The sequence below is a fragment of the Embiotoca jacksoni genome, unplaced genomic scaffold (genome assembly GCF_022577435.1).
Source record: "Embiotoca jacksoni isolate LCO1_2020_lvr unplaced genomic scaffold, fEmbJac1.0.p SCAF_36, whole genome shotgun sequence".
NCBI lineage: Eukaryota > Metazoa > Chordata > Actinopteri > Embiotocidae > Embiotoca > Embiotoca jacksoni.
This window is the reverse complement of record NW_027185388.1, coordinates 2382012-2452011: the sequence shown is the minus strand read 5'-3', so window position 1 is coordinate 2452011 and position 70000 is coordinate 2382012. Positions and strand designations below refer to the sequence as shown.

The window sequence follows — 70000 nt, the reverse complement described above, 5'->3', positions numbered from 1 at the left end:
CGCCTTTGTGTAGCGGTCAGCACCTTCCCCCCGACCTGCTCCTCACAACAACAGGTCCCCGCCTGCAGCGTCGTCTTCAGTACCGGACAACATTACCACCCGGTGAGGAGAACATAGGACTTCTGTAGGAGTTGGTAAAAAAATAAAATAAATAATTTTTAAAAAAAGTACATTTTGTGCTGTACAGTTTCAATCAAAAGGAAAAAAAAAAAAAAAAAAAAGTGCACATGAGGAAATTGGGTGAAAGGCATGGCAGAACACTTTCCTGTTTGAAGTTCGTTTTCTCAGTCATTGGCGCCACCTTGTGGCAAGACGGCGCATTACAGTCACCACCGATGAGAAAACAGATCTAAATATAACTTCTCTTCTCTTCCACTCTTCTCCAGATGCTACAGGCGTGTTCAATGCAACATTTGCCGGTGCCCTACGCCTTTCCCTCTCTGCTCTCCAGTGACACTCAGTTCCTGCTCCCCCCCCCCACCTCACCTCTCTCACCACCCGCCGCACCTCCCCACGCCCGGACAGTTCCTGCCTTTCCAGACGCAACAGCCGCGATCGGTATGTGAACAATTTTTTTTTTTTTTTTGGTGGTTTATCTACTATTTATTCATAATAATTTGCGTCGTTCTTCGCTTATATTAAATGCAATAAAAATAAAGCCGCTAAATATAGAAATCCAGATGTTGCTTAAATGGGCATTTCATTTAATCTCAGCCGTTACAGAGGATCGAAAATGAGGTGGAGCTTCTTGGGGACCAGCTTTCGTTGGGCGGCGGCTTCAGCTACGCCCACCATCACCACCACCACCACCACCACCAGCCTCCCTCCACCCTGCCGCCCTCCACACCGCTCCAGTTCCTCTCGCACCACGACCCTCTGTCGCAGGAGCTTTTTACCGTGGTGAGCGCATCGATTTAAAAGATCACCTCTCGTTTTGGGTTTCTAACACAAGAGCGTCGTCACGTGATGATTTTATTCTCTTCTTCACAGCCCTATCCCCACTTTATGCCTCGCCGGTTCACGAGCCGGCGGTACCCGCTCCCAGCAGGCCGTGCCCCCGTCTCCCTACCACCCCAGCTTCCTGCCTTACTTCTTGTAAGTGCTATTTCACCTCCTCGCAGGTTCACGTTGGAACAACTCGTGTGGAGAGATTATGATAAATGTAGAGTCCTGAACGTTTGTGTTTCTCGTCTCCGACCGCCCCTGCAGATCCATGCTTCCCATGCCCCCGAACGTAGCCCCCGCTATCAGTCTGGAGCTGGACGTGGATGACGGAGAGGTGGAGAACTACGAGGTAATGTTCGTCCTAATCATTTTGAAAAGGGAGACCGCCTCCTCGTGCTGCATCGTAGGTTATGTTCAGACTGCAGGCAAATCCGATTTTTTTGGGGGGGTTATTTGAAAGCGAATTAAACCAATTTAGCGCATTTCAAAAATTAATCTGGATGAACGAAGCCGTAGAATCTGTTTTCAAACTTCTCTTGTCACTAAGACTGTTTTTTGTTTTTTTAATGTTACACCTTCAGGCCCTGCTGAACCTCGCGGAGCGTCTCGGAGAGGCCAAGCCCCGAGGTCTCACCAAGGCCGATATAGAGCAGCTTCCTTCATACAGGTTCAACCCCAACAACCATCAGTCTGAGCAAACACTGTGAGTACCTTTTTTTGTCTGCGATGTGTCTTGCGGGTTCATTTTGAAATGTTATGAAAAAAAAAAAAAAAAAAAAAAATTTTGAAGAAAAGACCAAATGTGGAAACATGCTTCCAACCTTTGTCCTCCAGGTGTGTGGTGTGTATGTGTGACTTCGAGTCTCGCCAGCTCCTCCGGGTTTTACCCTGTAACCACGAGTTCCACGCCAAATGTGTGGACAAGTGGCTCAAAGTGAGTGAAGTTGCTGTAAATCTTCTTTTTTTTTTTTTTTCTCTTGAGAGCTACAAAATGAAACATATTCACATAGCTGAGCTCCACCCAAACATATGCATGCTTTTTTTTTTTTTTTCTCTTCTCTGTATGCATATAACAACTTTCAAAGTAATCTGTCAACTTACAAATAACTTCAGTAACTCCAAAAGTTTGAAGGCTTTCTTTTATTTGTATATAGAACTTTTTTGGTGTTATTGTAATAGTTGTAACTCTCGGTGTCTCCCAGGCCAACCGGACCTGTCCTATCTGTCGAGCCGACGCCTCCGAGGTGCAGCGGGACTCTGAGTGACCTCAAACACCCACAATCCCTGTGACTCCACCCCTTTTTTTTTTTTTTTTTTTTTTTTTTTTTTTGGATGCACCAACCAATCAGTGAACTTCTTCATTCCCAGTATGCCTCCACTTCCACATTCTGCCACATAACTGGGACCAGTGCTCCTCACTCCTTCACACCGAACCGCTAACTCACTGGGATCAGCATGTTAGCGGTGTGGCAGACTTTCTGCTGACGTATCACTGGACTTTCTCGGCCTTCTTTTTTCTTTTTGGACTATTACGTTCCTAATCTGCCTTCTGCTGATGGGTTCTGCTCACTTTGAATGGCCTTTTGAAACACACATTGTCATGTGCATATTATTATTATTATTATTATTATTATTATTATTATTATTATTATTATTTTTAAATGTCATTACGAGCCCTTCAGTGACCCATCCAGATTTTCTAGGTGATGGACAAAAGAAAAAAAACCTCATTTAAAAACCTTATGTATGATTATATTTACAAACATTGAGGGGAAAATTGGCAGTCCAAAGATTCTGATAATTTCATTGTTATTATTCTGGGTTTAATTAATCCTTTTACATATCGGTGTGCAGAGACTGTCCTCTTCAGTAGACTCATTATAGTTGCAGTTGAACGGCACGAGTCGGTTTAATTTCTCCGTTTGTTCTCGTACGAGGCGAAAAAGAAAGATGCTGTACGCCGCGTCGAAGAGCGAGCGTCTTTCGGACAGCGACAAAATATACTTTAGTCTCTCTGTACGAGTGTGTGTGTGTGTGTGTGTGTGTGTGTGTGTGTGTGTGTGTGTGTGTGTGTGTGGTATTTATGCGGTTCATGTGGTACAGTGCACTTACTTCCTAATTTAGCCCCCCCCCTCCTCCCACAATCCCGATTTATTCAGACTCACTGGAGGTCCCGAGTAACTTCAGAGCTTTTGCGGCAAAGTTTAAAATCAAAGTTAAGGAACAGGAACATTTAACAAAACCTTCACTTCCTTCTTCCCTACATTTACACTGTTTTTGGTCCGAAACGAGGCTGCAGCATTTTGAAAGATGTGTTTTGTGAAACAGTATTTCCACAAGTAAATAAAACAAAAACAAATCAGGGCTATTTATGACTTGTTTTCACTCGGCTCTCCCATCATTGCTTATTATTTGAATGCTGTTGGACTTTACAGAACTTTTGTGGCGTTCATTAAAAAAAATCCTCAAAACGTTCATCTGTGCTCAGTTCACTAGATTTCTTTTAGGCATTTAAAAAAGAAAAAAACAAAACAAAGCGACCGTGTCGCCGTGCTTCTTCTGTAAGTGTTGGCAGGCAGCGATCCGACGTCTTCTCCATCACACGTTTTGAAGAGACTCAGTAGGTCCCAAATAAATCTACGTTTCACTGGTGGATTTGACACTTCTGCACTTTATCACGTAGATTTTAAGATCCTACACGCTCTCTTCACTTCCAACAAACCACTGATTTGTGTGCGCGAGATAACAAAACGTGAACGCGACAACACTTTTTCTATTCTCGTCACACATCTGTTTATTTTCTCCATCTTACTTTCACTCTCGTGAGGCTTTTGTCAGCAACGTCATGATGTAGCTTCTTGGCGTGCTCAACTCCGGCACAGAATCTGACTTTCAGACGTAATTTATCACTATTTATCACGGCTGGTATTTTATGTCAACGTGACGAGAGGCCCATTCACAGTAGAGACTGTACAATAAACGGAGGAGTGTCGTGGGAAGTTCAGCCGGGCACCTGCAGTGTCTTACATCTGAGATGCCTTTCAGATAAAACTTCATTTTCTCCCGGTGTAACGCCACGTCAGACCAAGACATTTGTTGAAACCAGATTTTTGTTTCCCAGAAAAAGCATCAACGTCTGGGAAGAATTTTTTTGAATAAAACTCTCCTTCAGTGTTGTCGGTGTATAAAATCATGTATTAGCCATCGGAATCAATGGAAATGGTGTTTTCCTGTCAGCTTTTTTTTTTTTTTTCCTCCCCTAGGGGTCATATTTGTGACTGTATGCATCCATTTTGTGTCTTAGATTTGTTTTGTGTTGGACAGTTGTTGTTGTTTTTTCTTGCTTGGTACACTAGCAATTACCTCAGTCTCACTATTTATGTCTTTTACAGAAAAATGGTGCAACCAGTGCTTCATTTTTTTGTTCATCTTTTCCAGGCGAGTTGCTGGGTCGTTTGAATAATGTTTATTGTTTAGGTTTTTTTTTTTCTCCTTCAAACTCTATGAAACTCTGTCATTAAAATGGTGTCATAGTAGTTTCATTTTGTATTATATCTGTAACCAAAATCATTTGAAGGCCTGTTATGATGATAATGAAATTTTTAACAAACATTTGTACATTTTGTATGAGAGTTATTACCAGTAATACTTTATCAAGTAGTGCAATGATTTTTTTAATCCCTTACACCGTCTTTTGGATTTCAAAAGCTGGTTCAATAATAAATGTATAATATCCTCTTCTAAGACATTGTTCTTTCCAGTTATTATAATCGTTATTTCATGTCTTTATTTTAAAATCCTGTTTTCTTGGAAATCTTTTTTTCTCCGATTCAGTAACCTGACACAGAACTGAGGTGTTTTTCAGGAAATCCTCTTGGTGGCAGTGTCGTCCTGTCACTCAGCAGGTTCACGCCGAGTTTCACCCGTTTCACCCGTTTCACCTCAGGTACCTCACACTGTGCTGGAATCCTTTGGTTGTTACTTTTCTGCTCAGTCAGCTCACGATATGTGCTGACTAGATGTTCCTCAAGTAGACTTTTTTGTGCTTTAAATGTCTGGGGGCCCCGCTGCCGGATCATCACTGCTGGATGCCGGACTTTTCAAACTATGAAAGGGAATGAATTTATTGAAAGGAATCGTACCGAGCTCCACATCAGTCGGCATATTATAGATCAAGGTGCGTCGATGGTTGTGAACTTTTTGGACAAAAATATATTTCTCTCCAAACTGTTAATTTCAAAAGTAAAGTTTCATTCATAAATCAAATATTTCTCTGTTACCCAGACACAGACACTGGACTTTAAGAGACTCACTGAGGCAACATCATTTTAGCAGATGGTATTTTTTTTTTTTTTTTAAATTTACCTGCATTAATCTCTCTGGTTGATCTTTTTATACATAAAATCCTTTGTTCAGAGTCCCACCTGAAACTCCCCAACATTTCGCCATCATTTTCTGCAGTGGTTTAGTGTTTCTTCCACAGCGGCGGTGCCGCGTCACACCCGGTTAAACACCGCCATCTAGCGGACAGTTCCAATCATTGCATTTACTCTTTTTACAGGGAGCACCGGAAACAGACCCGCATTTTGATTTCCAGCCATAACCCGGGTAATTAAGTGATCGATGACTCTTTGTACTCAGCAGACCCGAAACTTTGCACGTTATATGTAAAATTCAGTTTGTTTCTCTTTACCAGATGGCAAGCTGAATAAATCCGATTGCAATATCAACATATAAAGTTATATTATCAGGGTTTTATCGGGGTTTGCTGATCATTATTTTTTTATAGCAGAATAAATACTGTAACCTTATTGTAGTGTCCAAAATGACATTGTCTGCTGCAACCACAGCACCGAATCCTTCCAGAAAAACAAGGGGAAATCCTTTTCAATATGAAATGTACCTGCACTCATGTCCAACATTGACTAAATGATGAATAATGTCCTATCTATATGTTTTCTGTTGTATTTAGTTTGACATTTTTATCTAAGGATCCTAGTTATGCCTTATTTCTGCTATGTTACATTCATACTGTCAGCTATTTTAAGCTTTGTCTATGTTGATGTTCTATAATTTTTAAGTTGCTATCTCAAAGGTGTTGCTCTGGGAAAGAGTTTGAACCGCCACCTCCTGCTGTCACCTGTCCAGAAAGCCATCAAATACTGATGCAGCTGCTTCAGGCGCTCACCGTTTCTCTCCTCGTGTCAAATGTGGTGTTTGGTGATCAGGTCACGATCGCCATCTCGTGGTGATACAGGATAGAGCGGCTCCATTAAGGCCTCAGCCGCACTTTGAATGCACACATTTCATCGCATTAGATAACAAAATGTCAGAAAGTGAAACTCCGTCGTAATCTGACGTTTGACTGAAATGATATGAATTTATCTGTAACATGGTAGGTGTTGTTTACAGTCAGATAATCCATATAAACTGGATTTAAAACTTGGAAACGTAATCAGATAAATAAATTCATGTCTGAGTTCTGTTCTTTATCTACAGGTGTTTATTTGTTTGTGTTTTTTTAGACGTTCATGTGTTTTAGCTGCTCTGCCTTTTTCTGGTGAAGCAGCCTTTTGGTGAGTAAAATCTCTTCTTTCTTTAATGTTCTGCCTGAACGTGGGTCTTCCAGAAAGCGTTTGGGGTCCTTCTAGGAGAATAACATACAAAGGTTATCTGTAGCATATATTATGAATAAAATAATTGTACCTTCATGAACATTCAAAATGCACAAGTCCCTTTGAGGTAAATACAAGATCAAGCCAATCACAACTTTTAAGATGATACACAAATGCATTAATTCTTGTTGAGTTTTGAAAAATCCAATAAAAGGTGAATTAGGGTTCAGATTTTTTACATTTTTAAATTGACCATTAATTATGAAAAAAAACCCTGAATAGTTTTTGCGATTGTCCCGTATTTCCCATGTTTTTACCTGTGCCTGGTAGTAATACGTTACTACCGCCAGAAGGTGGCGATAATTCACCTAAAAACTGTTTGCCAACTGACATTAAACAACAAAATGAGAAGAACACTTTACCACCAGGTTCCACTACAACGTGTTATTGTGTTATTAAATGCTACGACTACAACCTTAAAAAAAAAGAAGAAGAAGAAAGATCTTTCACAAAATCAACAACAATGGAAACGTTTGTGTTGACAAATAAAAAAATGCTGAATCGACTGAATTGACAACCTCAACTTTGATGTTCTCTACGACTGCAATAGTCCCCCCCCCCCCCCCCCCCCTCCTGCCCCCGCCCCCGGCCCCGGCCTCCAGCTCTCAGGCTGAATTGCAGCTACATATCTTGTTGGATGTCAGCCAGCAACGTCCAGATTCACTCTCAGGACGATGATTCGAGCGGTCTGCCCTGCACACAACCTTTGAATCACGTGATGTCCCGGACGTGAGCTGATTCTAGAAACTATCAATCAGTGCTCAGCTGATGCAGTTTACTGCACTCAAAACAAAGTGTCACTGATTCAGATGAATGCCCGCTCTGGCCTTTCTTCTTGCCCACTGTTGCGTGGTATCAGATGGCCCTTCTGGTGGTACACAGCCTCCCTTATATTTGCTTTCTTGCCATCGCAACCATATAATCAGACTCCTGCTCTAAAAGAACATCCTGTTCACCCGCTGTTCTGCAACCCAATCCATGCCCGCCACATTTCACAGGAAGCTCAACCTCTCTGCGAGACGTTAGCTCTGTTGTTTGTGTAAAGTGGGACTCCACAGTCACACAGGTGTTGTATTTATGAATGGGAAGCAAAGCTCTATTCCAGCAGGCGCGGCAACGTGCACACTCAGCAGAACTGATCTGGATAAATAAAGATGAAAAACCACCGAGCACAGAACTCCCAACAACGTAGCTCCTCCCCCCGAGTAATATGTTGATTTATCGATCCCACCGTACACATCGTGTCCCCACTATAAATACATAAATAGGGCAGGTATGATCTTGGGACCTTTAATTTATCGGCCTGTACGAGACGGAAGTGGTGATGGAGCAGTGGAGTGTGTGTGTGTGTGTGTGTGTGTGTGTGTGTGTGCGTGTGTGTGTGTGTGTGTGTGCGTGTGTGTGTGTGTGTGTTGAATTGCTGTAAAATGTGGCACCCTTGCGCCAGTTAACTTGACTGAAGCAGACAGTCGCTTGCATTAAAGCAGATTGAAATGTCCAGTGGGCCGTGCAGAGGAGGAGTGCGTTAGTTATATGGTCTGGATCGTGATGGATTTAAACACATTAAAGCTAAATCTCTCGTCACTTTTTCTGTCTCGAGATAGAAGCATTTCTGTTCCAAGAGATTATTTCACGGAGGGAAGATTTTTTTTTGTGTCCACGAATTCAAATGCTGTTCCATCAAAAATAAGTGAAAGTATATGAACAATTATGAAAAAAACAATACAAAAAAACGAATAAAACAATAGCAACAACAAAATCCCTCTCCAGCCCGCCGAGACAAATCCATTCGTAGATTCTCAGCCACCGAATCTGCGATGCTTTATTCATGAGCGGAGATGTCTGAAAGAGGTGCAGCATGTTCATGTCTTCTCCGCGTTATTGCTTTCACACCCGAGGATGTCTCTCCTTTCACCGGGACCTCTGCAGCAGGGTGGCCCGCGACATGACTCTCCTCTTACTGTAGCCGCCACACGCACTCAGTCCGCCTGGTAAAAATACTCCTGTGACCTCAACTCATGCACACAAATACAAGAGCAGGTGGACATACACTATACAGGACATACACTATACAGGACATACACTATACAGGACATATACTATACAGGACATACACTATACAGGACATACACTATACAGGACATATACTATACAGGACATATAGTATATAGTATACAGTACATATACTATACAGGACATACACTATACAGGACATACACTATACAGGACATACACTATACAGGACATACACTATACAGGACATATACTATACAGGACATACACTATACAGGACATACACTATACAGGACATATACTATACAGGACATATAGTATATAGTATACAGTACATATACTATACAGGACATATACTATACAGGACATATAGTATATAGTATACAGTACATACACTATACAGGACATACACTATACAGGACATATACTATACAGGACATACACTATACAGGACATACACTATACAGGACATATACTATACAGGACATATAGTATATAGTATACAGTACATATACTATACAGGACATACACTATAGAGGACATACACTATACAGGACATATACTATACAGGACATATACTATACAGGACATACACTATACAGGACATACACTATACAGGACATATACTATACAGGACATATACTATACAGGACATACACTATACAGGACATATACTATACAGGACATACACTATACAGGACATACACTATACAGGACATATACTATACAGGACATACACTATACAGGACATATACTATACAGGACATACACTATACAGGACATATACTATACAGGACATATACTATACAGGACATACACTATACAGGACATACACTATACAGGACATATACTATACAGGACATACACTATACAGGACATATACTATACAGGACATATAGTATATAGTATACAGTACATATACTATACAGGACATACACTATACAGGACATACACTATACAGGACATATACTATACAGGACATATACTATACAGGACATACACTATACAGGACATACACTATACAGGACATATACTATACAGGACATATACTATACAGGACATACACTATACAGGACATATACTATACAGGACATACACTATACAGGACATACACTATACAGGACATATACTATACAGGACATACACTATACAGGACATATACTATACAGGACATACACTATACAGGACATATACTATACAGGACATATACTATACAGGACATACACTATACAGGACATACACTATACAGGACATATACTATACAGGACATACACTATACAGGACATATACTATACAGGACATATAGTATATAGTATACAGTACATATAGTATATAGTATACAGGACATATACTATACAGGACATATACTATACAGGACATATAGTATGTAGTATACAGTACATATAGTATACAGGACATATAGTATACAGGACATATAGTATATAGTATACAGGACATATAGTATACAGGACATATAGTATGCAGGAGATATAGTATACAGTACATATAGTATACAGGACATATAGTATATAGTACATATAGTATATAGTACATATAGGAGTTTCTAGCCTTCACATTTTGGGGGATTTTGGAAGATACAACTTTTTTTGTAGATGTAGTTCGGTGCAAACTGCTAGATTTCATTACAATGGCTCAGTGACAGTTTGGCAGGACTTATATCCCATGTCTTGTTTTTCTGACAGCAGAGCTGAATAATAAGTCAAATGATAAAATCTGTGAATAGTTTTCCTTTTAAAGGAGCAGTGTGCGCCTTCACCAACTCACTCTCCCCTTTCAGTTGTGTAGGAGACTCTTCAGAGGCCATGAAACTCTCGAAAAATGCAAAAGGCCCTACAGAGAGGATTTGGTTTGTCCCGTCTGGGCTCCTGTAGAAGGTGGCGCTGCAATACTGCTCTCTGTGGAAGAGGGCCACCTCTTCATTGTTGTTATACAATCAGTGTTGGCTTGTTGTTAAGGTTTGCTTGGTTTAGGTTGTTTTGCTTTTTATGGCGTGTTTCATGTGAAGCTCTTTGTGCTATGTAGGTGAACATCATCGTTATTGTTCCTTTTGAAGTATTTTGTTTTTTCTTCTAACCCTAAAAGAGAAAAGTTATGAGGTACCTTCCCTTTGCCACAAACTTGGCTTCAACATATAAATGTGACAAGATGGGAATGAACACAAACTATAGTTAATACCCAAAATATGTACGAGGGGCGTTGGAGTACGGGGCCCCCGAGGGGTCGCGGCAAGAACGTTTTTTTGAGGACTACTTTCGTGTTCCCTCGCCATATGTTCTGCGTTACCTCGCCATACGTTGTGTTCCCTCACAAAACTTTCCTTTCCTTTCCTTTCCTTTCCTTTCCTTTCCTTTCCTTTCCTTTCCTTTCCTGTCCTGTCCTGTCCTGTCCTGTCCTGTCCTGTCCTGTCCTGTCCTGTCCTGTCCTGTCCTGTCCTGTCCTGTCCTGTCCTTTCCTTTCCTTTCCTGTCTGTTTGCACTCAGCTCCTGGAGAGCAGTACTGCGTTGGTTCGGTTCAACAATAATCCACTTCGAGCTAAAGGAAACACTCTGCGGATGCTCCGGGGAAGGAGCCGTGATGTGACACATTTAGAGCTCATCCATTGTACGAAGGCTGATCTCAGACTGAATTCAATTTTAGTTCCAACCATTCAAAACTAATGTGTCCCAGCCGTAACCGTGACAACCAAAGGTATAAAGTTGGCTTCGAATTTGGTACTTAAGGGGAAATAATGGTACATGAATAATTATAAACAAATATTTACATTTTCATTAGATTCCATGAGCTTAATTAGGTGTACAAATCCCCAGTTGATGGTCATTGTCATATGGCTGTAGAGCTCCACTATTTATTTTTTTTACGTTTGAGGCCATATTGTGTCACAAAATGTGGACTCAAAGACCCCCTGACAGGTAAAGACCCCCTGACAGGTAAAGACCCCCTGACAGGTAAAGACCCCCTGGCAGGTAAAGACCCCCTGGCTGGTAAAGACCCCCTGGCAGGTAAAGACCCCCTGACAGGTAAAGACCCCCTGGCAGGTAAAGACCCCCTGGCAGGTAAAGACCCCCTGACAGGTAAAGACCCCCTGGCAGGTAAAGACCCCCTGACAGGTAAAGACCCCCTGGCAGGTAAAGACCCCCTGGCAGGTAAAGACCCCCTGGCTGGTAGAGACACACACGTGCATCAGTCCGAGCCGTGGCGGGAATCTTTCCCACTGCGGTCCAAAAGCTGAAGGGACACACACACACACACACACAGCCGCGGTCCTCGAGTCCCCTCCTCCGGGCTTCTCCTCCGGGCAACACGGGCTTTCATGGACCCCCTTCCTGGGCTTCTGTGGACTTTGAACCGCAGGAAGCTCGAGGAGCCAACGCACAACAAACGTGCTGGCTGCGCGCGCGCCACAGCTTCAGCAGCTGCGCCAATTTCGTAACGCACGAAGTTGTTGGCGCTTCGTCAGAAGAGAGCAAACTTAATGCAGGTGGAGCTTCCGTTCGCAGAGGAAGAACTTTAACGAGGATTTCTTCTGGGACTCTACGACAGTAAAAAGCTGGCGCTCACCTGGACTCCTGGAATTAAATCGCGAGCGGTTGAAATGTCCGCGCGCTCAGCAGCTGCTTTATTGCTGAGGCGGCAGCGCGCAGCGGGAAGCCCAACAACTCCTGTCCGACAACACCGACCATCATGTTGGCTTTAGCAAATAAACATTTTCTACAGATAGACTATTTTTATTCACCAAAGTCTCTTTTTTGAGCTGCGGGAATTTCAGACGACCAATAGTTTGGCAACAGTAAGAAAGAAAGCTCACTCACTCACGACGGAATTATATATTTCCAATATTCACGGTCAAGGCATTTCTTTTTTCCTTTTTTTTGGAGGACTGTACCGAATAAGAAAGAAGCAAGTTTGTGGGGGGAAGCAGAAAGGAGATGACTACCAACACTGCTCTCCTGTTCTTCGCTCTCTCGCTTACAAGTGAGTTATTTTATATTCTTTAAATTGACCAAAATAAGAATGTTTGTTTACCGATGATTTATTTATTTATTTATTTGAGATGAAATGTTGTTCTGGCCGCTCAGCCTGTGATAACAGTATTTTCTAGGCACTGATCCAATCTGGCTGCTTTGAAGAAAAAGACAGAAGACAACCACGGTGGTGATATTTTACCATCGTGCAAAAATCTTTTGGAAATTAGGTTACAAACGAAAACTTGCTCACACGCGCGCGCGCGCGCACACACACACACACACACACACACACACACACACACACACACACACACACACACACACACCAGTAGTTAGCAGTGGCCTGTCAAAGTCAGCACAAAATGCAAATAAGGAATTGCTTTTCTTCCCGCGATACTCCCCCGTACAATAGTCCTTTATTTTCTAAAACCCCACTATAGCTTACTTAAAATTGAGTAATATTTTTCATGACTTTTAATCGGTAATTTCTCAGTTATTTTCTGTTCAGAATACATAAAATAATATTGGACCCAGCCATCCACAATCCTCAAGACCTGAACCATTATAACGTCTCATCTTGAGAATTAAGCTCTATAAAATACTGTAGACATATTGTCATTTTTCTAACATCATAATCGGAGCTTTTGTGTGGATTTTCATATTAAGTGATGAGTTGAAGCTTTCACAGAAAAAAAAGAAACAGATTGGTCAGGTATTTCTGTATCTTTTTTTTTTTTTTCCATTTTAATTATTTATTTTTCCATTTATAATACCATGTGATGGTTAGAAGAAAAAAAAAAACTTTTCCCCATCCCAGAAAACTTCAAAATACCTTTTTTTCTCTCCATTTTACTCATAATTTTCTGACAAAGTTTGAAATAAAAAAGAATGATGTCCAAAAAAGAAATCCAAATCAGCCTAAAACCACCTTTATTTGTGTCATTTGCAGAAGTTAAACTCTTCCTTGAGCTACTAAAACAACCAAAACTCAGTGAAGGAATATCAATGATATCCCTGTGTGTTTAGATTATGTTTAATAGGAAGGAATTAGTGGGAATTATCTTGCATAATTTGCCTTACCTGTCCTTGTATTCTGCAAAATGTGATCCACACTGTTCAGAGGACGCCACTGTACCACAAGTACGAGGGGAGATGTGTATTTCTGAGTTTTAGGAATCAAAAGCAACCACAACCACACTCTTGACAACATTGTTGAGTGTACGTGGTGCTCATACTCTTAAAATACTGCGAAGCAAAAGCAGATGGACCCCTTGAATAATTTACAGAGGGCTATTTTATATCCACCACCCAGAAAGCACCATCTCCCGTCTTTTAGGCAAAACACTTGGTTTGGATGTCTCACTGCCCTAAAAGAAGCGACCTTGATTCCAGTTTTGTTTAATGGAGTGTTGTGTTTTACTTCTTCCACTCATAAAACTGGTTTAACTTATAGGCTATAGGGTTTCTAACTTTAACTCCTTCCAAGACTTTTATTCTTTGAAAACATTAACAACACACACACAAACCAAATTTAAACAGCAATGTTTGCGTTGTGTCTACAAAAGTCAACAGGACTCGGATATGAAGATCAGGTACGACAGGCAAACAAAGCCGAACATTATTCTGCAGCGTCCATCAAGGCCAAGATATTCTGAAATTGAGGTTTAAATGATTTAAAGGGTATAATACATCTAGAAGGAGAGCAGCACTTCTCCGTGTCTTCTATCATGTTGTTATGCGTGTTTGCATTTCCCTCAAGGACGGGAGCTTTGACCGGCCCTGGCACTACGCAACCATGTTTGGCACCGGTCCTCGGTGTTGTTAACTGATGCTGAAACTAATGGAAAAATTAGGAAACAAAGCAGTGCCTGCAAAATAAACAATATTCTTAAAGCAGTCAAATCCTTCCATGTGGTATTCAGGAAGTACAAATTATATCTGCATACTCCTGGAGGCTACCCAGCTCCTATTACATAAAAGGGGGCGGACATTGGGGCCGCTTTATTTTACAGTTCACATACGCTGGACTTAAAATAAGAAGATTTTCTGTGCCCCGACTCTTAAAAAGGAACACCACCAGTTTTAAAGCTGAACTAAAGTTGTTTAAAGCCACACTAGACTCTAACCTGCTGTGATTGGGTGGTTTGTTTTGTAAAAGTTTGGCTGTCAGGACTTTAGTATGGTAATTACCATTAGAGGACTTTTGTTGTGATTTGGCGCTATATTGATAAAATGAAATGGAATTGAATTCGGCTGGTGGCTCAAGATACAAAGCTACCGTAAAGATGAGTGTGCGGTAAATCTTAATAATAAGTTGACAGATGATACCACAACATTTTTCTCTTCTCTGCCTTTGTAGCAAGTAGCAAAATTAGTGCTCTATAACAAATTAAACATTTTCAAATGGAGACCTACTTGTCTCCTGTTTGGTGATATTTACATAAAGTATTCTTAAGCTGCAATACCACCGAGTGCCACTAGAGGTCGGATCCAAAAAGCCTCCGGCTCCATAGACTCCCATTCAACTTCTCTCATAAAATTCTCAGTCAATAAAATGTGTCCATCAGTTATCTCGGTGTTGTTAGCTGAAGTTGCTCCTTCTTCTTAGTTTTCTGGAGGTCCATCTGAAAATAATCCCTCATTCATTAGAAAAGAAGATTCAAAGAGATCTGTTTTGGGGAGCGTGTCTGTTTGATTGACAGGTATGTGGTGCAGTCAGGTTACGGCTAGCAGCGGGCGGGACGTAGTATCGCTGGGTTTCCAATCAGATCAGTCAGATCCCACCCATTTCCCCCCCAGTTCGTCCAAATATGGTCACTTCCTGCTCCAAACTAGCAAGATGGCGCTGGTCGAAATCCAAACTCGAAGCTTCACGACAGCCGTTCCCAAACCAACGGGTGACGTCACTGTTAGTTGCTGCTCGGTTCATACAGAGCTGTCCTGAGGCCCCTGAACGTGATGAAATAGGTTAAACCTTCAGTTAATCAAACACTTCGCTCTCCAGCAGGGATTCTTCACGACGGCAAACCGCTCGTTCTCCATTTCTCACCGAGTCGTAACAGATCCGGTTTCCTCCCTGCTGCCGAAACCACTCCTGTTCACCCTGACGTGACGACTTCAAACAGCGGGGTGCCGTTAAAAAAAGCAACATCCGTGTTCACGCAGCCTTTGCTGCGTGTAATCTTACAAAAACAGACAATTCACGTGGCACAGAGCGGGAAGCCGTCCAGATATTAACTGCTCGCTGCTCTGTTGTCAGTTTGTCTGACGATGTAGACATAATGGAAGCGGAAGCAAAGACAATGGTCCAAAAGCATGTTTCGGTTCTGACTTATTCATACGATCACTTTTACATAAGCAATAATTCAGGGCTGAGGAAACACAAAGCTTCAGGGATCATTTCACAAGGATGGATGCATGACTGGACTTCTGTTTGTTCTCTTTTGCTTTGCAACCCTGCAGTGAAACGCCAGACTTCAAAAACACACACACACACACCCCAACACACAATCACGCACTTCTACATGATGCAGCCTTAACGCCCTGTGGTAAATAGACTTCAACTCTTACTCACACACACACAGACGATGCAGTGACATTTTTTTTTTCAGTTTTAAATGAAACACACACTGCCACCAGAGTTTGTGCTTTGCTACAGGACAAACACATGGCATTTATTTCTGACATTAATTAATGGCTGACCAACAAACAGAGCAGTCAAAGTTTCGTGTCTGTGATTTCAAGATTTAAAATGTATTTGAAAGTTTCCAGCACTTTAAAATTGTGCGTCATCAAAATGTCTTTCCTGTCTAGGCAGCGGGGCCGAGAATGCAGAGGAGCGGCTGGTGAACTACCTGTTGGGTCCGGAGCGCTACAACAAACTGATCCGACCTGCCGTCAATAAGAGCCAACAGGTCACCATCTCCATCCAGGTGTCTCTGTCTCAGCTCATCAGCGTCGTGAGTATACACACACATACGTCAATTCATCTGTCCGTTATTTTATTCATACTCAATTAGCTTTTTAATAGTTCATAAAATTGTTGAAAAATGTTTCCCAAAAGTCGAAAATGTCTCGTTTTGTCTTTTGCTTTGTCAACTTAAGAAGATGGATTCAGAGAATTTTAGTGGTCAAACTGATAAATTGGCAATCAAAAATAGCTGGTGAATCATTTTCTGTCATCCAATCAATCGATTAATCGACTAATTCTTTCAGATTTATGCTATATACAAATGATTATGTCTCCGAAACCTCCTGGCTTAAACTCTGTATTGTCATATATGAGATACCCACTTTAACAGCCGCTGTATTTGATGTAACCAAAATCCATTACAGACAGGTGTGATTATTTGGTTTGTTAAGCAGATGTACAGTCAGATATTATGTGAACCCAGTTTTATTATCTCTGCAGCAGGAATGTGCAGGTTTAATGACACATGGGATGAGTCGTAGAGATGATGCGTTCAAATGGGCTCGTATTTATCGTGTACAGAAGAAGAGTCCGTGTGAACGGCCTCCTCTTGTTGATATTCACGACATCGGAACTCAAAATCTTTCTATAAGCCTCGAGTTCACCAGTTCTGACGTGTTTGCTGACGTTTACAGAAATATCAGAGGCCATGAAAATCTATTTTTTGTCGGATGTTAAGCATGTAGAGTCATAACTTAGAGGAAAATGTTGATCTTTCCCCTCTGTGCCTTTACATTTTTACATTATGTTAACCCCCCGCTGTTAGCTTGCTAAATTGTTAGCCTCTGTGGCTTCTAGACGCAGTCCGTGTTGCCGTTGCCTAGCAACGGCGTTTTTTTTTTAACGATTTAACCACTTGAACGCCGAGCATACGGTGCACTGCGACTACCCGCGTTGTAACCACGGTTTTCCTTTTAAACGCAGCAAGATTCATCTTGCGACATCTCGCCAATACAAATATAACACAATATTTATTATTTACCAAACACTTTCGCTGACATGAGACGTCCATGTTCGGGCATTTTTCTGTTTTATTATGGAGAACCAGAGATGTTGAACATTAATGAAAACTCAGTTATGACAGCTCTTGATGTGACGTGGATTACAAGGCAGACGCAACCAGAAAACTGTTTTATTTTATGTTTTCTGAATGAACCTTTAACTCAAAACCGACTGCTTGACTGACATTTCAGTATCTCTCGTTTTGTTGCACCGGTTCAAGAAGGACAATTCACATTTCAGTGGAGGTTACTGACATCCTTTTATCTCAGGCGTTGCTCCTCTCGACGGGCCTTTTCCACGGCATTAATTTGATCTTGTCAAACAGGGGGGAAACAAAACGCAGCCGTTCCTAATGATATAAATGATGGTTCTGCTCTATTTATGTGTCCAAATAAGGAAACGACCATGTGACAGTGAGTCAACATGCACAACACCAGGACTCTGAAACAGAGGCAGCTGAGTGGAACCGAGGCATCGTTCATTTTATTATTTAGCCTCCACCTGTGCTTTTCCAGCTATGACATGTCAAAACATCTTCCATGAAAAAAAGGATTATTTCAAGCTTGTTTGCATGTTTTATTCAACCAGAATAATTTAAGAACACCTGTGTGGGTGTGCAGAGCCTTTAAACTGGTGCAGTACTTCTTCCAGCTCCCTGCTCTCAGGAAAATAACAATCTGGCAGTGCAAAGGGTGTAATTGATTTACTTAAGCTTTTATAATCATCATGTGATAACTTTGTGACCGTTAAACAGTATTAACTTCTTTACAACAGTTGTGTCACTTAAAAAAGAAAATATCTACATCAGTATTATAATAGCATCACACGATAATGTGAAGGTAAAACTCGATGATAATGCATCACGGTCCAGAGACTTGCAGGTTAGTTGAACTGGCAACTTTAAATTGCTTGCAGGTGTGAATCTTTTTATGCCTCTTCGAGTTAGCGCTGAGACGGACAGGTGCCTTGTCCAGAGCGTCACCACATCGTGCCCCAGTGCATGCTCGGACAGGCCGGAGTCGGAACAGGACAAGCAATTCGGAAAAGAAATGGATGAATGTGTCTTGGATATTTGGTTCCTGGAAAATGTATTTCGATCTGTGGATTTTTTTACGTGCTTTTTGAAATGTTGAATAAAGTCTGTTATTCATTATTTGCCACGAACACTCAGAACAGACTTGAAATCACTTCAGCTGGTTTAGTTCAGGTTTTCACCTCATAACAATGGCTTCTAAATATGATTTGATAGTTAAGTTTTATATATATTTCGTCACATCACTTATTACATTACTCTGTTACCAAGCCGTAGGAATAGGAGGAACTACGGTTTTAGTCTGATATCGTTGTACCACACCGTTGTTGTTGTTGTTGTTGTACGTTAAGAGGCATTACTGAGTCACTGTGGCATCCCGGCACGCCGCCCTCAGTCCGACCCCCTGGGTGTCAGTAGTTTGGTTCTTGTCCTGCCATTATTGGGCAGCATTTGTTTTTTATAACTGATGATTGTGAAGTTGGATTGTACGGACCCGGTACTGGACAGACTGGATCGGTTCAGCCTGTAGTTTATGTTGTAGCTTGCCTCGATCCGGTTTTGCAAGACAGCAGAAAGAAAACAGTCCTAAAAAATATATATATATATATATATATATATATATATATATATTGTTCCCATTCGGAATATTTTTCAGTCCGGTTTTGTGTTGCCATTAGCGCATCAGTACGCCTGGTTTGTTTGCTACATACAATTGCTTCAGTTTGGTAAATAGCTTGATGTGAACTATTTGATCTAGTCTCATATTGCTATTTAAACTATTTAAACAAACACAACACAATATATTAACACTGTCAGTAACATTATACAATAAGTTACCTTCATAAGCAATAGCTAGCCATTGTTGGCATTAACAGCTGTTTACTGACCAGCGTAGCAGAAAAATTGCAAGTTTAGCATCAAACTTTACACCTTTACTCGCCAAGAAGCTGTAGTGGAAAGATAACGCCGAGCTGAACTCCTCACTGGTCCTTCTTTCTGATCAGGTGAAGGTGAGAAGACGTTACTTCTTCTTCCACTCGTGTTGGACTGAAGGCAGACTGGAGACAACAGTGACTCAGTCACCTGCCGAGGCGATCGTAAACGCTTTAAACTATGAATCTTACTCGATGCACCCTGAACAGCCTTCATTTCCAAGATTTTTTTGTAACATTTGTTAGGTGTGAGGTGTTTGCTATTTTGCCCAAAATTTTTTCTGTTATCGCGTCCCATTCCTGAAGGTGTGCTTAGACAAATTTGTGCTATAAGTGAGTCTTGCTAAAAATCAATACAAACACCCAAAATAAAATGTAATATTATGGAAAATGATTACCGACGCATAATATCTGAATGGTGTTTTCTTGCAGAATGAGAGAGAACAGATAATGACGACTAACCTGTGGTTGTTCCAGGTAAACAGTATGATCTTTTTCCAACATTCATGTGATACTCTGTGTGTTCAGTATGTTGGTCAGTAGTGGAGTTTGTGACTCTCTTTGTCTCTGCAGGAGTGGAATGACTACAGGCTGAGATGGGACCCCGACAAATATGAGGGCATCAAGAAGCTGCGAATACCATCCAAACATATCTGGCTCCCTGATATTGTGCTCTACAACAAGTGAGCGTGTGCATGTCTTCCCACAAAAATGGAAGATAAGTTTGTTTGTCAGTGTTATATTTAGGGAATATGGATCCTTTTAAATTCAGTCAGTGTGAAACACCCTTTACAATTTGTATGCATGTGTTTTTACTGGCCTCATATTATTGGATTACTATTCTAATATTAAGAGGCTTTTGAATATTACCACCCAAGTTTTACAAGCGGAAAATCTGCTGCTAAAATAAGAGTCCCTTTCTATGGGGATTTTGAAATTAACAATTTCCGCTTTCTGTCTTTTAATTTTTCCCAAACCTGTTTCTGCTGAGCTGAAGGGCTCTGGTGAATAATCTGGCTTCATTCTCATGTCAGCCAACCACAAGTTTGTCTAATTATTATGACTACGATAAAGAGGGGAGGGATGCTCGTGCAGTGCTGTGATTATAATCACAGGAAGCAAGGGTGGAGGAATTTAATACGAGTGTCGTATAGATCGTTTGAATAGAGTTGAGGTTTTTCCTGTGCTTTCCACTACCTTACTCTTGCAGTGCCGACGGTGTCTACGAAGTTTCCTTTTATTGCAACGCCGTGGTCTCCAACACGGGGGACATTTTCTGGCTCCCCCCGGCGATCTACAAATCGGCGTGCGCCATCGAAGTGCAGAACTTCCCCTTCGACCGGCAGAACTGCACCCTCAAGTTCCGCTCGTGGACCTATGACCACACGGAGGTGGACCTCATCCTCACCAGCGATTTTGCCAGCCGAGACGACTTCACGCCGAGCGGCGAGTGGGACATCGTCTCGCTCCCGGCGCGCAAAAACGAAGACCCCAACGACATCACGTACCTGGACATCACCTACGATTTTGTCATCCAGAGGAAGCCCCTGTTTTACACCATCAACCTGATCATCCCTTGCGTGCTGATCACGTCGCTGGCCATCCTGGTGTTCTACCTGCCGTCGGACTGCGGGGAGAAGATGACGCTGTGTATCTCCGTGCTGCTGGCGCTCACCGTGTTCCTGCTGCTAATATCCAAGATCGTGCCACCCACCTCTCTCGCTGTGCCACTCATAGGTTAGTCATGTTTATTTTTGTCTGTGTCACACTTGTGTGTAGACATAAGAAAATTAGGGATATGAGCACAACGGATTTACCGTATCTACAGGTCAACTTTGATAAAACTCAAAGTCCTGATAGAATACACAAGATTAACACATCTGACAGAGACATTTTTACTGAATCCACTGTTAAATCTTTTTTAAGCAGAACCAAACTAAATAAAAATCCCATTTAGCTTGTATACATTTTAATTTTTCACATTTACTACTGTGATTTTTAAACTGTTTTTGTCTTTAACGAAGTTTAACGAAACAGAAAAATTACAATCTGTATAGTATAAAACATAATAAATAGTTTGAGCCTCGACCTTTATTTGAAGAACAAATGACAGAAAATTGCGTAAAGAAAAACAGCAGTAATGTTTGCACTCCTCTTTTCTTTCCGCCTCCCTCCCTGTAAGGTAAATACTTGATGTTCACCATGGTGCTGGTCACATTCTCCACCGTGTGCACCGTCTGCGTCCTCAACGTGCACCACCGCTCCCCGTCTACTCACCACATGCCCGACTGGGTCAAAGGCCTCTTCTTGGTCCGCCTGCCCACCTTCCTCTTCATGAGGCGCCCGGGCCCTTCCAACGTCCGCGACAAACTCCGCCGAAAGTACGCCAGCAGGAACGCCCTGTGTAAAAACAATTCCCAGGGCGCGACGGACAAGAGGCAGTACTCCAACATCCGCCTCGGCGGGATCCAAACAGACCCCGACTCTTTCTACGTTAACGAGGACTTGGCGCAAAAGTTCTGCTGGAGGTTGGGCAACGTCTCGGACGGGAGCGGCGGCTTTTCGGACTTCCGGAGGCCTTTGGCCGATCAGTGGGACGCAGATGTGGAGGAGGCCGTGGACGGAGTGAGATACATCGCTGAGCACATGAAGACTGAAGATGACGACGAAAGGGTAAAGACACAAAGCTGCGGCTGGAATAATAGATAAGCGATGATGAGTGGGAAGAGATAGGATCAACGAAAATGAAAGGAATAGAAGACAGAATTAATATTGGAGCGATAAAATGAGCAAAGAAAACACCTGTGACGGCAGATTATGAAGATGGCTGATGTCAGAGATGCGACGAGGAGATTATTAGGTCATGATGAGATAAGGAACAAGCCATGTCTTAAACCGTTTAGGATGAGTTTTTTTCTTTTGTGTAACACTATTACAATCTGTTAGTCATCTATTTTACTCTGAGAAATATCAGATATCTCCAGAAAACCCTGCAAACTGTCCTATATAGACATAAACCCCAACCCCAGATTTGAGGCTTCGGGGCTTCCAAACTTTCACAAAACCGTCGCACTTAATAAATATTACAAACATGTTTTGCTGTTGTAATTGCTCATGGCTGATCTTTTATGAAGTTGCCTCTCTTGTGCTCGGTATCATCCATCTACAGCGCAGTTAAAAATACAACCTGATCCGCCCTGGGTTGCCTAAAAGCCTTTCCAGACGCAGGAGCAGTTATAAAACACTGCTTCTGATTGCACTCGAAGGTTCCCTGAGGCCGACGCCGTTTAGTTGAGGTCCCACCAAAATCCTTCTTTAGGGGCACGAGCCCAGAAAAAAACATCGAGTGCAAAAACTTGTGAGCACAAAAATTAACAAGTTTATGTTCCTCTGGACCCACTGAGGAAAAAACATGTAACCCTGAAGGTTTACTCAGCCACTTTCTAATCACGACGTGATCCGTGTTAACAACCAGGCTGAACTTGTTGGTTTTTGTTCCAGATCATAGAAGACTGGAAGTACGTCGCCATGGTGATAGACCGTCTGTTCCTGTGGATCTTCATCTTGGTGTGTGTGGTGGGAACTCTGGGACTCTTCATGCAGCCGCTGTTCCAGAGCTACAACACGCCCACCGCCGATGACACGGAGTGAGTCGGCGCACACGTTGAACACGCACGTTGAAGCTCACATTCAAATATCCAAATACAAAGGAAAACACTCTGTTTTCTGTCTGCAAAACAAACGGCCCATTCTTCTTCAAAGAAAGGCTCAGCATTTGTTTATCTGGGAGTCTCCCATATTTTTTTTCGATTCCATTGTGTATTCTCTGCGGGTCTGTGTTTCACTCTGGTTGGGTTATGGATAAATGGGTTTTGATTTATAACAGTTTCAACATTGTACGAAATGGCCATTTATTGAGAAATGTGGTTTCCGCTTCTGCGACACCTTCCCAGCCCGGCTCGATGCGCCTACTGCTCACCACCTCCATTAGTTTTAACATTAACTTGATGTCCACTCTGTTACAATCCAACTCCTTGGAACAATCCTCAATGGGGACCCACATAGTCCCTCGTGAGATCTTGGGTCTGGTAATACCAGGCTAGTGTCAGAGCAGCGTTTACATGCTAGCGGACCAGAGTACCAACCTTTATAGTGTTGCTACCATTCTGCAAAACCTTTATTTCAGCTAATGCCAATCACATTTGAACATTAAGTAGCATTCATGCACCAAAGGATTTTTGCAGAGTATCCTTTAATTTATATTTCTATCTAACATGTTGTGTTTTTTTCTTTACATAGGTATGGAGATTTCTAGGATTTCTGCACCAAGAAAAAAAAATGAAACGTTCGAATAAGCATCTGTCGTAGAAACTTTAAAGCCATGCTGCTACACCATATCTGACTGCGATCTGCCGCTGCTGTTCGGATCGGATACGTAACAAATCCAATCAGTGCAGCCAGCCACGCCTGTTGTTTGCAACTGTGGACTTCAAATGAAGACTGAATAATACCAGTTGCTTAATGCATGGCTTCTATTTTTACCACTCAAACTCTGAGTAACTTTCATCAGGGAGGCGCAGATGACTCGGACAGCGCCTGGACACAATAGACAATACAACTTCTGGCTATTTTTTCCCCACTATAAAAGATAAAAACAAAAAATCGGATGAAGAATAATACAAATTTTCCGTCTTTCGTTTCGGACGTCACCGCTGATGTTGAACTCTTTACAGACTGTCCAATGGAGGAACACTGCAGCTCCAATCAGGTCTGCTTTCCTCTACAGCAGTTTTGAAATGAAAATGATATAAACAGTTGTTGTACCAACTGGTGCAACACCGAGGACCATACTTCCTCCTCTCTCTCTCTCGCCACTTCTCAAAACAAGCTTTATTGTACCAAAATGAGGACATTTCGTCCTATCCACCTTTTCTCTTGATGAAAACATGCACCATCTCTCTTTCTCTTTTTCTCTCTTTTTCTTGTTCTGCTTCAGAGCTTTGTGCTTCCTTCCCACCGTCTACCGCCCGAGTAGTGTTGTAACCATTAATGCATTGTCTTATTTTGAAGAATATGTATCCTGCTCTTGCTTTCTCTCACTGTGTTCCTCTCACTTGTTTGGTTATTCTCTCCTTGTCTTGTTTTTTCTGTGCCAAATCACATCACGAGGCTTGTCGATAAAAAGCCTGCTCTGCTTTATGGAAACTTTGGGTGAAAAGGGAAAAAAAAGGATGTAAAGACGGACAGAAGTCCTGAAAATATTGATGACATTTAAAGTAACTGTGACAGAATGATTCCTTGCAGTATACATATGCACACATCTTTATTGTGTTTTATTATTTATTAAAGGAAAATATTAACTCCACCTGTGTGCTTCTCCGCCCAACAGCCATCACTTATACTACTGCCTTAAACTGTGGTTGAATATTTTAGCAGAAGATGAATTAAAACTAAGTTGTAGCAGCACCTTTACATATTAACAGTAATTTGACACTAACTGTATTCTATATACAATATGTTACAATATATTTAATAAAAAGCTGTGTGTTTCATTAGCTTTATGTGTTTGACCAGTGCTGTATACCTCCACCATTTATTTGTTCACAAACACTGTCCAAGTTTCTTGGGTGGTTTTACATTTTACAGTAAGAAAACCACACGTAAAGGATATAATCAGTGATGACTAACGGTTCTGGTATTGATGGAACATGTTTATCATTAATTATATTAATAACACCAATGCTTTTCCCACTGTAATCAGTCAAAATAGCCAATTTGACAGTAAAAACGTGAATGTTCTTTTAATTCAGGCTCGTGGGGTTTCAGGTTGGTTTCAGTTGATGCTACAACCCTGAATGATGTCGCTGAACTTTGTACTCAAAGGGTTGGTTCCAATCACACATCAATATACGTGAAAATACCAAGTACAAAATGATAAGAAAATTATTCACAGATGTCTTTGCCGTCTGAGAGGGTTGGACATCAGATGGCACAAACTAGTTATTTTCTAGTACAACTCAGCCAGCGGGAAATTCATTTGTGCAAAATTTGTATTTATACATCATCAAAATTCCCCGACAACCTCAAGCCTCTGCAAGTGTTTTACATTTACACAAATGTTTATCACATTCACAAAGTCTCTCATTCATTTTCCAACAAAAATGGTGATAAACACCCACAAGCTGAGAGAATATGTGCAGACATCAATTTATGGGTCATGATTTTAGAATTTTCAAAGTCATTAAATAATTAAAAAAATGGTTATAAAGCTCTCATCTTGTCTTAAAAAACACATTTTCCTTCATTTTTACTGGCGCCTGGTAGTAACGCATTCCTGCGACCAGAAGGTGGTGGTAATACACGTAAAAGCTTTTTGCTGAACGACATTAAGAATCAAAAGCGTGCGAGTTGCTTTGGCGAAAGGTGCATTTAGAGCTCAAAAAGTGTTACGTCTGGGGGCGTGTCTGGTTTGATTGACATGCCTGGGTGCATTTTTTTGTATAGTTGTCCTCCGTTTCTCAATCGGATCGATTTAAATCCACTTTTTGGAGCCAATCTCTAGTGGCACTCGGTGGTATTGCAGCTTAAGGCCCTTTTCCCTCATGGGCTTCATTTTTCAGACCCGGCGGCTACGTCCACTTTTATACACAGTCTGCGGGTAAAGCGAGCATATGGAGCATAAGTTTGCTGTGAGATAAGCAGAGCAAACAACGACTCTGATCTCAAAGACGATTGCCAAAGACACGCATACATTTGTTCAAGTCTTATCGTTTTTGACGTATTTGTCTTTGAAATGCCCGTCCCTACTTCATACCGTAGTTGAGTCTATACTTTACAGGATGCAAGTCGCTGAAACACTGACAGCAGGAGTTCAGCACTGGAGAGTAAATGGAGAACCACTCTCACAGTTGGAGAGTGGAGGTGAGAATTATAGAGTGTGTTATTGCTTTTGTGGATAAATGACGCTCTGCGAACACAGAAGCGGAGTCCTGACAGTGAAACATAAAAGAAGGTGTTCAGTACTCCCAAGCGGGGCAGACGAGGTTGACAGAAAGTGGTCTACGTATTTTTATTCTCTTCAAAAAGTTGGTGTTATGACACTAATATGTCACTTATGACGCTTTTCATCCAGATGAACTTTTTCAAACATTTTTTGATCAAACTGTATCAGAGGACAGCAGGCTTGTGTGTGTGTGTGTGTGTGTGTGTGTGAGTGTGTGTGTGTGTGTGTGTGTGTGTGTGTGTGTGTGTGTGTGTGTGTGTGTGTGTGTGTGAAGCCTCACTAATATATGTATGAGTGTTTCTCTCCTTGAGAAATACATATTCAGACTACATGCATTTGCCCTGTTTAAAATTTAATTATTGTTCATCAGTATTATTGGAGAGATAAGAATCAACCACAGTGACATTTTACGCAGACTTTTTTGATGCAAACACAGACATGCACTTCAGTGAACCTTTTTTTTTTAAATTTTTTAAATTTTTTTATTTAGCTACCTGTGGTCAGTGGATAAATCTGAAGTGAAAAAGGGTTAAATCCACATGAAGGGTTACATCCTGTTAATGGACGCTGTGGTTGTTGTGCATCAGTGTGCCTCCTTCTCTAGCCTGACAAAACAGCATACTTGCTTGATAGCACTAATGCGGTTTTGTTGCACTGAGTGTGTGTGTGTGCGTGTGTGCGTGTGTGTGTGTGTGTGTGTGTGTGTGTGTGTGCGTGTGTGTGTGTGTGTGTGTGTGTGTGTTTGTTTGTGAGTATATGTGCCCAAATATGTGAACTCCCATCTGCCCACAAAAAGGTAATATCAGGTGAAAATAACACCACCGTCATACTGTCAGCCGCCTCTGAAGACAGAGCACATTGTTACTTTTAATGTAGTGCTGCATGAATGAACACACACACACACACACACACACACACACACACACACACACACACACACACACACACACACACACACAATAGGTGATGCTAAGATTTAAGGTGCTCAAATCCTTGATCTCAGCAAAAGTGAAGCACTGATACCTGAACTCAGCACATCAGCAAAAAATAGTATAAGCCTCTGCTGAGGTGGACAGTTATCGATGAAACATATTTACTGTGCCCCCTCTGGTTTGTACGTATGTGTGTGTTTGTGTGTGTGTGTGTGTGTGTGTGTGTGTGTGTGTGTGTGTGTGTGTGTGTGTGTGTGTGTGTGTGTGTGTGTGTGTAATATCAATATAAGGTTGACTGGAGGAAGGTGACAGATGTGTGCTGGTGTGTCTGGGGGACCAACAGGCGAGAACTCTGGAGGCCAGCTGTCATACTGTAGTATTAGATTGTGTAATGTTTCTGTTGTTCTGTGCACGTTAGTTAATTCATGAGAAATATTTTCAACCCGGTATCACGGCAGAGCATGAAATGGACTCGCTGGTTCACTGCAGCAAAATGTGAAATAGCCACGTTTAGCCTGTCTAGACGTGACAGTTACACGTTTTAAAAGCGTGACACTGACACGCAAGTAAATGTCCCCCAACAGAGGACAACAATTTTGTTGTTTTTTGTTTCTTAACTCCAACCACGTGTTTTAGGGTTAGAGTCCACGACAGGAAAATGTGTAACTGTCACGCCTAGACAGGCCAAACGTGTCTATTTCACGTTCTGCCGTGCTACCGGGTTGTTTTATCATGTTAGCAAACTATGCACTTACAATATTTAGGTTACTTCATAGTAACATGAGAATATAACACGAATGACATTTGCGTCCAGACTTTGCTGATATTTAGTGGAACCCGTTCTTCCCTCGGTCCATGCAGTGTTTCCTGCACCACTGGCTGTCACACAACTCCAACGCAGATTATTTTCACCCCCATGCAAAGCGTTCTTTTCATTAAATGTCACTTTTCATCTCCAAAAATGCCTGTGGTGAGGAGCTTATGTAAAAGTACATTTTTTCTCATTCCCTTGCTTCCAAAACAAGTGCGGCTCATCCAGATGCCTTGCATTTGGTCGCAGGTAAGGTTTCCCTCTAATGAATCATCCATGACCCTTTTTGTGCATCAATGTGCACCACCAAGAAAGTTCTGGGTTGGAAGTTTGAGTGACGACCGATCTGGATGTCCCCCACTGGTTTGTAAATTGCCATCTCGCTACTTTGGAGCCAGAAGTGACCATATTTGGACGAGCTGCATGGGAGGAGTGAGCAGTGAATCTGATTCGATCTGATTGGGAACCCAAAAGCCCACCAATAGCAGAAACTTGCCTGCATCCTGTGCACTTCCACTTTTATATAGTTTTAGGTTCGAGCCTGCTGATCAGCTCTCAGCCTTTCTGTGTAGTTTCCATGTTCTCCCTGTGCATGCATGGGTTATCTCGAGGTGCTCCGGCTTCCTCCCGCAGTCCAAAAAAAAAATCTTCATTAACACCTTGAGAATCGTTACGGTGACCCGAGCTGGGCCTTCATGAAAACCAAGAAAAGAAAACGGAACGGACAGAAAAACAAACAGAGCATCAGTGTCCTTCCTTATGTTGCAGGATTGTCTGAAAAACACAGGAGCAGGAAATCGGGATAAGCAGAGCAGCAATGTGGTTCACGTAGTTCAATGAAGCGAGGAACGCTCCGACTTTTACACTGAGGAAACTAAACAAGCGCTTCACAAGCACGCAGGTGAGCCAACTCCTCATACGAGCACAGCAATGTACACATTTTGGTCGGTAACCCAGTAATATTTAGTAATATTTAACCAAGTGTTTTAGCTCTAAGTTTCATTTTCCTGTAAATCACACGGCTCTACGGATGCAGTAGGTTCCATTTTGGTCCACTACAGGAAAACGTGTAACTTTCACGCATGTTTTTCTGTCGTGGACTGTGGCGTGTCTATTTCACGTTTTGCCGTGATACCGGATGGATTTTTAGGCAAAGTTGGTATTGTGTCAAATAGTCAAATAATATCCTGGTTCTATTTCTGTTCGTGCTATAACTGTTTTTGTGTATTTGTCTTTTTGATCCTCTCACGAAGAACCCCATTTAATAGAAATCCCATCATGGAAATAATCTCCAACGTTGACATTTAACTGTTTCTTAATCTCACTTGTGATGTGGTGCCTGGAACCACACAGCAGACGTGCAGATTTGCATTCTTATGCCCTGCGACGTTTGCCAGTGTTATCTGAGGTCTGCATCACGTTTATAAATCTGGCTCCCTGCGTTGCTTAAGTCTCCTCAGGTTACTCTCCTAAATAAGCATGGTTTTATTAGCGCCCCACCCCCTCGGCAGTCATCCGGACTGCTCGTTCTGCTCCGTCTACCAGTGCTCGTGCTTGAAGGCGGAAACACCATCGCTCCTTTACACACACTCCACCAAACTGGACACATGCCAGACTCCATCTTTATGGCCCATTCCTTCTTTCTATTTCTTCTTGTCTCTTCCTCTTCCATTTATTAACCACCATCCCTCTTCTTCCCTTCCTCCCCTATCCCTTCCCCTTCTTTATTTTTGTTTCTGCTCTTCGACTCCTGCCTCCCTTCCTCCAACCCCCCCTCTTTTTTTTTTTTTTTTTTTTCATTCTTTTGTAAATTGCGTGTGGAGAAATGGGAACTAAAAATATGCCGGTGATAAACCCAATTATCTGTCCTTTTTCACGCTGCACGCCCAAATAGCTGAGACCATGTGACAAGCTTTGTGCCAGATACCTGCCTTCGGTATGAATCCCTGTGTGTTTGTGTGCACACACCTGTGTGTTGTGCTACTCAGTGAATTATTTTAACAATTTCCAATGACTTGCTGTGGAACTACAAAATTCTTGATCACATATAAAAATATGAAATCGTTGATTTTGACTAGAAAAGTGATGCGTATCCTTCAGTCCAGAGTTGTGAGAGAAAAAGACAAGACGAAGCAACACCAGTGCAACAATCGGCCTCTCCCAGATGACCCTGCAGGATTATATATTTCGGAGTTTTCACTGTGTCCTTGTGGCTCCTCCAGGTTTCGCCTGCTAAGCATGATGGCTTAAGTCAGCTTGTCCCTCTGGATAACCCACTTCCAGCGGCACACAACATTTGATCGGCCCGTGTGTCAGCTCGCATGCGTGCGTGCAGCGTGCCGGCTGCAGATGACCGAAAAGGACACACTCGCGCAGAAACGCTGCACTGAGAAATAAATTCGGGCTGAAAAATGAATGCCCAATTTTTTTTTTCTGTTCTGTGAACAAATGTCGAAAGCAAAATTTGAATATTTAAAAGACTTATCCGTTCAGATATTTCACAGCCTGCGCCGCTCTAATGCACCGAGCTCGGCAGCCAAGTTTTGATTCTCCCTTTTCAGTCCATTTTTTGGATATCCAACACATGTTAAAACCTCCCCAGTGTTGACTCTAATGATGCTCCCTGTCCCCAAACGCCGCCACAGCAATGAATAAAAGATATCCGGTTTATGCGGAGAGTAATGAGTGCAATACGCTTAGACAGCACTTATGATGTACTAACAGAGGTTTGAGCATGTTGAAGTCTTCCTCTTGCCTGTGGCTGGAGTGTGTGTGGATGTCAGATACTCATTTCCTTCGCAATCACAAGCTGTAACAGTCAACTGTTGCCAAACTGGTGAGCTGCCATGCTCACTTCAGATTCATACCCATCAGTTTACAATCCATGACTTGCAATCCCCTCACACAGAGACCTCAGTGATTTAGTATGTGTGTGTGATTGTGTGTGCGTGTGCAGACTCTCATAAGCCACATATGGGAAGAGATACTCAGAGTTTAAAACTATTGACCTGGGTTTTATATATACTTTGGGCAGAAGCTGAGGCCCCCAATTTCATTCGCTGCAATTACGCAGAGCATGAGTTAACCCATTTTTTGGACTACATGTACCAGACCATATGACATTTCCCCATCCTGGGGGAAATTAGTTTTGCAAAATCAGCACAAAATCGTGGGAGCATGAATGTGTGTGTTTTCTGTGCGCGCATATATTCGCTCTGGCATAAAATACGGTTCCTGTTGCTGACATAAATCATCCTTTTGTGGGTCTACTGCACACACAGGTGAGGATGAGGCTACACAACATGACTCCCATTGCTGAATAGAGCTGAAGCGCTGTGTGGGCAGAGTCAATCAAATTATTGCTTCCCTTAATCAGACAAATGAACAGATGTGTTTGTGTAGGTGTGTGCATTAAGCTGATAATCCTGCGTTGAAGAATATGACTGCCACGGTTGGCACACCCCATGCCAGTTGTTTTGGTGATTAAAAAAACAGAATGCAGAAATTAAGTCATCATTGAGGCACTAACTAACATTTTACTCCAAATTTGTTTGTGTAAACTCTACAAACAAAGTTAAGCTCTTTTGTGAATGTAAATCCATAATAATTGATTTTACGCTGGACAACAGTACAAGTAATTTTTCATACATGTACGTTACATCACGTAAATGATATGTTGCTTCACGTAGGTTAAGTAAGTTACCACTGACTTTTGCTTTCTCACGGACTCCAACATTGGTCATTTAGGTGGAAGTTCTGTTTGTTCCACTGAACCAACTTAGATCTTCTCCCTTTGCAGATATGATCACTTTCTGTTCTTTGTCACGTGACCTCCGTCATATGACACCCTTCTTCAACCCTGCATGTGTGTGTGTGGTTTTTTTTATGTGTGCCTATAGGTGAGACAAAACGTGACACTGACACGGTATCCTCTGGTGGACTGACAGGTGTCTGACCAGCTGGCACAGCAGAGTCCGTTCAAAGGTTTTAAATTGACGCAGATGCAGAAAATATTCTGGTAATTTTAGCAGTAAATTAAATCATCTTTGAAACAATGCAAAGAAAGAAAAGAGTAAACAAGGAGGCTGTTGTCAGTTTCCATGTGATTATATTCATGCATTGCAATAATAATCTGGTTTTTTTTTTCATTCAGGAACATACATAGTAACATTTCACAGTATAGGTAAAAGGTGTTTTTAGGGTATTTACTATGCCTTGCTTGTGTGTATTTACGCATTCGTCATTTATCTTACATTTTCTAAAACTTTTTCAATTCTATTCTTAGATTGTCTGTGTATGTGTATTTTTTCTTTCTATTTATCTTATCCTGGAGCTGCTGTCACGACTTAATTTCCGCACTGTGGGATTAATAAAGTCTTATTTTGTAATAATCCCAATTGTCCTCAGAACCAGAGAGAGATATGCGTGTTAGGATGCAGTAAAAGTAGAAAGTGTAAAGAGTATTTCAAAGGTCCTAAATGTGATTAGTTTTCTGCTCTTATCTGGATTTCATGAAATGAGTCAGTGTAAATATTGAATTAATGAACTTCCCTTTTTGTCCTGCGTTGGATCAGTGAGCAGACCTTTGCAGAACAGACTATTGTTAGAGAGGCCAACTGATGTTATTTCTTCGATAGAACTGCACTGACTCTCCCTAAAAATCCTTCTGACGTCCATATTGTCACCCTGACCTCTTTCCTCCACCTCGCTCATACAAGACAGACATGATATCCTTCTATTTGCCTCATGCAAGCTTCCAGAGGTCTGTGATCACCTCCGCTCACATTAAACCCACCTCAGTGAGTTGTTCCTGCCAGGAAAAGTATAAAAAAAAAGAAAAAAAAAAAAGGGGCCATCCAGATTTCATTACTTGGGGTTGAAAATAAAAGCACTTTTCTTGGGGTTAGGAAGATGTGGCAGATATGTAGATGTGAATAATTCAACATGGTCTAAAAGTTCTAGCGAGGGAAATAGATATTTTTTATGTGTTGTGGTTCACTGGAGGAAGAATGATGGCATCAGTGTGCTGTAGGTGCAAAGGAGGGGAAAACGAAAGCTCGAGGAGAAAGGTGGCAGAGAGCACTGAATGCAATGCAAGTGAAATAAGAAGACAGAAAAAAAGCAAAAATATGAAGAGGAGGGACTGATTGATGAAGAAAGTTGGTGCAGGAGGAAAAGGACTCAGGAGAAGCAGTGGAAATGGAGGCATGGTGCTGGGGAGAGACAAGAGGATGACACTAATGGCTCTTGGACTATGTGCATCCAGCTTTTAAAAAAAAACATGAATTAAACATCGACCAGGGCTGAGCAGCGGGACGAGCTATGGTGCATCGCGCTAAACAACCCTGGCAGAAACATTGATTCTCACCTAGTTCCTCCTCTAAACTGCTTAACTAATAAGGCTGGCGAAGACAGGCGTGTCATGACGCCACGCTGTGAGCTCAGCACTTGTCAGATGGCGACACCGGCAACAGCAAAAGCACATTATCCCCGTTGTGCTTGTGCTGTTTTTGCCCTCATCTGTCGTTTTTTTTTATGCAGTGCTCGTCTGCGGGGATGAGATTCAGTAAACTCCCTCCGATCGCTGAGGAAATAAGAAGAACAAATTAACAATGTTGTGATGGTTCTGCTTGCGTAGAAATGAGGGGAATACTGAGTGTTGTGACATCTCTCAGGAAATACATTGTTGTGAAGGTTGACTGTGTTTACCCTGGGTGACATAAAAGTGTGTATGTGTGTGTTTGTGTATGAGCACCAATGCACACACACACACACACACACACACACACACACACACACACACACCTATATTGTAGTCTATTTTTATCCCATATGCCTCATCTGGTGGAGTTTCACCTGAGGCAGGACACCACAAACTCAGCTTCAATAATGCAACATGACGCAGGTCATCAGCATTGATTGGCTGATTCTGTAATTCTGTAAACACATCTCACAGTGATTTTATTTTTAATATGATTTTAGATCTTAAAATTACCTTGAGGAAAAAAAACTAACAGAATAATCCTTCATGAACTTATTACTTTGATTATCACTTTAAAACAGGTCACCTAAGTAGAAAAAAAACTTGACATGTTGGAACATGTAGGGCATTTTCAAGACGTAATTAACAAGGACACGTAAGCACCATGCACAGGTCCAGAAACCCCGGAGCCTCAGCTCGTCTCATCACACCTAATACTACAGCATATGGCTTGTTATTATGTTAAATAAATGAGCACAGAAAATGGAAGGGACTGTCCTGACAGACGATAATCAAGCCAGTATCCCGGCAAAGTGTGAAACAGACACGCCGGTCTACTACAGCAAAACCCAACCACGTTTTTATTTTTCCCAACCACATGTTTCAGCTAAAAGTTTAATTTTCCTGTAAACCACATGGCTCTACGCATACAGTAGGTTTCATTTTTTGCCCACTACACAAAAACCCGTGTAACTTTCACACCTAGACAGGCCCAAGCGTGTATATTTCACATTTTGCTACAGTGGACTGGTGTGTCTATTTCACAGGTCCTAATAATGTTGAGATTTCTTTTAGCCAAAACCAATTTTTTTCTTATATTTGTATTCATTTGTCCTTAAATAATAGAGATTACTTTGAGCAACATTTAAAGCAACAAAGTAAACAAAATATTTATTTTGAGCCAGAGTACAGTGTCCAGGTCATCAGTATGTTCACTGAAGGTAGCATATGTTTGAGTTTGTTTGTGTGTGTCCAAAAGCAGGTCAGGTGTGAACAAACACACACTCTCTCTCTCCCCCAACCCCCCCCCCCCCCCCTCTCTCTCTCTCCTCCCGTGCTGTATCAGGACACAACTTCCATCTCTTCCCCTCTCTCTCTCTCTCTCTCTCTCTCTCTCTCTCTCTCTCTCTCTCTCGCTATTAGGTCATGTGTTGGCTCGGTTCAGCTCAGCTCGTCTAAGCGTTACCCTTCTAATTACTTTGTTTTATGACGTCCAACCAAGCGTGTCAAATCGCGGGCTAAAATTAAACTTAATCAGCGCAATCTGGAGGCTGGTAAACAGGCACCGGGGGAGCGTCTAATGCGAGCAGCTCCTTTCAATGAGGCCGGAACCACGCTCCGGAGCAGATCAAACTTCTCAGCACAGCGCGGTGCTGCAGTTTGGTGGCTGCGAAAAGACACAGCATGCTTAACGGTCTGTCTCCAATCTTGGATTTAGCAACGCAAACAGTCTGAAACACTTTAATTGCACTTCAAGTCGTTAGGATACACACGTGTGCTTTAAAAGGTTGTGTCACGCAACACAAAACGGCGTAAAGGACCGGCAGTGTGTGAAATAAAGTGCGCAGCTGACTTCAGCACCGCGGACAGCGCTCACTGGCACTGTCCGCGGTGCTGAAACGAGCTGTGCTGCTGTTTTTTTTTTTTTTTTTTTTTAACAAGCAATTCACTCAGTCCTGCATCTGCCATCACTTTAGCATGGCAACTTTCCAACTTGTCTTTTCCAGCACCAGTACGAAACAATATAGCCAGATTTTTTTTTTTTTTTTAACGTAACCTTTCAGTTAATGACCTATTTGGCTCCGATAAAACAACCTGAAGCACAATTGGATGTTCCACACTGTGAGTTTAGACTAAAAACTACTGCCTCGCGTTGAGTGCTTGTCATTAAATTATATTTAATTGTCTCTGTCTGTCAGCCACGGAGTCAAATTGCGCTTCTTTGGGCGGTTTTCTCTCCCTGTGTTTTGGAGTCTGTGTGGATGCGCCAAAGGGGAGCTTTGCGCTCTCGTAGGGGAGGGACGAACGAAGCCAAGTTCGGATCGTATCAGGAAGGAGCGCACCGGCAGAGCGAGGCAGACGGCACCAGGGGAGAGGCTCACGTTTTCAAAGCCATTTCACATTATTTCTCTCTCTCTCGTCGACTAAACAGAGTTCCTTCGGAGAAAAAGTGGACAAGGATCCCCAAACGACACGAGGGAGAGATGCAGCCTGTGCTGAGATGGACTTTGCTGCTTCTTCTCGTGGGTTTGAAAGCGCAGGGTAAGTGAGATTTAAGCCAGGTGTGGTTATACAGTGTATTCTGTAGACGTGATGCTCTTAGAGACACATGGTGATTCTGTAGTTTCGGAGAGTAGACGAGGAGACTGCGCGTGTTTGCGCATTCGTGTCTGACATTTAACTTGGAGATTTTTTATTAATTGATTTGATGGTTAGCGCGTTTGTCAATTTTTTTTTTGCCTGTTAAAAATCAGAACAAACAAGTGCTTCAGACTAGAGAGCTTTAAGAATATCGACATTTAGTCTCATAACTTTTTTTGAAAATGATTAAAAGGATCGTTAAAAGAATCAAACCATTTGTTTCAGCCTTTTGTGTTGAGAACTTTTTCTCTCATCTGGACAAACTAGGCCAACAAAATGAAATGCAGAAGAATCAGAGAAACAAGAAATTAATTTTGATGAATGCAAATTTTGTTTTGAGGCCAGAGTGTGATTTCAGGAAACATAAACAGATTAAAATGTGTTGACAGGATCTGTTTTCCTGTTTACAGACGTGAGTTAGGAGGTTATATGAGGCCTGTACCAGCATGGTTAATTCACAGATACGAGGTTTTTCAGTCAGCGAACTTTGTCGTCTGCAGGCTTTTGATAAAAACCCTTCTCAAAGCTATTTGTGTCTTTGGATAAATCTGATAACCTTGTTTTGTTTTAGCCCAGTTTTGGTACGAAGGAAAAGTTGTATTAACTTGTCATTTGTGTGACTGTTCTTGTCCTTTGTTGTGATAAGATGTGAATGAATTATTGTAGCTTCAGAGAGAAGATATTTTGTGATGTTATTTTGATAAAGCCTCATGTCTTCAAAAGGGGATAATTAAAAAAACAAAAAACAGCTGTGTTAACAGTTAACTTAAGTACATAGTGGTTTAAATGAAAGTTATGGAGGACACATACTTTTTAAACAAGACAGAAAGCAGCCTTGTCGGTGGAGAATTAGTTAAATGTGTAAATGAATAAGCAAAGAAGGAAAAGAGGAAGAGGGGGAATGAAGGATTGCTAGAAAGAAGACATGAAGGCAGGCAGGGAGGACGGAGAGAAGGAAGGAAGGAAAGATGAAGGACGGGGAAGGAGGGACGGGACATAAGGAAAGAGGAGGAAGGGCAGAGTGATGGAAGAAAAGGAAGGATGGAATAAAGTGAAGGAAGGGTTTGTGATTATTGAAATGCTGCCAGCGTCTTAATCACTGACCGCAGCTGAGCAGAGAACCGGGATCCGACCCGGAGCCACGTATGAACCACGCCGTGTTCATAGATGCAGACACGCTAATTATGCCGCAGCATTTCAAAGCAGTAATGTAAACATTTTGCTCCGAGGGCATAAATAGCAGCTATCTGATTCATGCACGGTGGCAGATAGACTCTCTCATCGTTTATCAGCCGGTACACACACACACACACACACACACACACACACACACACACACACACACACACACACACACACACACACACACACACACCACACACACACACAGTAGTTTGAGAGCCTAGTTTGTCCCTGAATCTTGTGTTTGTGAAAAGTTGTGAACCTGAGTCTCTGTCTGCCCGGGTAACTGATTTGAGTACACACTTCTGAAGACAAGTACACTTCTGGCAAGTTGAGTCATTTTGAGCACTTTTGAAGTGTGTGTGTTGTCTTTCAAACACCTCGCAGGCTTCGCTGTGGCTGAAATCCTCCAAAATCTACTCTGTTGTTGGGATTTATGAGTCTCAGTGCCCGTTTACAAATCCCAGCAAACAACTCCAACAAATCTCATGATTTCACCAATTCACAAACATTATAATAACTCTCAAATCTCCACATATAGTGCCGATTCTTTTCGATAATCCAAAACCAAAGTAGTGCATATATAAACATCTAAAAAAGTAAACATTTAAAGGTTCAGTGTGTAGAATGTAGGAAGATTTATTGTCAGAAATTTCAGGTTTTCATTCGTGTATAATCACCTTGAACTAAAAACAGATGTGTTTTTGTCACCTTAGAATAAAGCCTTCATATCCACGAGGACCAGCTCATCTTACGGTGTGTTACAGTCACGTTACGACAGTGGAGGAGGTTGGGGTGATGCAATCTGCAATCTCACCACTAGATGCCACTAAATTCTACTCACTGTATCCCTCCCCAATTTCACAAAGTTTCACTCCCAAATATGCGTACACATTTACCGGCTCTTTCACATGTTCAACAAATAGCGGTTTGCTTTACATGAATACCTTTTAAAATGACCTTCACATTTTCCTCGACAAATTACGTTCAGTAAGAAACATACTGTTACTTTTTTACACGACAAGGAAACATTCATATGGACTGTAATTTCAGAAACAAGAAAACAAATGCTAAATATTTAATGTCACTGTATTTCATTTGTTTCCCTATAACATCCAGTCGTGGCACCAAATCCGGAGTATTTTCATGGTTAAGTTTTAGTCATCTCAAAGCACTCAGTGAAAATTCAAGAACGATAACACAAATATGAAGCACACCATTTTTAGGAGTCACTATATAAAATGCAGGGAACTTTGTATGAACCCTGCTGCTGTCAAAATCTTTTACAACCAACCATCCACTTGGACCTCCTCACTAAGACCTGTGTAATGTCTGGATGCCCCAATCCTGGTTTAGTCAAAATATTGCCACTGAATGTAACTGAGTTCATACGTAATATTATTTTGCAAGGCCAGTTAGTAGTATTTAAACATATCTTGTATGAGACACGGTTAAACTACAAGTGGATATTAATAAAATGAGATGCAACTCCCCGCGCAAATTAAAGTGATGATTTTACAGCACACAAATTCAAGCATGCTTCTTCTGTTTCAGTGCGAATTTCCAGCCAACTTTGGGAAACATGCAGTTCAGCATTCAGTTTGGACCACACGAATGTATTCAATCAGCCACATAGGAAGTTTGCACTGCTTGGAGACTGAACATTCATTATTCTAAAGGTGTGTGGTCATCATCAAAACTGTGACATCACATCCTGTCTTTGGGGGCTGAGTGTGTGTGTGGCAAACAGAAAAGCTCAAACTTTTGGCAGCGGTTTTATTCATGTATACAAACAATGAACAGAAAGTGTAAAGAGCATGTGTGCACACACACTTCCCAGTTTGCTTCTGGTGGTTTTAAAAATGTGCTGCTTCTAATGTGTGATTTCAGCCTGCAGGTACAGTGAAGCCACACTGATGTCCCTCGTAGAGCTGCTCTCTGAATGTATTTGAATGCATCACTGACGATCCGGTCAGTGAACTGTAGTGATGAGGTGTGTGTGTGTGTGTGTGTGTGTGTGTGTGTGTGTGTGTGTGTGTGTGAGAGAGAGAGTGCAGCTGTGCTGTAACAAGGCTTTTATCACAGTAGCATTTATAGAGCAGAACACAGAGACGAGGGGGCGTGGCTAAACACGTACTGAGTCACATGAATGTGTTTCGAGCGCCTCACGCTGCAGCTCGCCTCGCATCTGCCGACTTTCACGGACGCTCAACCTGTTCTTTAGAGTTCACAGTTTTACATAAGATGTCACATTGCTTCATTTCTTATAAAAAAAAAAAATGTTTCGTTCAAGTTATCAACAAAGCATAAGTAGATTATTTTGAGAATTCAAATTTCCCTTTTTTCCAAAAGCATATTGAGTTGACTCGTGTAATGTTCGACAGGAAGCATCGATCATCCCTAATGTTGCTCACTCTGGTTGATCCAAGGTGAAGATGACATTCCCACCAACCTCCGGAGAAAGAAATACGGCAAATTGTCAAAGGACAAAATGTACATTTTCAGATGAGAAAATCACCATTGAGATATTAAACTACAAAGGTTGAGTGATTCTCTGCCATGAAGGATATTTAAATTCATGCAACCCACTTCTTAGTGAGCTCGCCTTGAGGGGGAATTTCTATTAGTTCTGCTCATTTTGAGGGTAAAAAACACGTGACAAATACGTGTGCATTCTCGTGTGAAAGTCATTTGACCTTTTTATAGATCTATCGGTGTGCAAAAAAAAAAGAAAAAAAAGGTGTAAGAAAGAGTGAAGAACCGAATGAAACACAGATGTTTGTAGGTTTTTGCAGGAAACAGTCGTGGTAAGAAAAAAAAAACGGCAACCTTCTGCCGTCAAAAGAATCAGACGCGTATCATCCTTTTTTTTTTTTTTTTTTTTTGCCATTTACCGGACACACACACACACACACACACACACACACACACACACACACACACACACACACACACACACACACACACACACACACACACACACACACACAGCGTGATCCCCGCTCTACCATCCAATCTTTTCTCGCTCTTTGCACCTGTCTCCCACTTCGCCCGTGACTCCAGGGCACCCGCTCACTCACAAATCTCCCAGGTTTTGTTGCTGTCATCAGCTTTCTGCTTCATCTTGCTCGGTTTTATCTCTGTCCCCCCCCCGCCCCCCCCCTCTCTGTCTCTCTGTCTCTCTCTTTCTCTCTTTCCTTTTCCTCTCCCGTTTAATCTCCGTCAGTTAAATTCAGTTCATTTCAGCTCAGGGAAACAAACAGCAGAGCGTTTCAGCCACTACTTCCTCTCAGGGTTTACCATATTCACATTGTAGATGTTGAAGATGAACTCTTTCTCTTTCAGCCCCGCCTCCGTCTTCCTCTTTCTGTCTTCCTCACTCTCCTTTAAAAGCTTCTGTGAGCTCAGGGGAGAACGAAAGCTAAATGCCTCTCTTCCACTCGCTTTTCACACATGCCATAAAATGTTCTCCTCTTTTCCATCACTCATTATCGGTCCTTTGCTCCCCCCATCTTCCTCACAATGCTCTTCATCATTTGCCTGAATGGCCCTGATCTCCAGGCCGACCTCTTCTTTTTGTTGTTGTTACAGTACTCAGGTTGATCTCCAATCCTGTATTAAATTTCTCACGGGGTTTTATATTTGAAGCAACTTGCTTTCTAAGTGAGTTTTGACATCTTCTGCACATTTACTTTAATAATTGATGCTGTGCTTTTGGGTACATTAAATGTACATGCTGCTGACCTTATTTAAATTCAATATTGTTTGAAAAAAGAAGTCCTATGAAATGACACGATCTGAATCCATATGTGTTTACAACTGGCAGGTGTAACTATTGAGTAGGTAACAGATCCAAGTGACAAAGTAATGTTAGTAAATTAGTTAATTAAATCAACATTAATAATGCCGTCAAATTGTGCAATTTAAACTGTGAAATCTTTGAATTTAAATTATACGACATAGTTAATAGGAACACGTGTAATTTTTTCCTGCTACAATCGATGTGTCTGCTAAAGAAAAAGGAGAATTATCTGACTGCTTGGATTTTGTTGCTGAAACTAACTTGTTTTTCGTGATGGTTTATTGAAAAAACTCTAATAACGTCGTCAGTTTTGATGTCACTGGTAGATCTTATTAACTCTGGCAACTAGTCAATTAATACATTTTGGGAGTTGGTTGAAAACTTGATTTTAGTTGCATCCAGAATTGTGAATGAGGTTTTAGTTATCTTTAATTATGCAGCTAGTTTGAGATTTGGTCTCCGGCTTTGGAGGAAACAGTCGATTACTCCTCTCTGTAGTTACCAGAGCAGATAAATAAGTGATTCATTAGATTTGTCTTCTCTACATCTCCAAGTGGAAAAAAAAAATGCAGTTTGAACAGACAATAGCTGTCTGAGATTTAATTAACTGCCAATTGCAGAATGGTTACCTTGGTTGGTCTTCAGTGGATAGCTCGTTGCATTTGTAACCATAATTCGTGTGTGTGTGTGTGAGTGAGTGTGTGTGTGTTTGAGTGTGTGTGTGTGTGTGTGTGTGTGTGTGTGTGTGTGTGTGTGTGTGTGTGTGTGTGTGTGTGTGGGAGGGGGGGGCGTAAATATGATAAATACAGATGAAAGTGGGGAGAACCTGTGGCTCATTTTCTGTTAAAATTGTTTATTTTATGATTCTCAACATGAAATACATCTAATCATGTATAAATACACACGTGTGTGTGTGTGTGTGTGTGTGTGTGTGTGTGTGTGTGTGTGTGTGTGTGTGTGTGTGTGTGTTTGAGTGTGTGAGTGCAGGACACGGTTGTGATCAAAGAGCTGGTTTAGTGAGTGGACGTGGAACAGAGAGCAGCTCTGCCTTTGTAATTAACTAACAAGCAGATGGAGCACCATGACAGGCCTCTAGTTCAAAACACATTATGTTTTCATGAACGTTTCCTTCATTCCTTCTATTCTTCCTTGGTTCCTTCCTGACATTTTTCCATCCTTGTTTCGTTGCTTCCTTCCTTCCTGCCTTCCTTCCTCCCTTTCTTCCTCCCTCCCTTCCTTCCTTTTCTATTCTACCCTTGAGCTGCTACAAAAAGCACTGCTCTCATTGTGTCAGAGAGATTGCATGTAGGCATGTTATTTTTTCTTTTGCCAAATGTCGATCAGATGTGTGTTTGGTGTCATCACGCTCCCTTTAAACTCTATTTAGCATAGCATTAAAACATGCTAAGCAGCTACCAGACAGAAAGCTATGAAGTCTGGATTCCTATAATCTTCTGACTGACATCTTAAGACGGCTTTGCTTTCAGCCTCTCCTCTTCCTCTTCCTCTTCCTCTTCCTCTTCCTCTTCCTCTTCCTTGTTTTCCTCGTGTCGTTCTCTTCAGATGGCTGCCATCAGGAGTTCAACACCAGCTGGGTTCCTGGTATCACTGTTGTGTGCATGAAGAAGGTTATCTTGTGCCTTTGAGGAGGGGATCTTGATGTAATAGGGTCAGCACTGTTTCATCATTTGGATTTTAACATCTTCCCCAAAGAAGTCCGTTTTAATTAAGAGATTTTTCTCTTATCTATATCCCAAACTCAATTTAGCTGGTTTTAGTCAAATGAGGAGAGTATTTAAAATGATTAAGGGGAAAAACAGTGAAACGTTAAATCTTCTGGTGTCTTTGAGGTGACTAAAGTTCTTGAAAGTTGCCAGCATGGCAGATGTCTTTGGCTTTCTGCTGTCTTTTATTCTTCGTGTTCGTTTGTACAGTTTTAGTTGTTTCTGTCTTGCTTTGTCTTGTTTTTTTCTCCCTCTCCTTCCGGTCCGGTCTCTCTCTTATCTTCTATCCTCCATCCAACAACCTTGACAGCTGCCTCGCAGAGGAAAACGTGGTATTGATCTCGATATTTATAGAGAGGTGATTGGGAGTGAGCGGGGTTTCTCCGTGACAACTCTGAGAGCACTTGGGGGGGTCCTGAAGGATGAAGAGTGACTGATCATCCTCACAAGCTGCAGGCGTTATGAGGGATGTGAGTCAGTTAGCTTCAAGGCAGCAAACTGTGTGGGGAACTTTCAAGCTGCCACTTTGATATGGTTCACTTTTAAAACTTGCGCTGCTTACACAACAGTAACTGGTTCATCATGTAGCAAGTGCAGTTTTACTGTTTTAATCCATCACCTTTATGGGTTGTAACCGTCGACTGGATAAAAAATTGTTGATGTTGTCTATGGGTCTGAAAAATCGCCAATGAATTACAGTTAAAGTGTAACACCGCTGAGGCCCACTCGGGGATAGCTCCAAAAACAAAAATCTGGCTTTAACAGATGCTGATTCAAAAAGCATAAATTTCTGTCTTTGAATACAAAGTAAAAAAATATTTTTTTTTGTTATAATTTTATTATCTAAATGAGCTGGGAGGGAGCGAGCGGTGGATCTGACTCAATCTGATTTGAAACCCAAGGATAGTAAGTCCCGCCCACCCATAGCTGTAACCTGGCTGCACCACAGGCATGTCAATCAAACAGACACGCCACCACAAAAACGACTTTATGAGGGTTCTTTTTTACATGGACCACCAGAAAACTAATAAGAAGGAGCGACAAGCCACGATAACTTGTGGAAAAATGTTATTGATTTTGAATTTTATGAGAAGTTGAATGGGAGTCTATGGAGCTGGTGGTTTTCGGAGCCAACCTCTAGTGGCCCTCTTGAAATACACTGTTTTCTTTTGAATTCCTTGTATGTAACCAGGTGACCTGATTATGGTAGGAATGGCAGACTGCCATTATAGCAGAATTTGCTTTTATTATATTATTTCAAATTTGATGCTGATCAATTTTGGATTAATTTCGCAACAATGAAATTCAAAGTATTTTGAATTTGTTGGGGGAATTCATAGTTTTTACGTTGAATGATATAATAGCAATAATGATAATAATACTATATATAATAATAATGAGGATATTGTGTAAAGAACAGTTTATAATGCAGAAAGAAACTTGAAGAAATGGTGGCCTCTTTCTATTCTTCACCTGTACTAAAAAAAACAAAAAACAATTTCATCTTCTGTCCTCAGAATACTGTCTGCAACTCTTCTGCACTATGTTAAAATAGCTTGCTGTGTATATTCCATTTGGTAGACATACGGATATTGTGCCTCTGGCCTTCTTGGTCTCTTCCTGGATAATTAGTAAATGAGGCTCTTTATATCTTAACTAGAGCACTTCAACTGCAGTCCCGCCAAATAAATACTTAAAAATAGGTAAATCGTAATAAATCACGTCATGAGGATGAATATTTACAGCTCCCAACACCTACCACTCTATATTTACCATTATTCCGGAGAAGAGACGAGGACATGCTTGTCACTGTGTTTCATGTTCATTTAGATATTACATTTGTATTTGACTTTAAATGGGATTCTATTCTAGGACGTCTTGGATATGGTAATACCTGTTCACAGAGCTATAAGCAGACAGAATTACCTTTGAGGCTTTTAAAGTCATACACCCAATAGTTTGTTTACTCCTTTAGGATTAACTGCAGTTGTTCAATAATGAATTCAGGTCACTTCAGCGGCTTTCTGACCATGACTCTTTGGATGTTACTGAAGCAGGTTAAATCCACTGCTTCCATGTTTCACTGTGCATTAAGCTTTGACCTTGAGGCTGAGCTGACCTCTGGGAAAATATATGCATCTTCTGCAAAGAAATGTAACCATAGTAACGATGCATGCTTGACACCAACATGGCTCAATGTGATAACATGCTCTGAACAGTGTTCAAGTTGATTAAGTTGTTGGAGAGCAAAAAAAAAATTGTGAGCGTGTCCACTGTGGTGCTGGATTTTGTCAGAAAAACTGCCATTGAGCAACCGGGTATCACAGCAAAACGCGAAATAGCCACGCTTTGGACTGTCTAGGCGTGAAAGTTACACGTTTTCCTGAAGTGGAAGAAAATGAAACCTACTGCATGCGTAGAGCCATGTGATTTACAGGAAAATAAAACTTTTAACTAAAACACTTGGTTGGTGTTACTAAATAAGGACGTGGTTGGGGTTAGGAAAAACATCTATCTCAACCCCTCATACGCAGCCGACAATGGTGATAGTGAGGCTGAAATAACAGGCAATAATACAGGCAAAGAGAGATATGGGAAATATTTTTGCAACTTAAATAGACTGCCATATTGGGAAGGTATGTATTTAAAATTATTGTTGACAATGAGGCATGAGTTTAGCAGAGCATCTTGACTTGACTGCCTGAACTCGCTGAAAGATTTCTCTTCATTAGTGTAGAGTTTAGTTTCTTGCCACCTGAGAATTACTGCAAGTTCGATTTTCATTCTTTTTTTCTTGCCCTGTTTCTACACACCAGTTCTTGAGGCAAATATCTGTCTCTTTAGATGCTAAATGCTCTTCTAAAAGAAACAAAGTTCAAATAAGGCTGAAAGTATCAGAACAATAAAATTGTGAGCCAGACAGCGAAACAATAGAGTCGATAAAGATCTCAGTGGGTCTCTTGAGTAAAGGTGCCGGAATTGAAAAGGTCTCATGGTTAACTGAACTAAACTGAAATAAATTGAAGCAGACAGACCACAATTCTGGGGTCAAAGGTCAGTGTTAGGTATCCGTGTCCTGAATTGAATGAGGAACTATTTACCCCCCCCCCCTTCCCATATTCCCTGTGAAAGCAGTGACTTTAAATTAATTTTATCATGAAAAATGTAGGAAAGGAGATTTTTCATGACCATTCAAACTGGACATTGACTTTCATACTTAACATCCTTCAATAATTTTATCTCAAATTCTCCAACAGCTTAAACGTTATCTCACCGCACAGACTTGGTCAAAGTGGACTTTTCACTTTGATGATCTGAGCACAGAAGCTGCAATCTGAAGAGACCTCTTTAAAGACGATTCATCAAATATCATAAAACATTAGTTCCACAAACTCAAAAGACTTATTGATGTGTATTTTGCTGTCGGCTCCGTATTAAAGTTATTTGTGACATGAGTTGCGAAGAATTTAGCTTTGAGGACTGTAATTGATGATCAATCACTGTTGGTCTTTCAGAGTTTCGCTGAACTTGCAAGATTTTTTTTTTTAATTTTTTTTTTTATATTATTATAAACTATTCTTTGTTCGGTCACTAATCGCCCTTTCTTCCCTTCTCTTCTTCGTCTCTGCTCCCTCAGACTGCTTCTCCTCCAAGGCGGAGGACCGGCTGTTCAGGAAGCTGTTCAGGCGGTACAACCAGTTCATCAGACCGGTGGAGAACGTCTCTGACCCCGTCACCGTGGAGTTCGAGGTCTCCATCTCGCAGCTGGTCAAAGTTGTACGTTGTTGCACACTTCCCAAACACACAAACATACACAACACCTTGTTTTTATAAGTATGTGTGATGCAAAAGTGCATCCTCTTAACAGTATCTGACAGTCTGCGTGAACTGTTAGGCGTCTTCCCACGAGCATCTTCATCCCATTTTCTACCTTTGAAACAGAAAAGCTAAAAAGATAATCTGCGGAACGAGAGAAGTGAAAGCGAAAAGTGAATGCAGTCTTTATTTAGTCTGTTCGATTTCACGGATTCTGAAAATGTCGCACAGCACTGTTGTACACTGCTGTTTTGCTTTGGCAATGTTAAGTTTAAGGGGGGGGGCAGGTTGGGGTGCTGCACATTCACCAGTGAAAAGAGGTTTTTCAGCTGTGAATGGAGATCCTCAGATTAAGGAGAAATTGCCTGCAGGAGCCTTTTCTTTCCAAACCGGACTGATATGTAGCTATATCTGCTAGCTCGGCGAGGTGAGATTAATCTAAAGGTGAGCGTGTGGATGTGTGTGTGTGTGTGTGTGTGTGTGTGTGTGTGTGTGTGGGTGCATTGAAATGGATGTTTCATTATGTGTGTGTGTGTCTGTGTGTGTCTGTGCACACTTTTATTTTCTGTGTAAACAGGATGTGGCGGATGCAGTTCTGTAGGTGGCGAATGTAGAATTGGAGGAATCAGAAGTACTGCAAATTAAAACTGAAAAAGGGATGATAGAAAAGGGTCGAGAGACAGTGACATCTGTGACCTCTGCATCTGTTATTAACATGCTCACAGTCGACCTTTACAATCAATCAACTTCAGCTCGAGAGGACAAAGATCAGACAAGGAATTCCATTTATTTAAAAAACAACAACATTGTGGGTATTTATCCGCGGCTATATTTATTCTTTCTTTTTTGTGAAACTCCACCTACATTTTGCTTTTATAGTTTTTCCAGCTGCTGTATCAACACACGTAAACACACACAGCTCTCCTGGCTAACAAGCTCTCTTCCTTCTTTGTGTCTCTGCAGGATGAGGTGAATCAAATCATGGAAACCAATTTATGGCTCAGGCATGTGAGTACGCGTCCACACACACAAACACACATCAAAATCAGCACGTATGAACTATTTCATTGACCTGACTCCATCTGTGGGTGACGTGTGTTTGCACATATCTATACATAGCAAGCACACATCAGTAAGGGTCTGATGCCCTCTCTCTCCCTGTGTGTGTGTGTGTGTGTGTGTGTGTGTGTGTGTGTGTGTGTGTGTGTGTGTGTGTGTGTGTGTGTGTGTGTGTGAATGTCGTACATCACAGTAAGAATAAAAGAGACGGCACGAGTGAAGAAGAAAACAAGGATATTTCAGGGAGACACTTGAATGCAATCAGCTGGTGATCAATGTGAGAAGTATGGTCAGTCATGCTCTGCCTTTCTTCAGATCTCCAGCAGCAGAGCCTGAACTCCTAACCTCACACAGCCAGCTGTTCTCCCAAATAACATTTTGTCTCTGTCTGCCTCTCGGATACCCTCTAGCTGTTTCCTCTTCCCCTCCCCCCACTCTCCATCCAACCCAGTATCGAGGCGAAGCGTGAAATAGACACATCGGTCCACAACAGCAAAATGTGAAATAGACACGCTTTAGGTTGTCTGGGCGTGAAAGTTACACATTTTGAAAATGTGAAACTTACACACACATAAATGTCATGTAATGCTGGATCATGTGACACAGGATGGTTTTTTTAGCAGTATTAGAAGGTGGGTTGGGTGGTTTGGTGTCATTTGTCACACTGCCATGTGAAACGAGGAGATTTCACCATGTGCTTATTTAGTAACCTCAACCGCTTGTTTTAGCCATAAACTTCATTTCCCTGTAAATCACTTGGCTCTAAGCATGCAGCAGGCTCCATTGTTGTCCTCTACAGGAAAACGTGTAACCTTCACACCTAGACAGGGCAAAGCGTGGCTATTTCACGTTTTGCAGTGATACCGAGTTGCTCAATCTGTATTTTCCTTCAAAACAAACTTCATACAAACATCCTCATTGTTGCTTTTTTAAACCAGCGACTGATTGCTCCACATGGACAAACATTTATTGGATTCTGATGTGATTCATTTGCGGAAAAGATGACGCTGCGATCCCCGAGCTCTCCAATTTAACTACATTGAAAAGCCTTCCAGAGGCTGTTGTTATTTGTTTGTAATGGCTGAGCTGTTTATTTACAACAAGGCATCACTAATGAGAAGCTGTGTCAACACCGCAGTCACTGATAAAGCCTCTGGATCACAGCCAGTGGGTTTACGGTGGAAGACCCCCCTCGATGAGTTTATATCGCAGCTGTTCTGCAGCACCGCTGCAGAGGATTCGGTACACGACAGTGTTAGTGTAAAGTGCTTCTAAATTTGTTCGCTTTATGTTCCTTTAAACTGAGCTCCATTGACTACTTGCAATTACAGACAATCTCTGTATTTGGCACGGACTCTTGAAGTCAGCCATCTTTGGCACGCTGTAGAACACAACAGGTGTTCACGACACAGCAGATGAACATTTTAAGAAGAACTTCTTTGACTCATTTAACAGTGAAAAATATATATTTTAATAGATAGATAGATAGATAGATAGATAGATAGATAGATAGATAGATAGATAGTAACATTATTAATCCCCAAGGGGACATTTTTTTGCTACAGCAGCATTTATAGATACAGGAAAGAAATAAAATAACAGTAACAAATATTAACTATAAAAATGCACAGAATAGAATAAAATAAAATAGAATAATTAAATTAAAACTAACTAAACAATAGTGCAAAGTTTTTTTGTTTTTTAAAATATTTAAACAACCAAGAAAAACAGACAACAGACAATGGTGTTATTGTTGTGTGATGGATTTTGCCAGAGGTGAGTAATTGTACAGTCTTATTGCAGTGGGCAGGAATGATCTCCTGTATCAGGAATGATCTCCTGTATCAGGAATGATCTCCTGTATCAGGAATGATCTCCTGTATCTGGAATGATCTCCTGTATCTGGAATGATCTCCTGTATCTGTCCTTGTGACAGCGGAGCTGGAGGAGTCTTTTGGAGAACGTCCTCCTCTGTCCCTGCAGCAGGTGGTGGAGAGGGTGGTCAGGATTATCCAATATGGATAATAGTTTCCTCAGCGTATAACACCTATAACACCTTTATAACACCTTCTTCCATCTTTTCTCTTTAATCTGTATCTTCTCATTTCATCCCAGTGACTTCCTTGATTTTATTGTTCGTCAGTTTACTTCTTTTATTTCTCATAACCAGTTAATATTAATCAGGTATTCTGAGGGATGACAGGAACGTTATTTAGGTGGGAACGAGAGCTGAACCTCATGTTTCAAAGCAAGTACACATCAAAAATTAGATAGGCAGTAAATCTAATAATTAAATAGACTGCTAAATAAACTTTAAATTTGTTCTGATCTATATAAAAAGTCAAACTAGCCTTGTGAAAATAGTTAGACCAAGCTCTCTGTTAATTAATACTATACTGCATTCAAACTAAAATACCCATTAAACACACCAGTAGGTTTCAGTGAGAGTATTTTTTTTTTCTGCCATAACCTATACATCTGAACCAATCAGGAATGACATCTCCAGCCATTCATAATGTAAACATCTCTGGATAGATAAATGGAAAAGCCAGCGTAGCAAGAAGTGATAAATGAAACAGCTCCCAGGTCGTAACTGGGCATTAATCCACCTCGCTAATGAATGAATTCATCTTGAATGACATGCAAAAAGCCAAGACTAATGGATCTGCAGCTCATGAAATGTCACCCACAGGTATGTTGACAGAATAACAAGTGGAGGAACTCATCCTTTATTTCTGTCGGAGAGGTATTTGCTCATAAACACCCCCTCGGTCTGAGCAGCTCTTTATTTGACTGTTGTAGACGTCTTACAGAATTATTTTCTTATTGAAACGCTTGTAACTTTAATCAGGAGGCGTTGCGTCAAAAATAATATATTTATCAGAAGCAAGCGCAGATGTGAATGAAAGCCTTCTGATGCTCAGTGAAATTTGTGTTTTCTGTCTTAAGATATTTTTTCTCTGTAATATCCTCTTTTGGCTCTACTGTAAAACATCAAAGGAAGTTCTGCCTGCAGTATAAATATGTTTTTCAAAATATTCCCAGAAAGGCGGCTGTCTCCAGTGACTAATACTGTCTGCAGCGTACAATGCAAAACATGGCTGACTCCCCGGTTTGCTCAAAATGTTTGTTTCTTCCTCTCCTCCAGATTTGGAATGACTACAAGCTGCGATGGATGCCGGTGGAGTTCGACGGGATTGAGTTCATCAGAGTTCCTTCAAACAAGATCTGGAGACCCGACATTGTGCTCTATAACAAGTGAGGCTGTCAACATCATTACCGTCATAATTCAGTAGCAAAGTAAGCATCACCTTTTTGCTATATTTATAGTAATAAAAATGATAATAATAAACTAGATTTGAATAGCACCTTTCATACAAGAAATGAAGCTCAAAGTGCTTTACAGAAAGAAAATTACATGAAGTGCTTATCATAAAAACAGCATGTAAAGGAACATAAAAACATGTGAAATATAATTTAAAAATAAGAAAAAAATAAATTAAAACACAAAACAACACATTCATAAAATCTTAAAAAAGCAGAACTCAGTTTAAAGACGCAGTAGTTCAAAGTGTTGGCAAGTGCAAAAGAGCTTCAGGTGTAGCTCGTTAAAGGCTAAAATAAAGAGATATGTTTTAAATTTTATTTCAAAATTATTTGCTGAGCTAGCTCCCCTGATATCTACAGGTAGTTTCACAGCTTGGGAGCAAGACTGACAAAACCAGCATCCCCGACCAGAACCTCCAATAAGCCCGCAGCAGATCATCTCTCAACTTTTTGTTTTAGCTTCTTTCAGCTCATTGTTTTGGATTAATGGACTGCAACTTTACTGTTTTGGTGTCACCTTAAGTCTCTCTCATTAACCAGCAACAAGAAGTTTTCATAAAAAAAAATAAAAAAAAACAATCCATCCTAAACTCACTGCCCTTCCCGGCACCCAAAAAAAGAGAAATTGATCCACTAAATGTGCCGCGTGTGCTTTGGTGAAAATGGAAAAAGCTGTTTAAAACAGATACTAATGTGGCTCAGAGTAAACAGGCAACTATTCTCCAACACATAAACTGTAAAAACTCAGGCGATGACATTTTTCTTCTCTGCTCAGAGCGCGTTAATCTCACGGGTAATTCTGAAAAGCATTTACTAAAAAAAAACAAAAAAAAACTTTTGTCAATCCGGTATGTGAATTTGGGTTATCAAAAATATTACATTAATGGTAACCGTTTTTGAAGCACAAATGTCTTTTATATCTTCAGCTGCTACAGTATGTCACAGACAATACTGTGATTACAATGAAATATGCTAATGTGACTGTCTATTACTCAGGGAGAGTTTTTTCTCTGCTTTATTATCTCAATTTCCGTTCACTTTATTGTGGAATCTTTCTACTTACAATAGTGGCTGATAATGTAAATCAAAGGCAATTTTGCCTTTCACCGAAACACGTAATGCAGCTGCATACATACAGCTTCATTGTCCTCTGCTTTTTAATCCGGATACACAACCTCACATTTGATCCTCTCTCCTTTCTTCTGTGCTTCGCTTTCATTTTCTCCTCGCCTCTCCTCTCATTGTTTGACATCTCTGCCTTCCTCTAACCCCTTGGTGTCCTTTTCAAAACACATATCTTCTCATACCTTACCTGCCATGGGAATACATCTGACCGCTTGTACATACACACGCCTCATACACAGTGCTGTTGGGGATTTCCTGGTGGAGGACAAGACCAAGGCCTTGCTGAAGTTTGATGGTACTATCACCTGGGTTCCTCCGGCCATTTTCAAATCCTCCTGCCCGATGGACATCACCTACTTCCCCTTTGACTATCAGAACTGCTCTATGAAGTTTGGCTCCTGGACTTATGACAAAGCCAAGATTGACCTGGTACTTATCGGGTCCAAGGTCAGTGTTTGTGACTGTGTTCCAGTCCGGCGTCACTATTATCTATTTCATTATTCTTCTTTCTTTCTTGCCTGGCAAACTACTGTCTACAATCCAGTTAGATGAGGCATGTATATGAGTCATTATTTTTGTAATTAATTAAAGGGCCCCCCCCAGCAATTGGACTGCAGATGGAAATTAGCTAGTAGCTAAATCTGGTACAAAGCAATTTTTTTCCTTTTGGGATTAATGTATTTTGTAAATGGTTCCTGTTGCATATAGATCTAATAAACTAAACTAAACAAAACAATTTCACACTTAAAGCTCAGTTCATAATAATGGATAGCTCTGTTGAGACAAACAGTTGGATGATGTCTTCTGGAAGGTAAAGTTTTAGAAAATAACTTTGGTGATGCCACGTTTATGTTTTTGTCCAAATTTATCAGAAGAAAAACGGTAAAAATACAAAATCATAAGCGCATTATATGAATTTACAGGGCCTTTTTAAGAATGGTAAATTAACCCTAAGTGTTGTTCTGGTGGTGAATCATTGTAAAATTCAGTTTTAAGATTTTTAATCCATCTCCTACAGGTGAACCTCAAAGACTTCTGGGAGAGCGGCGAGTGGGAAATCATCGACGCTCCCGGCTACAAACACGATATCAAGTACAACTGCTGTGAGGAGATCTACCCGGACATCACCTACTCCTTCTACATCCGACGTCTGCCCCTGTTCTACACCATCAACCTCATCATTCCCTGCCTCCTCATCTCTTTCCTCACAGTGCTGGTTTTCTATCTCCCATCTGACTGTGGAGAGAAGGTCACGCTCTGTATCTCCGTCCTGCTCTCCCTCACTGTGTTCCTGCTCGTTATCACCGAGACCATCCCCTCCACATCGCTGGTCATCCCGCTCATTGGAGAGTACCTGCTCTTCACAATGATCTTCGTCACACTCAGCATCGTCATCACCGTGTTCGTGCTGAACGTGCACTACCGCACGCCAATGACCCACACGATGCCCGGTTGGGTGCGCTCGGTGTTTCTCAAAGTGCTGCCGAGGATTATGTTGATGCGGAGACCGATTGATGAAAACAGCAAGGCTGGGGGGTTGGACAGCAGTGGAGAGGCAGGAGGAGCTGGAGGGGGAGGAGGAGGCGGAGGAGCAAAAGGAGGGAAGAAGCGGAAGAATAGCTTGATGCAGGTAGGTGGTCCCTATCACTAAACATCTGGTCCAGCTGAGCAAGGCTCTCACCCAAGTGTCGTAAACACACCCGCTTATCAAACCGGTATCCCGACAAAACGTGAAATAGACACGCTTTGGCCTGTCTAGGTGTGAAAGTTACACATTTTCCTGTAGTGGAAGAAAATGAAACCTACTGCATGCGTACAGCCAAGTGCAAACACCTTTTTTAAAAAATTTTTTTTTATCCTTTTTATCGCAGGTCATTTAAGTCGAGAATCGAGAAAAATGTTCAGTAATTACACACAGACGGGTTATCACAAACAACCGTCATGGTTGAAAGTGGTTGAACTTTGAACTCCGCAGCAAATCATAAAATCCGTGTACACAACAAGTTTCTGCTCTTTCAGACCCCAAACTTTTACCGTTTTAGTTCATTTTCACTCCTCTTAAATCGTAGGTTTGTGGCTGTCAGTGAAGGAGCTCCAAATATTCACTGTACACGACTTTCTTAACACCGAACAGAACGCAGACTGTTGGAGAACATTTAGCATTTAGAAAGCAGATTTTTGTTTTGTTCAGAAGCTGCTGGCGTCCGAAAACAGAACTGACCGTGAGAGACGGTGAGTGTTGGACTTACTGGACATTCACCAGGTGGCTAGAAACAGGACTCTGAACGAACGTGAACGTCCTTCTGTGCCTGCTGGATGTTTAAACAACCGTTAGCTGGCGATGGTGGGTGGTGCTCCTATAGGTTACAGAAACTAGTTTGAGAAAGTTATAAATTCAGTTTAGTTCCATAGCTAGGTGGTTCTGGTGGGCTTCCTTCAATCAATGAAGACAGATGCAGGCTTCGATCATACGCTAGTTTCAATTCCCTCTTCGGCAAAAGCATTGTACAACGTATCTCTCTGTGCGGCTGATGATTCCTGCCTATTTTCTGAATTTTTTTGGTGCAGCTATAAAATTTAATTACCTTCAGCTTCAGTTGAGTTTATTTAAAATGCATCTCACCTAAAGAGTCTCTCTGTACGTGCAAAATGAAAGCATGACATCCGGTATGAGGCTTTACATTTTTTTTTACATTTTTATATATATATTTTGTAACAGAAAGTTTCCTGAAGTGAAACTCAAAATATATTCCTGTGTAAAACGTATTCCCCCTTCTGGGAAGCAAACCTTGGCTCAGTATTTCTAATGTTTTTATAGCTACCTTGTCAGACCGCACAACTGTTTTCTCTCTTCGTCTACGTTTCACCTCGGGAGCTAACCGTTAGCTTCCTGCAAGTACTGCCAGGTCTATCCAATAAAATAATTATTCCTACTGCTAGAGAATTTCAACTCAAAAAAATGTACACTGTGTGATTCAATAACTTCTTTACAGCCAATATTGAGAGCTGAGGGGATGTACTTATTCAAAGTTTTAGTTTGGAAGAGGTGTCTCCGCTAAGACCCCACAGATGAGTTCTCCTCTGCAGCCGTTGCTCGTTTCCCAGAGATCCCAAATCTGGGAAACGAGCAACGGCTACAGAAGAGAAATCATTACCAAACAATGTCAAGTGTGAGGTAAAGACGAACGTGGAACTTAATATGAACTCTGACTTACGGTCCTCAGCAGGTCGGAGGAGGATCCCTCAACTGTCTGGAGTTCGGGGACAGCCAGCTTTCGTCCGTGGAGGGCTGCACCGGAAAGAAATGCCCGTGCCCCTGCCAGCATGGGAAGGAGACCCCAGGAACACCGGACTCTGGGAAGATGTCACGTCAGCTGAGCCACCAGAGCATCAACACCGTGGTGGCCTTTTCTGTGGTGTCACCTGAGATCAAACAGGCCATCGAGAGCGTCAAGTACATCGCTGAGAACATGAGGAGCCGCAACAAGGCCAAAGAGGTGAGTCACGGTTATTTAACTTCAGCTAACCACCGTGAATGTCAGTGGTTAAAAATTGAATCGAATTCAAGATTAAAGTCTGGAGCTTCTGCTGTACTAAAATCACTCGAGGTGTTAGTTTGTTTTTAAATTATTTCAGTGAAGTTAGACACAATCCTTGTCAGTAAACACCTAGGTTTCGAGCCAATGGTTCGCTCCATAAGGAACACACCGACGTTGCCGTCATTATCGGGCCTTTCCTCTGCAGTCTGTGGGTTTGCAGTGGTTCGGTGTGACGCCGGCTCCGGAGGACGTCATCTCTGTCACCTGCTGGTTGTGACTGAGATTAATGATCCTCCAGGCTTTAAGGAGCTCCCCACAGTGTTTGTCTGTTGACTGTCCTTCACACTGCTGGGAGTCAGAATAGAAAACTCATTTTGAGCTCCGACATCTTGCATTTGCTAAGATCATGTCATGGTCAACGCAACTTGGATATTAATCAGATTATAATGGAATGATATGCAAACTCATTTTCAGATTGGGCCCCTGCAATTTGCAATTTGAGTGTATTCAATAGTGCCAATTACATTTGGGGAAACTGGACGTGTTCTCTCTTCAGCATTTCATACGTCAAATTAATGTTTTTTTTTATTAAGCAATAGGCAAACACAAACACAACTTAACACCACTGACATTCATATTTGTTGCAGTAAAATTGGCCTGCATTTTAATTAGAACTTGAAATGAGCTGTGAAATGAACTTTGTTGAAATGAATGTTATTAGTTCAATCTGCAGTTGTCCTGCTCTCCTCCATGTAATATGCTGAATTGAATTCCAGCCTATAAATAAAATGCAAATAGTGCAGTTATTTTACTTTAAGTACAGTTTGACCTTTGCTTCACCATTTTAGAAAATAAATTAGTTGACATAACTTTGGATTCATGTCACATAGGAAATATGATATTCCTGTGTTTGTTTTTATACTTTCAATAATTGTACAAGCACTGTTAGAAAGAAAACACACAGCAAGCATCATGCATAATGCATTTATGTAAAAACACTCCATACTAATAAACTCTGTGTTGAGCTGTGCTGTAATTTCTTTGCAGCATTGTTTCAAAAGTCTCACCTGCTGCGAAGTTAACAATACTGCAAGTTAAAACCAAATCATTCTAGATTTGAGCTGAGAGCTCTCCCTCCTCTCTCTGTGTCAGTTATAAATACAGTGGGTGAAATCTCCCAAAGGGGGGAAAAGGAGCCTTTGATATGCAAAAATTCGTGGCTCAATCAGCTTTGTCAAAACGCCGGTCGCTGCTTCTGACGCTGCGGTTTGAATGTAATTATCATAGTAATTTCTTCCTGTGTAAATGATGTATACATTTTTATGTTGACTTACGAGAAATGTTCAAACTGTTTTCTCTTCTTTCTTTTTGTTTTTCCTGTCTCCCCCCCCCCTTTTCCCGTCCTTGCTGCGTAATCCTTACCTCACCCCATCGACTCCTACAACCTCGAACCCACTGAGACTCCGAATCCCCCGTTTAACTCTCACCGCGCACTCCTCCTCACCTGCTTTAAAAAAAAAAAAAAAAAAAAAAATCTCTCTTCACTGTTCATGTTTCGTTTATCACCACTGACACTGTCCTCTGTCTTCTCACATCTTGTCATTTTGTCCCATGCCTTGCTCGCAGGTGGAGGATGACTGGAAGTACGTTGCCATGGTGATTGATAGAATCTTCCTTTGGGTGTTTGTGACCGTGTGCGTCCTGGGAACGTTGGGTCTGTTCGTTCAGCCTCTTTTTGGCTTCTTCTCGTAACTGCCAACCGATCGGGGTTCCCCGGCAACCCGTGTCGACCGATCCTCAACAAGTAACTAATGAACTCTCAGTTCTCAATTGACAAATCAAGAGTTTTGAGTCTTAAAGCACTATTTTGTGTGCTGGTTTTGCCTCCGCAGGTTGCAGAGAGCAGTAACGAAGAAGCAGTTAAGTTAAGCAAAAAAGGTTTCATGTTTTCAGACTGGCTGGTAAACTGCATAAAAGATACAAAGGGTGTAAAGCCTCATTTTTATTGTCTTTTAAAGGCTTATTTTACCCCCAAATTAATACGTAATACCTAAAAAAATTGGGGTACTGCACCCTTTTGTTGGATAATGTTTACAGTAAAAAAGGGATGATATAGTATCTTAGTAGAAAATGTGTTCTTTTAGCTTTCTCGTCCATTTAAAGAAAGAAAAGTTTTTTTCATTATTATTATTTATAGTCCAAAGTTCACATGAATTAAATCTGTTTTACCTGGTATGTCTATCTTTCTACTACACATATTTCCATTTTAATCAATGAGCTAAATTAAGATGCAATTTAATATATCAAATAGGTGATTTAAATGGAGCTCAGCCGCACTAAAATAGCATGAATATCATTCCAGTCAAAAGCTGAGTTGATGGTCACTGCTACTCTGAAGTGTTATAGAACTCACAGATGACCAAACAGAGTGCAGTTACTGCAAGCAATGCAAAGACAGAATGTAATAACTGCATGGCTGTAGGAGCCCAGTAACTACAGCTTTCAATTCAATTCAATTTTATTTATATAGCGCCAAACCTTAACACAGGTTATTTCAGGGCACTTAACAACAGTAAAGACCTTACAAACAACTTTACAAAATTGGACAGAGGAACCCAACAATTCAACAATTCCCACGTAAGCGACCAGGAAGGAAAAACTCCCCTTTAAGGGAGAAAAACCTCCTTTTAACAGGAAGAAACCTCAGACAGAACCAGGCTCATGTAAGAAGCTTTGTTTGGTGCTCGGTTCTGTAGCTAATACAAATTTGACATGCTGCTTTCATGACAGTTCAATTTTGTTACATGATACAGCTGTCAAAAAGTTACATTCAGGTTCTGACTCGATTTTGCCCAAATATGTAATTAAAAGTGTTGATTGCAGCATGCTTGGGTGGAATCAAAACTTGTCACATTCGGTCGTCCTTCAGGACTGAAACCTGAACGTCCAGCAGACGTTAGTGAACTGGGAACTTTGCACATCCAGTAGACATGATGACACCAACTATGTACCACACTGAACTGAACCCTGCAGCAGTTCTCCTCTGAGCTGACTGATGACTGTCATCCCAAGTCGGATTCATCAAGCTTCTCACTGTCAGAGCCAATCACACTGATGCATCTTTCTTTTTGGTGTTATTTCCAATTAGCGTCTAGACTTCTGACATCCTTCGCAGTGTCTTTTATAAATATGGCCAGGCTGTTCTTCTTTTTCTAATTAGAAACCATGTGTTTATAAATGTTCCCTCTGATTAATATTCCACGAGGTAATTGGTTGGCCTGGTAGATACTGGATTTTAAATGATACTTAATTAGTCGCTCCTGAAATAGCGTTATATCTATTAATTCATGGGAGGATTCTGTCATCCAATTCCATGGCTACGAATTGAATATTTTTGTTGTCAGTTCTGATTAGGTTTACTATCAAATGCAAATATGCAATGCAACAAACATGCATGACAGAAATTTTGATTGCTTTGACCGAGGGTGGGAGATATTAATAGCATTAATTTGCTCAATTTATTTTTGTGCAATTTGAAAAAAGTCTTAAGTGCAAAATCAAGATATGTTCCTCCACTGGTGTCTTTCATACATCACCAGCGATAGCAGTGAGAAATAGATCTCTGGATTCACGACAGTAATGTAAGCTGTCGCTGTTTCACACATTGAACCCTGATGTTGATTCCTGTAAGATTGCAAACAACTCATAATGCAATGCTACACAAGTACTCTCTCCATTGAATAAAAATGTCTGATGTTGTGAACACATCATTTTCAAGTCCTCAAATGTACAGTGACCCCTTGTTTTTCAGTTTTCAGGAAAAAACTCTTCTATTTGAACCAGTGTGGTTGAACATTTAGATAACACACTGCAAAAACTTCATAACGAATGAAAAAGATAGATGCAACCTGTTTGTTTTAATTTTATCGTTGAATATTCTTTTATATCTTTGCCCATCAGCGTTGCTTTATTTGATTTAAACACACAACGACACCTGTTTTGTAACTGTTTGTTACTGTTTCTGCAGCTACAGCGCCGTTGTTCTTTTGCTGTTCTTGCACAAATAACAAATTATCCGTAACAAAAATCAAAGCTTAATATTTTGTCCATCTCTATTTTAATGACAAACACATCGTCCACAGATTAAAGCACTACAAGGATTCTGCTTAATTTACTGAATTTCATTCATCCCCAGTTCATATCTGTTATGTTTTGATGCATCTGAAAAGCACAGCTCATGCTGAAAGGAGAAAATATGTTTGTACAAATGATCTTTGCCTTTCTTTTGTCTGACTGTCTTTGAATTTAAAATAAATGCAGTATTTCTTCAATAGATGTGAATAGCTTTTACTTTTAGATGTTTTATATATGTAATAAAAAGAAATCATGAACTATATTACACATAAATATTTCATGACCCTGGGTGATTGCTTTGATATTTGTTTTTCTATTTCTCAACAAAAACAGCAACCAGAGATATAATTAAACCTCCCGTTGAAATGTGTAATTAAAATCTGGACATTTAGTGCTGTTCAAACTAATTTTTTTGTGTTAAGACAAAATTAATCATTATGCATGATATTTTTACATAATACATTTATCAATCAAATGGGTTGATGTTGCAGCTGCACTGGCAGAGACCATTGTTGCAGGCTGCCATGAGTCAGTAATTATAAGCTATTTAGCATATTTTATAATAGAAGACATTAATTTACCATTGCACTGTTGTTTTCTGTTTCAGAATATCTATTATTTAGGCTTTATCTGCTACTATTTTGTTTTTCTGAGATCTCACTGACAAGTGGAGAGTATTTACAATACAACCATGGTGTAATGTTGCACGGCAATAATTTCAACACAGATGGCAGAGAGCAGTGAACATATAAGAGCCTATTTCTCTCAATTGTGAAAAATTGCAGCAAACTCAAAATTATGACAATTGAATAGAAAGGGTGAAAATAGGCTACTGCAATATTTTTGTGATTTTAGACCAGAGACTGTATATAAAAGTGGACATAGCTTCCGGTTCCAAAAAATAAGGCCGATGTGGAAGTGCCTTAAACTGCAATACCACCGAGTGCCACTAAAGGTTGTCTCCAAAAAGCTCAATAGATTCGACGTATGTTGAAAAATCCTCCCGAGTTGTTCGGACACTCCTGCAATATACGAAATGACAATGCTGTTCTGTTTTTTTTTCCCTCCTTTTCCTGTCTGTCTGTTCTGTTTCTTTTTTTGTTTTGGTGAAAGCCCAGTTTGGGTAACCACAGATTATCTGAACTTCACTGATGTATTTGTCCTCCTTCTCCTTTGTCTTAGTATGCTCGTTCTGCATCCGATGGTGGAGGTTAACCTCAGTTTTTGCTCCAGTGGGTGGTGAGAGTCAAATACTAAATATTGATCTGTGTGTGGGGGTGAGTTCGGTAAACTTGGATGCTGAGGCTCCGATATCCTCCTGGGTGAGTTTGATGTTGCGATCCCTTGCATTAGTGTGATCTGTGAAGGCTTCTACTTCCTGTGCTTCCAGGTGTTATCTGTTACCAAGAAACACTCTTTACAGACCGAACCCAGCCAGGCATACTGCTGTTGAATTTTGAAGGGGCTGATCCTCTCAGCTGGAGGTTGAATCCTTCTTATTCTTCTTCCTCAAACCAAAGAAGTAGTGGATTTGAGTGCTTCTGTTTTTTCTCTAGTAGCCTCTTGTGCTCCTTCAGTTCTTCTTTTGGCTGAGCGTTTTCTCTCTGGAAGGCTGGATTGACTTCAGTCTTGACCTTGGTGGCAAGCTTGAGATTGGCTGATCTCAGTCCCTCCAGTCTTAATTTAGGGCTTTGCAGCTCCAGTCTCAGAAACTCACGGGTCAGAGACTCTCTCTGATTCCACAGAGACGTGCTTTCTTTCATTTCTGTTTTTAGCCCTATGGTGAGGTTAACAACCTTCCTTCCCGACGGGCAATATGGAGCTCTTCATCCTCGAGGTTAACCTACAGTACCCTCAACTTGTGGACTACATCCTTATTTGTCATCTCACCATCCTTCAGCTGTTTGGCACACTTGTTGAACCCTCAGGCTGAAAGAGTTTTAATGCCACAGTACTGTTATAGTTTGTTTCTGGTGTGTCGACTTTTGAGAAGTGTTGAATGAGTGTTGAAGAGTTGCTGCTGTGTTCATGATGATGTCAGAGGATGCCCTCTTATGGCTCACAGCTTCAGTCTTTGCTGGTACCCTGTTCATATTAGCTCCACCACTCTGATGGGCACACTAATCACAGACCATTGGGGTGTCTAAGTGTGATAGCGTTGTAGTAGTTCCAACAATGACAGCGGTGGTAGAGTTTTGGTGCACGTCATTGGTAAATGGTCAATGCCGATTGGTTAAAGGCTGCTTTAAATGTCTCAAAATTAATCATCCGTCATACAAATGTAAACACAGTCAAACTATCAATTACATGTCAAAAATATACAAATGACTGGCAGGTTGAATATTATCTAGAAAGTCATTTTTTTGTCAGGTCCTTGTGGCTTAATGGGAGCATATATGGGTCTGAGTACATGCCATAGAAAAGGGTTTGAAGTTGATTTTTACTGTATTAATCCCTTTGGGGAAATTTTTTTGCTGCAGCGGCATCTCGGGGGGGAGCTGCTGCAACAGGCTGCCACTGGCGCGGCGCCATCTAACCTGAGGTGCATGTTTTTTGGGTGTTGGGAGGAAGCCGGAGAACCCGGAGAGAGCCCACGCAAGCACAGGGAGAACATGCAAACTCTGCACAGAAATGCCCAGGACTGGATTTGAACCCTAAACCTTTTTTACTGTGAGGCGACAATGCTAACCACTGTGCCACTGTGCCGCCCCACTTGCATCCTACCGGGCGTAGACCTCTGGTTAATTTTGAAACTAGTGGCACAGACTTAACCACCGCTGATTGGTCCCTCACTCAACCACTCCCTTCAGAGTGCATATACTTCTAACCATGTAATGTGTCTCGTAGGAGATTGTTTTTTGCCACCTAGAAACCAGACTTTATAAGCTTATCCACCAGCCCGAACTTAACTTCACATGTTTTATTAATTGAAGTTCTGCAATGGTTTTACATTTTTTACATTAATCTGTAATGCAGCATAGTTGTACATGAATATAATCCATTAGAGAATTGGCTGCACACACACAAACCCACAGACTTGGAAGAGATCAGAGAGCAGTTTGACTCACTGGATAATCTCCACTATGGTAAATTATGGTGCCATCAGAGCATGAAACACATGACTGTAGCCCAGAGGCTGGGGAGGCCTCAGCAAGCCAGAGAGCAGGGACAGAGCTCACAGCGACATGAACGCTGGTCTGGAACAGAACATACTGTACTTGCTGAGTGGGACAAAACGCTACGTTGCACAACAAAATTTCTGTCATGTGACTATAGAGCAAATGTGACATTTAAATGAAAGGACTTTTTCCCTGTTTCTGTTCTGTTTGCCTACAAATATGAGTGATATCGGGTGTTACGAGCTGGATTTGACTTCAAACAGTCATACAGTTGTACTCTGCTGTGATAGGCTGTTAATGCTAAACCTTCAGGACCCACTGTGGTCTGACTGCAACTAACTATTTTTTTTTATTTTTTTTTATTATTATTTGTTTCTATTCGTGTGTATGTTGTACACCATGAATAAAGATGATGGATTTCGAGGTTGGCAAAAGTCTTTAAAAGAAATACAACCTCCACGCCAGTAATTTAACTCTCAGAGCTTGTTAATTAATTCCATTGTCTGAAAGTTGCAGATAAACAGATGTGCTTCTAAAAATGTTTTATTGTTTACTGCAATAGACTATCAAAATTACCATATTAAACAAATACCTGCATGCAAAATGTGTCCAATGACTGATAGAATTACACAGGAGATGAATGGCATCATTTGAGGCTACAAAGGCAAAATACAAAAGCCTGAACTGCACACTGCAGAGAGTAATACTGCAAACACCACCACCATTTCTTTGTTTAGTTTTAAATGGACATGCTGTGTATGAAAAACTACCCAACAGGCTTGTGCAATGAGTCTTCCTGGCACATAATAAAAGTGGGTTTCTGGCTCAGAGCTACACGTACACTTGATTTACATTCTTGTGCACACAGTGCTGAATAAACTGATGTTGTGTTTGGCCAGTATGTCGGGTTGTACAAATAATAAGAGAGACTTGCTTTTTATATATCTGACTGAATTTAATGCCATTTATGTTTTCCTTTTTTGGCCATAATCTAACTTTCATCGTAGTGGTTGTTTCCCCCACTGACCACAGGAGGCAGTAATGAAACCATTCTGCCAACACTAGATTTTATGATTTGTATTTTTCAGGTTTGCATGACTTCACATACGGGGATTCAGTGGTTGGTCTGGGGGATTACCCATTTTGCTAACGGGTCGGCTTGTTAACGAGAAGTATCTGCTGCTGTCTCCAATGCGCTAACCCAAATCCTTACCAAACCAATCCTAAATGTTTGCCTTAAAATGTTATGCTTTACCTTGCAAATCATTTTGCCAAATTGGAAGTAGGTTCCACAATGTCAACTGAAATCAGTTTCATTTGTGTAGCAGCTTTACAATCTTCGCACCCACAATTAGACTTGATTCAGATAAGGAAAAACCCAGAATACAGATTATGTGTACAGACCCAAAAGTAAACAAACACACATAAACACAAATGTTCCTCCAACCTTGTGAGACTTAATTGACTCTCTTGAAAGAAGCCATTTTTAGAGTTCTTTGATTTATTGTGAGGACTCGTGTGTACAAAGCTTTGCGTGCTTTCTGGACTCTGTGACGTTGATATTGAGTCATCAAAGAATCAATAATCCACGCTTTGCAGCTGTCAGGGCTTTTAAGTGCTCTGTCACTTGATTTCCTTATTTGTATACACATTTGATTTAGATTTAATTCCTAACAATTTTAGCTCTGTGCTTAAGGGCAAAAGAAAAACATGGAGAGATGAAAAACATGAATTGAGCAGCATAACACGGTACTATGAAGTACCATCCACAATAGGAAGCTCTTAGTCAGGGAGGGTCAAATGAAATTGAGATGTCACGCAGAATTGGAATTGCATTGTATGGGGTGATTCATGTTCTATTTCTCTGAGGGATTTGCAGAAAGGAACGGAGCTGAGTCCTTATAGGAAACATTATCAAATGTAATACAAATTTACATCCGAGTCCCTCTAGAACTAGAAATTGCCTTTCTATGCTGTAGTGGCACATTAAATCATGTCATGTGACTTTATGAAAAGCCAACTTGTGGGAATGGATGAAGCAAAGTAACTGTGTGCTTGGTTCAGTGTGACTGGTGTAATATTTATATGCATAATTAGTTTATTTATGGTGCCAAGGCTGCCAAGGATTTATGATTGAGTTGAAGAGTTTTATTTGAGTTTGCTCTGCAGAGAGAAGAAGCATATTTGATAAACCAAATGAGAGGGGAGATGACACTGTTGAAAATGATGTTAAATGTTGTCATTTCAACATTGTAATAAAACACGTACACAGATTGTTTGGCCCCAAATCGTGTTATCTGCAGCTTTGTTGCTCAAAGAGAGATTGCTCACGCTGATACGTTGGCTGACAGGGAGCGTAAAACAGCTGTGCATCAGTCTTGAATTCATTTTCAACACTTGCTTTCATTTTGTAAATATAAAAGTACAGTGGTGTTAAGATTCATGATGGCGCTAGAGATACAGTAACCTGATTTGAGGCTAAGATGCACTCAAGAATCGACACAGTTTGTCAATGGTTCTGGATTTAAAGGTGCAATAGGTATAATTTCTGGTTTAAGACATTAAAAATTAATTAAAATCATTCACAGAATGTGGAAAAAATAGGCATTTCCAGTATTGTATTGCAACGGATCTTTACTGCTGCTAATGACAACATAAAATAAAACATGCAAAATTCGACTGAACTGACAAAACTCTTACGTAGAAGGTAGTGGCTCATTATCGCCTCATAAAGTACAAAGTGGTATTACAGGACTTATATCTTACATATTGCACTTTTAGTCTCACACACATGTATGATCAACGCAAATCCATCAACACGTACAAGATCCTGATGCAAACAAAACAAGCCCAACACTGAATTTTTCCGTAACACTTTGCTGCTGTTGGAGGACACGTGTATTAAAATGTGCGCTGACCTCATTACTGACTGTTTCAATAGACTTTACAAAGGTGTTTGTGCATGTAGAAATACATACCTAACTTTTTTTTTTTCTTTTTTTTAGCTGTACTTATGAGGGCGTTACTGACTTTCCCTTTTTGAGAGATGTGTTGGCTTGTGGGATACCGTAGGAGGTAGAAGAGGTAGGGAGGAAGAGAAGAAAGACAGAGATGCGGTCCACAGCAGCAGAGAGGTGTTTCTTTGATGGCTGGCGGAGGCAGGAAATCAGAAGATTTAATGTTCGATGTTAAACTGAGCAACTCTCACAGGCACACTTCAGACGGAGCTGTGGGAGGGAGATGTACAACAGCACCGCATACTGATGCTGGCATTGCAATTTCATTGCAAAGATATATCACACTAAGTGCTCTTTCTAAATAGAAACTTGACAACTTTAGTGATGAATATCTGTCGCTTTGGAGCAAAATATTTGGAGAAAGTATTTATCTTTGAGTGTGATATAAAACCTACATTTATCAAATGAATTTCAATGTTGCTCCATAACTGCTGGATGTATAAATATACGCCACCATGTTTACCGTATTGACTTATGAAGTAAGCCTAATATGTCCAAGCTGCATTCTTTCTGTTGCCCCCGATTGGCTCCCAAAGATTGATGAACGCAGCTTTAAAGTAAGTTTAAAGCAAAAGTAGCTTGAGCTGAAAGTTTGAAGTGGTATAAAAGGTAAGTATTCCCACATGAAATGGCGGACAGGTTTTTTTGACATTTTTTTTTTTACAATTTTAAGGCCATTGTTCTGTCAGTAAGGCAGGAAAAGTGACACAATGCCACTCAATTTGCAGTGAAAAAACACTAGAAATGGGACCCAGACCATGTATTATTCACACATCTGAGCCCTCCTTTAAGCTCTTCGTACCATTTCTTTTTTCAATTTAGTTTAACAATTCATTTCGACCTGTTATTAAGTTGTTTCTCTTAAAACTGGAAAAGTACCAATTTAATGTATTTTCCTTAATATAGTTGCACCGATCTGCCTTGTGAATGAAAGCTCTCAAAATAATCTGTAAATTCGTATAAATCTCTTTTGCTGTTTCACATGAGTATGTGCGTGAATATGTTGGAAGATGACCGCATGCTCTAAAATGAACCCCGTCTAAGTGCCTGTCTGTCAGCCTCTATAACTCTGTCTGCTGCTCTATTCGTGGTGGTAGTATGTTTTCTCTGGTCATCAAATATTCAGAACTCCTGATTTGAATCCTTCTGGCGTGCTAGTGTCCCGCACGCATCCCTGGATCCCAACAGGCCGCTCGACACACCAGCCCGACTTCTCAGGTCGCTGGTTTTCTCAATCTAGCCAACAAGATTGGAGGAATGGTTGATCATAGCAGTTGAGTCAAGAGACTGCTTGTTTTCCCTTTACGCCACAGTCCAACAACTGACCCACAAAGCTCTTTTTGGGTCAGCAAGGAAATGTTTGTAGGGGAACGCTCTCATGCAGTACATGTAAGTAGCAAGACGTTTGTATTGGATGCGTCTTTGCGAGTCCTCCCGAGAGTCCTCTGCTTTATGCAGCAGACAAACCTTTGTATCTTTTGATTTAAAATGTTTAAAATTTTCTTACAACTGAGCATCCAGTGTTCTTGTTTAGAACAAGAACCGTATTTCTGAGTCATATGCCAGTAAAATTTGCAAGGCTAGTTGTGCCTGCATCCATTCTGGTGTCAAGTCTACGTGTTAAGTGCAGAGTTGCTGACAGCAGCCACTTAGCTCATCATAAAGATTAAAAGCAGGGGGAAACAGGAAGCCTGGCTAGCTTCCCAGCAGGCACCCACAAAACACGAGGACGTCACTGCGCTCGTCAAGAAATCGTGACAGGACATAACTCCCAGTAAAACCATGAGTAAATTTTTTACTACTGCTACAACACTTCTTTATAGCAAAACGACACGATGAGTCAGATTCCGCTGACCTTCAATACGACATCGATGGGTGTTTGAAGCGCCCTCTATAGGACCAAAACATCCTCACATAAATGACAGAATAGGTATTTCCATTGTACTGGATCTTCACTCTCATAATATAATATAAATCGTATAATATAAACAAAAAGTGGCACAGTGGTGCAGTGGTTAGTATTGTCACCTCGCAGCAAAAAGGTTCTGGGTTCGAATCTGGGCCCGGGCCTTTCTGTGCAGAGTTTGCATGTTCTCCCTGTGCCTGTATGGGTTCTCTCCGGGTACTCCGGCTGCCTCCCACCATCCAAAAACATGCACATCAGGTTCATTGGTGGTTCTACAAATTGCCCGTAGGTGTGAATGAGAGCGTGAATGGTCTTTGTTTCCGTCTGTCTATAAGTGTTGGCCCTGTGATGGACTGGAGACCCGTCCAGGGTGAACCCTGCCTTTGCTCAAAAGTGCCCCCGTGGCCCTGTTCAGGATAAAGCGGGTGTAGATAATGGATGGACAAACAAAAAGCTAATCATTTGGAAAATGATAAATGCGTAGCTAATGCATTAGCTAGCTAGCTAATGTTGGGACACGATTAAACTTTGGTTATAAGTTAAGCAGCAAAACTAGTTGGTTAAGTCAAAGGAAAAAAAAATCATGATGTGTAATAATAAAACTGCTTTTGTGACATAATGTACATTAAGATACATTACTTTACGTTACATGAGTTAACATAACTCGAGTTTTGATTTCACACAGCACACAAACAGCGGCCTCCTGCGTGAAAGTCCTGAGCTTGATCCTTCCTGTCACCCACTATTTACCTCCGCCACTAGAGGCCGCCGTAAATACAAATATAGGTAGTTTTAACACCCTTCAACGATCGACGTTGTTGCTTTCAATGTAAGGATGGGCTCATTAGCAGGCAGAGAGATCATTTTCATTTGACACAAATGTTTGACCCACAATCTTGAAGCAGATGTGGAGCAATCTAACCAGGATGTGTGAAATCACCAGAAATAATCAGGGACTGTGTGCATGATAATCAAAACAGTTCAATCTCAAACACTTAGTGACCCTCATTATTCAGTCGTTGAAGTGGTCAGATGGTTTAATATCCCCGACATCAAGACCTTATTTCAGTGCATTCATGCGCTCTACAGTGATCTGACCCAATACAATTAAAATAACACATTCATCCTGCCTGTTGCCCTCAGTGATGACGTGGCGTGTACGGTGGCACAAACTGCTCTGGGAGCCCTGTGACATCATAATGGATCGTTAATGACCCTCTCATCAGAAATCTCATTAAAGAGCTCTTCAGAGAACAGGAGTGGGCTGCAGGAGACATGTTTGCATAATAACCCACTGATCATCTTTGAGGATCTTCTCTTCCTCTTTCATATTTCCGAGCAAGCGTTGCACTGTGCCTGCTGTTTTAAGTTATGAAATGAAAAGTGTCTCTGCTGCGTATTTTATTGCTTCAATCATAACCTCCGCTGAGGTTTACCAGGCGCCTATAAAGGGAACAAGGTCTGTTCTCTCAAAAGTATTCAGCATAAATGGTCCGTTAGCTCATCCGAACAAAGACCGTTAATACTTGAAAGGAGTATTCAAGTTAAATTCCCAGCGTGGGATCCAGATGATGAGCTAAGAGCCTCTGTAGTCTGTAGATACAATTTAGAAATCTAGTGACAGAAAATCATAACAAACCAACTCTTTTACGGATCTTTGCAAATCAAAGGACTACTTTCTATTTTCAGCATGCATACAGTAATACCACAAGTACAGTGTGTGTATGTGTGTGTGTGTGTGTGTGTACGCATGTGTGTGTGAGAACATATAAGAGAAAATATTCATTCCATGGGATGAATCATTATTCTTTGATAGCTGCCACAGC

The 70000-nt window shown here is 41.1% G+C and overlaps 2 protein-coding genes and 1 pseudogene across 3 annotated transcripts; all 3 read left to right on the top strand.

Annotated features, from left to right (window-relative positions):
- Positions 1-4689, top strand: part of LOC138208117 (E3 ubiquitin-protein ligase RNF38-like) — a 24688-nt pseudogene extending 19999 nt beyond the window's left edge.
- A 7416-nt stretch (positions 4690-12105) lies between these two features.
- Positions 12106-25102, top strand: LOC138208214 (neuronal acetylcholine receptor subunit beta-2-like). Its single transcript, XM_069165948.1, has 8 exons — positions 12106-12626; positions 16433-16578; positions 19989-20033; positions 20130-20239; positions 20767-21293; positions 21739-22229; positions 23058-23203; positions 23856-25102. Exons 1-8 carry the CDS (start codon positions 12581-12583, stop codon positions 23869-23871), a joined length of 1527 nt encoding a protein of 508 aa, XP_069022049.1. The 5' UTR covers positions 12106-12580; the 3' UTR covers positions 23872-25102.
- An 11025-nt stretch (positions 25103-36127) lies between these two features.
- On the top strand, positions 36128-60329 carry chrna6 (cholinergic receptor, nicotinic, alpha 6). Of its 2 annotated transcripts, none has more exons than XM_069165925.1 (8): positions 36128-36325; positions 46770-46909; positions 47912-47956; positions 51156-51265; positions 52699-52906; positions 53478-54089; positions 55687-55956; positions 57625-60329. In XM_069165925.1, exons 1-8 carry the CDS (start codon positions 36268-36270, stop codon positions 57748-57750), a joined length of 1569 nt encoding a protein of 522 aa, XP_069022026.1. In that variant the 5' UTR covers positions 36128-36267; the 3' UTR covers positions 57751-60329. The 2 variants fall into 2 exon arrangements, with proteins under 2 accessions (XP_069022026.1, XP_069022025.1); XM_069165924.1 differs by having other exon boundaries at positions 55684-55956.
- Positions 60330-70000: the final 9671 nt, after the last annotated feature.

Bases quoted from the DNA above. Each gene is read 5' to 3' on its own strand.
- LOC138208214 (XM_069165948.1), top strand. From the start codon at position 12,581: ATGACTACCAACACTGCTCTCCTGTTCTTCGCTCTCTCGCTTACAA. The intron at 12,627-16,432 runs GTGAGTTATTTT...TTTCCTGTCTAG, and splicing joins CTTCGCTCTCTCGCTTACAA to GCAGCGGGGCCGAGAATGCA. The intron at 16,579-19,988 runs GTGAGTATACAC...GTTTTCTTGCAG, and splicing joins TGTCTCAGCTCATCAGCGTC to AATGAGAGAGAACAGATAAT.
- chrna6 (XM_069165924.1), top strand. From the start codon at position 36,268: ATGCAGCCTGTGCTGAGATGGACTTTGCTGCTTCTTCTCGTGGGTTTG. The intron at 47,957-51,155 runs GTGAGTACGCGT...CCTCTCCTCCAG, and splicing joins CCAATTTATGGCTCAGGCAT to ATTTGGAATGACTACAAGCT. The intron at 52,907-53,477 runs GTCAGTGTTTGT...CATCTCCTACAG, and splicing joins TGGTACTTATCGGGTCCAAG to GTGAACCTCAAAGACTTCTG.